The sequence below is a fragment of the Hippoglossus stenolepis genome, chromosome 17 (genome assembly GCF_022539355.2).
Source record: "Hippoglossus stenolepis isolate QCI-W04-F060 chromosome 17, HSTE1.2, whole genome shotgun sequence".
In the NCBI taxonomy this organism is placed as follows: Eukaryota; Metazoa; Chordata; class Actinopteri; order Pleuronectiformes; family Pleuronectidae; genus Hippoglossus; species Hippoglossus stenolepis.
The window spans coordinates 21,370,427-21,425,105 of NC_061499.1; the positions used below are offsets into that span (position 1 = coordinate 21,370,427).

At 40.5% G+C, this 54,679-nt stretch overlaps 3 protein-coding genes across 3 annotated transcripts; 1 reads left to right on the forward strand and 2 right to left on the reverse strand.

Moving 5' to 3' along the window:
- Positions 1-1,781: 1,781 nt before the first annotated feature.
- glcci1a (glucocorticoid induced 1a) lies at positions 1,782-31,502 on the reverse strand. The gene is made up of 8 exons (XM_035183695.2): positions 30,771-31,502; positions 19,786-19,937; positions 14,985-15,074; positions 10,510-10,656; positions 8,465-8,617; positions 8,086-8,296; positions 6,202-6,322; positions 1,782-6,110 (listed from the first exon to the last, which is right to left on the reverse strand). The coding sequence occupies exons 1-8, from the start codon at positions 31,129-31,131 to the stop codon at positions 5,795-5,797; spliced, it is 1,551 nt and encodes a 516-aa protein (XP_035039586.2). The 5' UTR covers positions 31,132-31,502; the 3' UTR covers positions 1,782-5,794.
- A 1,012-nt stretch (positions 31,503-32,514) lies between these two features.
- umad1 (UBAP1-MVB12-associated (UMA) domain containing 1) lies at positions 32,515-44,284 on the reverse strand. The gene is made up of 4 exons (XM_035183696.2): positions 43,969-44,284; positions 43,402-43,492; positions 41,080-41,165; positions 32,515-35,715 (listed from the first exon to the last, which is right to left on the reverse strand). The coding sequence occupies exons 2-4, from the start codon at positions 43,481-43,483 to the stop codon at positions 35,440-35,442; spliced, it is 444 nt and encodes a 147-aa protein (XP_035039587.1). The 5' UTR covers positions 43,484-43,492; positions 43,969-44,284; the 3' UTR covers positions 32,515-35,439.
- Positions 44,285-44,504: 220 nt separating this feature from the next.
- Positions 44,505-46,827, forward strand: rpa3 (replication protein A3). The gene is made up of 4 exons (XM_035183697.2): positions 44,505-44,697; positions 44,796-44,870; positions 46,421-46,532; positions 46,612-46,827. Exons 1-4 carry the CDS (start codon positions 44,599-44,601, stop codon positions 46,692-46,694), a joined length of 369 nt encoding a protein of 122 aa, XP_035039588.1. The 5' UTR covers positions 44,505-44,598; the 3' UTR covers positions 46,695-46,827.
- Positions 46,828-54,679: the final 7,852 nt, after the last annotated feature.

Sequence of the window (54,679 nt, forward strand, 5' to 3'; positions counted from 1 at the left end):
CCAGCTTCCTGCTACAGTTCAAAAAAGGGGCAAATTGGGTTTGGGTTAACTGGAGACTATACATTGACAGTGGGTGTAAATGTGAGAGTGAAAGGTTGGTTGTCTCTGATTAAAAATAAACTGCTATTGTGTTTAAAAATGGAAATATTTTCAACTGTAGATGTAATGAAGGATTAATTATAGAATGTATTCAGCACAATTATCCAATAATATATAATATTATATCAAATCTATGACACTTATTGTCTTACCACTACATCTTAAACAGCATGTCCACAAAGAAGAGGTGCAATCATTCATGTGACGTAAAATGGATACAAATATTTTTAAAGAGTAAAAAGAGCTTGTTTAGGAAACGTAGGGCGTACACACACATAATGGTGAAGCTACATAGACACACTTTATGGGTCTAGCATAATGTGAGTGAAAATGTATTTGTGTTTTTGGTGTCTGATGGTGGTCTAAGGTTGTATCAAAGCATACCTCAGTAGCTTAGTACATGGTAGATACATACATGGAGTTTAATTTGTCTGAGCTTAAGGTTTCATTTTTTCAATATGGGATCCTGTTTTGTGCCACTTCTCAAGAACCAGTGCTCTGTACGTTAGCCCCACGATGTACTGGTGACCTGTCCACGGTGTCTGGCACGTCAGCTGGGTTTGGCTCCGGTCCGTCTGCAACCCTTACGACATGAGCGTTATAGATAATGGATGAATCACTACAGTCATGTTTTGTATTTTGTGCATTTATGGAGTGTTATGTAGTGGAGATTGTAAAGTGGCCCATCCTATAATTAACAGCAACATTTCACCATATTTAGCTCCAAAACATAAAAAACTATTTTTTTATTTGTTTTTACAAGATTTATAGCAACATTTGTGAACTTTGAAATATATATTTTTTTTCATAAAAGTGTCAATGCCAAATCTGAATATTAATTTTAAACCTTAATGTTAAATGTTAAACCTAAATGTTAAATAGAACTCTTAAATCTAAAACATTAAATGTTTTAATTAAAATTTTATCTGAGGAAGAGTGATTTTGGTACTGTAATAAGAATTTGCATGTAAACTAAACATTGAATTAATTGATATTTAGATTTAGATTTATTCTTAAAGTTTTTATTTTATATTTAGATTTAATATTTTAATTTAGATGTTTAGGTATAACATTTAACATTAAGATTAACATTGACATGATCTTTGATATATTTTTTTTAATTAAAAAAGTAAATATGGAAAAGGTTGACAAATATTAAACCTGGTAAAAAAGAGTGCATATAAAAAATACACACTTTTGTTGAACGTTTTGGAGCCAAACATGGTGAAATGTTGCTGATATTTTCAGCATGTACAGCTTTCTGTGCCCCATAATGTGAACATGCTAACAGGCTAAACTGAACAACATGAATCTTCTAAACATGAGCATGTTAGCATACTGACACTGGTGCTGAGTTCAAAGCGCCGCCTCATAGTGCTGCTGGTATAGTATACAGATCTTTTATTTATAACAACCCACTTGAGTTCCTGGCACTGGATGTTTTTGCTTTTCTTTTTACCGGAGCTGTAATGTGAAGTGGCTCAGGAACAGAGAGGAACAATGTTTAAAACCATCCAAACCCATCAGTAGATCAGACTGAAGCTGGTTCTGTTCAGATGGAGTATAATGGAGATATAATGGAGTATAATGACACATCATAAACACGACCTGTGTGCTTGTTGATCAGTGGTGATGCTCACAGACTTTCCCTTGACTCAGACACACACACACACACTATAGAGTGGACAAAACAACCAATATTTCTTTATTGCCATTGTGCATGAACTTTGACAATGCAGATTACACAAGGAGTATCATGTAGTAAGTAAATGCACAACCTGCCAGTGATGTGCTCTGGTCACTCTCAGTGCTGGTTTTGTATTGGTTGATGGCTTTAGCAAAGAACTACTTGCTGATCCAGCCCCCGTGCTCAAAACCAAAGGAATGCAAGATGAGACGCTCGAGTCAAAGAATGGACAACATCCCAGAGAACATCACCTTTTTTTATCTATTATTGCACACATCTAGTTTACCAATGTCGTGTATATGTGGGACATTGGGAAAGCTATAGCTCTTGGTAAGGTGCTGAAAAGTCTTTAGAAACCACAACACTGCATTGAGCCTCTTTAAAAGCCACATATATGCAAAATATGAAGGGAACATTAATGCAGGGATTCCACAAGCACACCAGATATCAAAATAAATGTGGATTACGTTTCACTCTTGCAAATCAAAGTGGTGGATCATTTACACTTGGCGATGCTCACTTAACAGCCTAAAAGACGGTGTTTAGCACAGAGTACATGGGATGTTCAGAAGGTTCAGCTGCCTGGAGGCAGCGTGAGGAGGCCTACAACACTCAGTAATAACAGAGACAGGCTTTTATCTGTGCATCACACACATGAAGGTGCTACTGACTCTGCAGCCAAAACATCGCTTAGTACTGCAGCTAGTCTCTTACAGCAATCACAACAAAAGGCTGAGAGATATTTTAGGAATGAATCATCATGAGTCTATTCATGTCTTGGATACTAAAATCGCATGGAATGCATTTAATAGAATAACAAGTGTGTGGATGGTTAGTACAGTCTGAGTTTGGATATCAACTGAATGGAGATAAAAGTTGTACAAACATTCATCTGATGTGGCCGCACCCGGAATTTTTAAGATTGAACCAAGCAGTGTTTCCACATCTACTGTTGCCCAGGGCTGGGTATCAAACCTGATTACTTTACTTACTGAATCATTATTAAAACATCTATAGTGCAAAGGGGAGTAATTTAACGTGTTTAATTGTTGCTTGTCAATTTAAAGCTGCATTAATGGGGTTTTTGTCATTTGGGGGCAGCAAAAAATACAGCTGTGTCTCAGTTTAGGGGCCGCATACTCTGCAGGCTGCATTTGAAGACTGATTGTGTCACCGCAACTAGACTAGACATTTTAAGGCTCCTTCAAATGCAGCCCACAAACACTACCTTCCATCCCGGAAAAATTATGGCTACAATGGGTGAATCCCTCCCATCGCTTCAGTGACAAAACGTTCTTCAAAGAGGTAACGGCGTGAAAAGACGTCCAATGCTTGAGTATCAAGCTTCAACTAAACCGAACAGCTAACGGTACACGTTAAAAAAGGGGCATTAAAACGTTATCGTGTCCAACTTCAGCTCTGTTGCTAGGCAACAGCAATAAGGATAGGACAAGCTGGTGACGGCAATGACGGGAAGCTTCTGTAGACCAGACCGTCTCATTTTGGTTCTGCCTGGTCTACACTGCAAATAAAGAAGGCGGTCTCTGTGGGCTGGGTGGACCACATCTTCCGAAGGATGCAGCCCCTGAATTGAGACACAGCTAATAAGTGACATGTACCCGTTGACACATCCAGCAAATACAAGTGAAGGAAATATTCAGTCTCTTAAAAGCCCTGTATTGGTTTCCATTAACCCCCCTGTCTTTTTAGCTGCGTCATGGTCTGTCGTTGTCATTTTGTGCTGAGTGGATTTTTAAGAGTTGTTTTCTTTAAAAACATATGTTGGCTGGTTAAGAGTGAAGTTTTTAAAAAGAAAATAACTCCATGGAGCTGAGGGGAACTGCAGATTGGTGACAGTTCTCTGTGACTGCGGCACAAAAAAAGGATCCTTTCTACAGTTTACACAAATATTGGCCTATTGGAAAGAATATTCATAAGTGCAAGCTTAAAGCAATTTGCCAGTCAGGATGAGTTTTTCTATTGAAGTTGCTTGTGTGTATTTAAAGCTTGGTTTTTCACAATTGGTTTGTTTGACAATGGTATTGATACTGAAATTTGAACGTCTTGACGGTACCCTGCCTGAATGGTGCCTCGTGCAGTCACACATTTCCTCATTCATTATTCTAGAACTACTGTTGCTTTCCTTATCATCAGTGTGTTATACTGGAAGAAATGCTGGAAAATGGGGAACATTGTGCTCTATATCTTGATTGCAATTCTTCCAACTTAGGAGGATCATCAAATTACCAAATATTGGTAATATATAATATTATCTTTTTTTAAATATATGGATATGAACCTCAGAAATTAGGTGAGGTGTGGTCTTGATGAAGTCAGGCTCATTTGTACAATACACCTCCTTAGTAAGGTCCAATATAACAAATCAGGTCATGTCTACCTCAGAGAAAGTTTGTATAACTCCATCTCCAATCTGCACATATGCTTCTGTTTGAGTGTATTTTCATGTGATGGTACTGCAGACTTCTCGCCAACAGGCTCAAGAGAGCCAGTCCTACATTGTCATCAGACTTAAATAACAGACTTTCACTGCATGTCTTTCCAAGTCTCTGTCCAGCATGCTTCCATCAGTGCACACACGGCCACACATGTCATCAGTCACAGTGTGTGTGGTCCAAACAGTGTTCCACCACCCGTCCAAAAGGAAGCCCACTAACTTAAGCCTTAACCCTCTGCAGCTCCTGTCACGGGTCTAGTCTCAGACTGGACTCTGGAACAGAGAGGAACGATTCGTCTGGGAATGAGAGAAACCAGGAATAAATGACAGTGAATCTGCTCTGCTTTGTCAAGCTGCAGATATTTGTATGGACACATATTCCATATTACCTGAGTATATACTCTGATTGTGAAATACCTGAAGCAAGGCCAGATGCAAGGCCAGATGCAGACACTGTGCAACCAATTTGTGGCCATTTTGTATTTTCTTTAGTCTTTGCCCAAATTATTTGCTGTTTGCATTTTTTAAACAGGGTTCAATCATGTGACCTGGATAGTGTAAACATAATCCAATCCATTATACAGCCGTTTCTCCTGCTCAGTACATAACACAGCGATACAGTTTTGGATTTTTCTTTTAAACAAGCATATGTCTTTAGTTATAATACAGAAAATATATATATATATATATATATATATATATACAAACACACACACACATAAAATATATGCATATATACATTTATGTATGTATATATACACACATTGATCAGTCTCAACAGTAAATGTGGTAAGTGGTATTAATATTGTGGCTGACCTGTGAATATGTATGTGTATATACATATACAGGGTTTTCCCTACGGTTATGGGACTTTTTGTGAAGCATCTAAACCGAAGGAAAATAATTTCCTGAGAGTTCTTTACTACTCTAGAGAGAAAAGATGGCGTTCAGCTCCAATGTAAGAATGTCAGTCTCTTAACGTCTTTACTGCAGAAATGAAGAAAGATGAGCTCCAAGACAAATGAATTGAGAAGAAGGACTCTCGCTACAGTAGCTTGGTCAGCTGACTTATGACTTATAAATATCAATAATAAAAACCAGCACCTAAGATGCCTAGGGAAAACCCTGATATATATATGTGTGTATATATATATTAGAGCTTATTTATACTGTGATTGTTGAAACAGAAAACAACACATAATTTAACCAGACTACCATTTTATAATGCATGCCCCCACCCCCCCATCCAGAGTGCTCCATTCCTCCCTCTGATGCCTGCATATAAAAAACTTTAACCATCAAGTCCTTCTCTACCAACAACAGCTCAGACATTGTGCAGGACAGAACATTGAGGTGGCGAGTCTTGTGGTGGTGGTGGTTAATTGGGACATTGGTGCTACGTCATGCAGAGACAGAAGAGTATGGAGGGGGTCAGCACAGAGAGTCGCAGACTCCCCTGGCAGAGCAGAGGGAGGTGTTGGTGGGACAGTTAGTGGTGTTGGTTGGTGGCTGCTAGCGTGGATCCTATAGCCAGAGGCCAGCTCTGCTCAGGTCTAGCTAATGGCTGGGCTGTCTGTCAGGGGGTCTGCAGTCTCTGAAGGTGAGCCGGGCTCCTCTGGAGGGTCTTCTGTGCTGGTGCTCGTGGAGACCTGAGAAGGGCCACCGTAGAATGATGTGGCCCCCTGGGGCACTGAGCCGGGGCCCGCCGCCACATCGTCTTCATCCTCTTCCGGCTCTGAGGCCGGGGTGAGGTGCAGGGAGCCGGGGAGTTTGACGGGGCAGAATGCCGAACCTGTCGAGATGAAGTTGACCTTGTTTTTGTCGGGACAGGAGAAGAGGGGGACTGACGCCGATGCGGACTGCCTCGAGCTGAAGAGAAGCACAAGTAGCATCAGTGAGGTTCATACATTGCTGAGGCCTTAGAGCGATGCTTCAATCCAACACAAGTTACAGCCTATACCTCATCTCCTCAAAAGCTTTGATCTTCTCACAGCCCTCCGGCGGCTCTCGCTTGAACATGTAGCTGTTGTTGGGTTTGGGTGAGGAGGCGAACTTGGGCAGTGGTGAGCTGCTTCCACTGTCTGTGAACAGAGACACATGGTAGATACAGCAGAACAATTCACAAGGGCAACATTGTATTTCTAAAGTTACAGGTGCATTTTTCATGTTGCCCACTTATCCGTCTCATGCAGATGTGCTCATAAAATGTAACAACTCGCCCTCCCTGTGTCCTCTTTGATGTGAATCCAAGGTCCAACTTATTTGGTACTATAAGTGAGAATAGGGAGCATATTACATGTGTTGTTGTCCCTCATTGCCTCTCTACTGGTCGCCTACAGTGCCAACAGTGTGCAACGCTACCTAACATTACCTTAGAAATGTCCACCAATATCAAGAACAGGGTGGTGCATGAAAATCCAGTACCAATTCCAAGCCACCAGTTCCGACAGAGCAGGCACCTACCAGAACACTAACAACTCAGATTTCAGTCCCTGCTTGCATGACCCTACCTACTCAGTCACCACCCTGGCCCTGGTGAGGAGACAATTGAAGACTAGTTTGGGGCTGGAGTATTTAGGTAGCGCACAGGTAGCGTTGTAAAAGTCTCGATTTAGCACCAGTATCAGAAAAAAACGCAAACGATACCCAACTCAAGTCAACAATCAACCGGTTCCCAGGAGACTAACAACAACTCCACAAAAGCACCAAACACCAAAACAATAGCATAGCCAGGCCACACCAGGTGCACGGGCAACAGGATTCTGACTGCAGGTGCCTAAACAAAGGTTTTTTTTAAAGTTACACAGAGAACATGCTTTAAATGTGTGTGGTTGGTCCAGTTTTTGAAGACTGCTTTAACAAGCTCTGCTTCTACAGGGGAAACAAATGTGTGACAAGTGAAATCAAGCTCTTAGCGTCACCTGACAGCAAGACAAAAAAATCTGTCAAACAGCCACAATATTCTCCCCCCTATAGCAAATCCAATGAAAAGACCAAATTCAACAATGTTTTAGTCATCTCTCAGGACTTCCCTGAGCCCCAAGCGCACTGCCTCCTACTGAAGATGTAATGAAGGCTGTAGCAAGAGGATCCAAACTAACAACCGATGAATCGGCTTACTGTACCATATCTCAATAGCATGCTGTGCCAAAGTGAATTATAGTGTGGGCACTTCATTGATTTAAAAGAGGATTCTCACAGCTCACTGTCCCGACAAGCTTAATAAGAGAGCTATGAGCTTCAAAAGAAAATAAGGGATGGAAAGCTCACTGGAACTACAGAGCTGGTGTTCTCTGACCCATTGTTAATAGAAATGATTGATTAATGAAACTTTAAATCATTATTTGCTAATTAAGGTTGTGGTAAGACAGTTTTCTGCTAACACAAAGTGAAAGTCATGAGTAAACAGGTGAACAGATGAAGATGACATCAAAAATCTGAGGAGTGATGTGAGGAAGCACTTTGGGATCAACACCATAGATGGAAAAAATATCAAGAGGGTCGAGGCTGTTTGTGGAAAGCTAGTTTGAGTCAAGTTAGACTGCAGGGGGACAACACATGAACACAATGTCATGTCACCCTGAGTGGGTTGTGTTACCTTCTTTTAGAATGAAGGCTATAGGGTAAAAAAAAAAATTGCTGAGGAAATCACTGTTGTGGGATATAAATGGAAAATGTTTGATAATACCCAGGGCAATTCCATCTGCCCTAAATTTAATTTAATGCATTCCTTTCTAAAATTGCAGAGCTTTCAAGGATCCACCAGAGACTTGTGGTTACAACTGGGGAAACAACATGAACTCAGTGACTCCAGGAGCCCGAACAACAGCTCGACGTTCTTTACCTTTGTCCCGGTCGTACAGTAGATCCTCTGTGGAGTAGGGGCTGCCATCATGTGATCCTGGTGGGCAAGCTGGCGAGGGGCAGGGCGACAGGCTGGAGCAGCTGCTGGACCGGCCGGGGGCTGAGGGAGTCTGGGTGTCCACGCTACGGGTGCTGCTGCTGCGCTGCTGAGGAGGGAAGGGTGCTCGCCGCCCGTCAGGAACCTCCAGGGACTGTAGAGTCGGAGAGGAAACGGACATTGGGGTTTGGGAGTAGGGGGGGCAGAACAGCAATCAGAACTGAGACAAGGCAAATCTGTACACGAGTTCAAGAGAGGATTACTGAAACACTGGGTTGATCACATCCGGTCTCAGAATGAACTGAAATGAAACATAGCCCACCTTTAGCTCCTCCTTCTCTCCGTTGTCTTTGATGAAGACCTTCTCCAGCTCATGGTTGATGCCCTCCATGCTGCTGGGCACCCTCGAGATGGAAGGCTTTGGCACTGTGATGTTGGACAGCGCCATCTGGGCCGACTTCGACATGGAAAACTGCTGCACTCCACACACACACACAGACACAATTTCGTTACTTGTTTCATCCCTTTGAGGACAACTCATTAACATAGTGCATTCCCTTGCCCTCACACTTACCTAAACCATCAGACCTAAAAGCTTAATCTTAAACTTTACTTTACCCTAACATAACAGTAACCTGGACCCTTGAAATTAATTATTACTATAAAGGCAGTGTGAAATTCGATTTTCAACCCACGAGTGACACAAGGCCCCATGGGATAGCGTGTATCCAGTTATAAAGTTCTAAAAGTGCACACTCATGTGTGTACACACACACACACACGCACACAAAGCTGTGAGCTGGCAGTAAAAGTCAATGAGTCTGAATTCTTTCTGAGGCAACCGTATTATTCCTCATAACAGCAGTGCTACATATCAGATTCCAATGTTATACTAAGAAGATGGTTTTCTTCCAACTATGTTGCTATATTACTTTTGTTATTTTCTGTCCACTTTGGTTCTCAACTCAGTTATACTACCTCATACTCAGGGAAATCAAGGACTTCATACCAAAATAAATAAACATGAAGAAATTGGGAAAAAAAGTGATTGTACCAAGTCCCCTTCTCCTCACTGAGTCCTACATGTTCTCATCGAAGTACTTTTCTATTAAATACACAGGAATTCCAGAGTCAGATTCTTCCCGAGTGAGGGATGGTGGAGTGTAGATTTGGCATGCAGTGTAAATAGGCAGGATTTTTGCAGCTAGAAGCAGAGGAATATATTTTATTCAAATAAAATACAGAAAACTGCACCTTGAAATGAGAAAAAGACACACACACACACACACACACACACACACACACACACACACACACACACACACACACACACACACACACACACACACACAAGAGCTTGTGAAAATGAGTGGGAGCAGTAAAACAGTAAAGCATTTTTGTCCTGTCATTTTGCATGTAACCTTTCATAGAATGTGATTGTGATGTCACAGCAGCAGCAATGCCACTATTAAAAAGCCTTTGTTTACATTTCCTCCAGCGTGAGGTTCAGTTTCAACACTTGTTTTACTCCCCGGAGATCCTACGTAACACAGAGACCAGCAGCGTTACCATCCCACCAGCAAAATGACGCAGGCAAACAAGATGGATAAGATCAGAGTGAGATTACGCCTCAATTTGTGACTATAATCACAGAGACCTGGCTGAACAACAACATCCTGGACGCGGCAATCGAAGTAGCCGGCTGCTCTGTTTACAGAAGAGGACCAAACTAGGGACTCCGGGAAGAGCAGAGTGAACAAACACTGCTGCCAAGACCTAGAGCCCCTGGTGGTAAGGTGCAGACCATTCTTTCTTCCAAGGGGAGAATTATTAATCATGGCAGTATACATTCCCCCACAAGCTAAGGCTCAGGTAGCGCTTGAAAAGCTGCATGAAGTCATCAACAAACGGCTGACGGCTCACCCAGACAGTGTGATCATCATAGCAGGGGACCTAAATCATGCAGATCTCAAACTGGTCCGGCCCAAACGTCATCAAAATGTGAATTTCCCAACCAGAGAAAATTTAAAATACCAATCATACAGCAACAAAAATATACATTTACTAATAGATATGCATCCTGCAAACAGCAGTGTCTTTTTTTTCCCACTCTTTCCAAAACAAATGCACACACTGACTAGACCAAGGTTTGTAGGACAAGAGAAGGTGGAAACACTACTGCTTTTGTCCACAGAGGCGCCAAAATCAACAGAAATGAAAAGTTCCTTGTATGGCCTTAAACCACACTCATCTGACTTTATGCTTCTTTAGAATGTTTTCAAATGAGTGAATTTGAAAAACACCGAGATCAGTTTAAGCTCAGTCCTTCCAGTGTGAGGACAAAACGATTTTCAGGCAGTACACTACCTGAACGTGGCTGTTCGCTCTGGAGTTGTGGTTGGTAGAGCTGGTGAGGGTGATGGTGTTGTACTGGAGAGGGGACAGCCGGTCTTTGTCTTTACTGTGGCGTCCTCCTTGTTTACCGCGCTGGAGCTGCTGCCGATGCTTTGCAATCTGGGAGAAACAGAGAGAACAAATAGGGTCAGAATACTCTATAGTACACAGAGTTAATGTTATTAGAGGTATTGAAATAGTTATTCTGTTTAAATACACCTATCAGACCTCAGTTCCCAGATTTCATTTAATAATATACATCAAATAATGTATGATACAATAAATGATAGCACCGACTGTCCCAAAAAGATAGTGTGGGGAATGTGCCAAGGAAAAGCACATTAACTTTTGAAGCAGAATTAATTAAGGGAGTGGATCCAGGATTTCCCCCCCACTTTTTTCAACATTGTGAGCATGTTATTAGATTGTTTTCTGCATTTTGTTAATTTCTGAAATAATACAGATGTCTGTCTGACAAAAACAGGCATATCTAGAGTGTCAATATCTATGAACAGGTGACATTTTGCACAGATCTGGATAATGACAGGGTGTATCTGATCTCAGTACATGCCAATCAATCAATACAAACATATTTGTATGGCCAACAATCACAATTCACAATTTGTCTGATAGGGCATAACAAGGTGCAACACCCTCTGTCCATAGCCCTCAACAAGAGTAAAGAAAAACTACCCCCCCCAAAGAAAACCTAACAGGGGAAAAAATTAAGAAACCTCAGAGAGAGGCACATGTGAGGGATCCCTCTCCAAGGACATACAGAAGTACAATAGATGCCACATGTAGCTGAGCACGTCAAGGAAATAATATTTACAACATTCATGAAAAAAGACAATGTCTAACATACAGTAAATGGAGAGGTGTATCAATATTAAAAGTATTTATATATAAGAATGTCTGACAGAGAGGGCCCCTCTTTAAATAGTGAGTGATTTCAGACACTGTCCAGGAACCAATGGGTTATGTATTGTCACATGAAGTCTGTTGAGTATTATACAGAAAGAGGTATTAACCTCTACACGTTCTTATGAACCAAAGGAATGAGCAGAGTGTTTAATATGAAGATAATATGTAGATGTTAATCTCTGTTAAACCTAACTCTGTAAAGCTGTAGCTGTTTGTGTCTGTAATTATCAGTGTGACTGGAAGAGAGAAACAGGAACTCCCAGTTCTCCTTTCTACACCAGGACTCCAGAACATGTTCTAACACACTGACACAGGCCCTCTCCACTGTCACATGTACACAGTACAGTCCTGTGTGTTTTGTACTATGAAAGCCATCTGGCCCGCTTAGTAATATAACAAATTATAATAATAAAAACATGTTAAAATGTAATTCACATAAGAGAACAGATTTTAAGTAACATAAGAACAGGTTCAAATGACATTTAAAAGAAAAGGAAATACACTTAAATGAAAAAATTCAAAAAACAGAAAAGAAAGTGTGAAAATACAGATGACAAGCCAAACAATGGCACAGCAGGCGTGTTCAGGCTGTGGAAGGACATGCTGGCTTTGAAAGCTCAATGATGCACCAGTATTTAATGGCGTATGCCTGTACTAAATGTGAAAACAGACCTACTCCCCACCAGCCCACGTTTGTCAGTGGTTGTCAACTCAAACTAGATTTGTCTAAGAAAAGAAATTACACAATTAAACAATCCAACTCTTTCATACAGGACTATCATTCAGATTAGTCGTATGCACACAGCTCACTTTTCTAGTGTATTGCTCAAAGCAGCTGCAATGCTCAGGACTGTCCCCTCTTCCTCCTTTCCTCCTTGAACCTTGTCTATTGAGGGGCTGAACCTCCTCTGCAGCCCTGCAACTCAGTAACGTGCCCGTGCACACATTAGTGAAGCTGAGCTGTCATCTGCCCAGCGTGTATTGTTCTCTTTGCTGCAGGAGGCAGAGAAGAGCCTGCTGGGGCTTGACTGACCATAAATTGCAGCAGGTTATAGCCTTTGCAAAGCGAGGAAGTAGTTAAGAGTGAGATAGCATTATCTGGCACGTCCGTGCTGCTGCTAGGTAGCAGCAGGGTGCAGCTTCAGAGGATGTGAGTGTGTCACTGCCATACACCATCAGTACCATAATGCCAAATATAACACAACTGTTATGTTAGAGCCAGAAGAAAATGGCAGCAACAGCACTGAACTAACTATTGTTTTATCACTACAGGCAGAACATTTTCCGAGGATGAGAAACAATTCTTTTTTGCCTCCACCTTAAAATATGACTTTTTATATTTCAGTCACTGTCCTCTGCATCGCACTCACTCTCACTCACTGCATTAACAGCAGCTGCATCACGTAACCACTCAGTGCATTTTCTATTATTAGTGACATCACTACTGTGGCTTCCAAACAATCTGTCTTTCTTCACCTCCATCTCACTAACAAACACTTCATCTTCTCATCACTTGCAGATCCACGTACGCATGTTTCCAGGTGGACTGTGATATATAAAGGGAACATTGCCCTCAGGTGTGCGTGCGCACAGTTTTATAAATCGGAATCCTTTTTTGTGTACGCCATTTTCGGCCTTTGTGTGCACATACACTTTTAGCATGAATCCTGCACCATGTTTTATGAATGAGGCCCCTGGTGAGGTGAAATGTGCAAGCTAACTTTTATGTAGCAACAATAAAAAGGAAATCTATTCTCTGAATTTCTCCAGTACAGCCTGCAGAACTGATAACGTCAGGACTGATACTCCGGTTAATAATAATTTACCCTCTGTACTCATTTAATACACTGTGTCAGTACCCACGGTCACTTTGACTGACTCTGTGACTGTGTGTCTGTCGAATGTTCAGAGCAGCAGTGGGGGTGGAATATTTATCTGACACATTAGAACATCCAGCTCTGTGGTGTGGAACAGCACAAAGGAGGGAACGCACAGCTGCAGTCTTACCAGCACTTCCCACCAGCTCATTGCTGTGACACAAGAAACCACAGAATGCTGTAAAATGAAATCTATTATTACAGTTGGTGTTATTATTATCCTGATTATAACTAGGCTATTATTCTTATTATCATATAATTAGTGCAGTGCCCGTACTAAACCTGCCTGTTTGGAATGGGCTGCGGTAAAGCTGCAGTTTTTTCTCAAACTGTAAAAGTAACCTGCAGCAATTGAGCCGTAGTAAGTAAAGACTGGCAGCAGGACTCCGACCCTAAAGACACAGCTGATGCATAAAGTTTGGTGAAGCTCAACACAGTACACAGAACCCATTTGCCGTGGGCGTGCTGCTGTAATGATCAACGTTACTTACAGAGCGCCGGTCGCCTGTTTTGGTGTATAGCCAGTTCAGATTGCACCTAATTTGACACTGTGCGTCCTTGGGCCCTTAACAATACACAGGCCAAGTGTGAAGCCAATAAGATGAATGGTTCTCGAGATATGTGAGCCACAACCAGACAGACGGACAGAGATTTCTGGAGATTAGTAGATAGAAATGTTTTCTTCTTAATCTTCATGTAAATCACATTGTGTTTCCTCCTGGATATAATATTTGATTTATGAATAAAACTTGCATATATTTATTAATATCAACATTAATCTCCTACAACACTCACACACTTACAATTGACAGTAAAAAAGTTATAATACAACAGAACCAAAGTGTTATTCCCCCCTGTTCAAAACCTGGTATCTACATGTACATGACCCACAACACATCTTAACCACCAACAGTTCAGTCAGAGTTACAGCTGTGACATGCTGAGTAACAGAGAAATGAACTCACTTCTTTCAATCTCCACACAACCAGATTTTCTTTTTCACTTAAAAACCTGCAGCTTCGGCCCTGGCCAACACTGAACCAAATGACTTCACTTGTAGGCATTTTTTGCTTCAATATTTTATGAGTTCCTCAACATGCAAATTAAAAGATAAGTGTAAAGTGCAGTCTGGAGCTGCCAGGCCTAAACATACACTTGGAGAAAAGGTTACTCTTAAGTAACTGACAACTCTAATGTAAATGGCCTATTTTTAAGTGTTTTTCTAGTCTTAATGGCAGAGTCATGTTCACCCATTCACACACACATTCATACACATTCATACAGCACTTCTATATATAGCATAGAACCACCAACCCTCAGATTAGTAGAGGACCTGACCCAATGTGAGCATTAGTTGGTTGCTTGTTTCTGTCCAGGCTGTACCCCGCCTCTCAACCAATGTCAGCAGGTGGCTCCACTGAACCCCAAATTTGCTCATGATGACTGTTCCATCAGTGTGTGAATAATATGTGAATGATGCACTGCCTATATTGATAGAAGTACAGTATGAAAGTGTGCGAAATGGTTGTTGTTTAGACTAGAAACGCATCATGTTATCAACCATAATCTACCATCTACCATTCAGCTTCCAATAAAAATGTCTTTGACCTGAATACGTGTGTATTTGTGTTCATGTTAGTGACATGCCTCTTTGAGCTGGTCGGCGCTGCCCCAGGACGCAGAACGCTGGTGGGTGCTCCTCTTCTCTCCTGATTCGTCACACCAACATCCAGGAGTCTGAAAACATCACAGCTACACCTTACTATCAACATACCTGCTCTTCTAAGCAAGACAGTGCATCTGCTTTTATGAAGTTCATGTCAAACACAGAGACGAAAGCTTTACACAGGCAAAGCATTCAGAAATAAAACATATAAAATGTATATAAAATAAAATGAGACAAAGAAATAGTTGAACAGAAATTTCAGTTACATAACGGTTAGAGATCACCAATTCGATGCTGGGATTGGATCATAACTCAACACTGACTCAAATAGCTTGATGGGCTATCAGCGACAAAAGCGTAGAAAACTGAAAATAGTTAGTTTACTATTTATATTCTTCCTTGGGATCTCTGATTACATGTTCAACAAAGTTGTATTAGTTTTGTTCCACCAAGAACAGCAAGAACATGCAATTAGTCAAAGTCCAAATAATTAGTAGGACGAGACACTGGCCACAAACATGACATCTTACTACCAACTAATCACTCCCCCACTTAAATCACTGAAGGCAAAACACAACATATTATGTTGTTCCTCATCTTAAATTAGGCAGAGAATTCAACATCTGGACACACACACACAAACTTATTATATATTGCAGTAGAATCCCCATACCAGGGAATCCCAAGTACCTGCTTTATAACAGTAAACACTTTTATAATAAATATTGATTTTAGAACTACATTTAATTTCTATTAACTCAAATATGCTGCGAAAGACAAAAAGACTTGAGGCCGATATTTTTGACATGAGGCATATAAAGTGAGTTAAGCAGTAAGTTTGGGGAGAAATATGACATAAGAGATAAGTATCTTGCTTGTGCTAGCTGTGCTGCCATCCAAAGTCTCCTCACCTGTACAGGTTTCATCATACTGTCTCACTAGGCCAAGTTTGTCGTGCACCGCTGCACTTCATTATATCACCATATATGATGAAGTACACATATGGCACAGACACATATGGCCAGACTTTGTTTTCTGTCCTTCAAATCTCTTCCAAACCTTTGAGTTTAGATTTGACATTGTCAGACATGCTGGTTTTGTTTTTAACTTGCTGAAAATGCTACGCTACGGTTACTGTGACGAGTCTTACACTGACCTTTGGACATTTGTAGATGCAGTGAGTGATATAAGTGACAGGCCATTGACTGGTTTATAATACAGTAGATTTAGATGGATCCAGGGGTCTGCATATTGATTGAATCTCTTACATTTAAGATATTCGTATAGGCAAAGTGTAACAGCCAAACTGTTTATGTTTATACTGAAGCATACAAGTATTATATAACTTGAAGGTGTGTTTTTTGCAGTTTCTGTATAAATTCGAATAGAACGTCTAGGACAATAAGGTCTCTTCTTCATCTACATTTGAAATCAAGGTTTTTCCAAACTGTGTAATCATTAGAGCCATATTTGACCGCAGTGTTGTGGAGTATCCAGGAGTCATTTTGATTAACTTTCTTCATGTGGGTTAAGATGTAAAAGGTTGTGTCAGCTTATGTTAAAGACTTACTCCAAATTCTGTGAAATCACAAATGATGTGGCACCTTTATTTCAGTGGTGAAAAAAACAACAGTAAATGTGAAAAACTAATCTATTGTTCAGATCCAGGTTGCACAAAGTTAAAAAACAAACACAATGACTGTTAAACAAATTACATTACATTTTGTAATTAACCTAGATTGTGAGGCAGACTACTCCTTTGCCTTATTTGATCATATTTATTTGAATTTCATAATAATTTGTCTTTCTTGAGATATTTTTATTTACATTGCCAACAGAAAGAAAAGAGGTAGGATCATGTTTTGAGTTATGCTGCCTTTTTTTCTAGAAAAAGCAGCATCGGCACTTTGTCTGGACAATTTGCTTGTGCAGGCTGACATCAACAAAGGCTGTTGTAAATCTCCTTCTTTCTGGCAAACTACTCATGGTTTAGTGTAGGGATGCATGATATAGATTTTTCCGGCCGATACCAATAACCAATAATACAATGCTTCACATGGCCTATACGGATAATAATTCAAGTTCATAGCCTGTAGTTTATGCACACCTAAGGGTACAATTGCAACACATAGTAAGCAAATATGGATGAATTAATATAACATTGTTATCACAACAGAAACAGTTCTGACTCAGTTCTGAGTGTTCGTACATAAGAAAACTTCCAACAACTTAAGGTGGAGGAGGAAAATTTCTCCTTCAAAAGAATTTAAATTAAATATTTCGACATCTCAAATAAGACAAAAATAATGGCTTTTATAGACCTGAAAGCCTGATAAAATGTTTTAAAAGCACATGGAGTATTGTGCTCAATAAAGACAAGAACAAAGGTTCAGGATAGCTTATGTACCTTTAGTGCATGAGAGTAAGGAAGGTTTCTCTATACTTTGGCCTTCATGTAACATATATCTTATCAAATGTATTGCTTAAAAATTGAAAAATAAATTAAACGCACTAACAATATCTCTGAACAGAAATGTAAAGTGCATTTTACATTGCACTTTACAAAATGCAATGTAACAAAATATAAAGTGCATCTTTCATAAAAGAAGGCTCTTAAAGACCTGAGAGGCTGCTGTATGCGAGTGCATGCAACAATGTCCATTTCATATTGAAATTGTAAGCTATTTTATTAAGTTGCGTTATTGTGGAAGGTTGGTTTGTGTTTCCTGTCATAAGCACTGTGTCTGTTGGGACTCTTGTTGTGAAGGGTCACCAACGGAAGTGGTTCTGTTGTGGAGAGAGAGAGAGAGAGGAGTTAACGAGTAAAGAAGAAATAAATGGACATGTTCTTCTACTTCTTCTACTAATGCCTCGCAGTATAAATGAAGTAAACCCTCAGCTACAAAATCATTGTCCAGCCACCGAGCCGTCAAACCAAGAACACTCACTGGACGGACGTCTGAGGTCCATATGTCCATGATGTCTGTTGTGTTTATCTGATGTTTTATCAGCTATAATTTCCAATTCTGATAAATAAATAATAATATAAAATTCCCATTATCGAGCCGATATTATATCGGAATGATATATATTGTGCATCCCTAGTTTAATGAATTGCTGCCTCTCACTGGTAAAGTTAAGTCACAGCGCAGCTGCTCTATATCTGTGTGGGCTCTGCTGGCCAGCCCAGCAGATCCTACATTTCAAAAATAAAACACCAAACCAACATGCCTTAAAATGCACATCACGTGACCACCCATGTACAGTAGGCATGCACGTACTGGTGGAAACAGGAAGCATTTGGTTATTATTTGAAGACTTGTCTCAGATTGTTCGAATAATAGCTCATCGTCCAGAATAAAACACAGCCCTTTTTAATCTAAAAATAGTGTTTCCAAACATCTTCTCCTCTGGAGAAGTGTGGACACCATTTCTATCTGTAGCAGAGTTGATGCATTTTCAAACAAAAACGTAGTAATGTGGATGTAGCCTTTGCAAAGTAGTTTTTCTACAATGTACTAAACTGAGCCAGCAGAAGTAAGCGAGAGATGAGCTATGTGCGTCTTCGTGCAACATCTGTCAAACAGCTGGTGCAGCATTCATGCACACTCACAGTTGTGCCTTTGTCACTTTAAGGGGTTAATAATACACTAAAAGCAAAGAGGTCATCTGGGTTTTGAAGCTGCAGAGATGTGTAGTTGGAAAATGTCACACAACCCAGAAGAAACAGGCTGAATAGAGCAGAGTGTGGAGGGGACATCTGAGGCTGCACAGCATGAGAGGATCACAGGGCAGGAAGGTGTGGGCAGAATGATACAGAATAACAACGCTACATCCTGAGAAGTAAATGATACAAACATGTTTACAGTCTAAGCTACTACTGAGGTTAAACCAGTGAACATGACATAGAGACCTTTGTTATATCCTTAGGAGAAATTCTTAAACCTCTGCAGCTCAAATGCTGGTAGTTATGTGACCTACACAGACTGATAGTGGTGACTCATACAGTCCTCGCTCAGGTTGCAGATGGTGAAAAGGAAAATGACGCCAAATATCCTCCACTTAAGGCACAACCCAGAGGTGCAGCTCTCCAGTCTTTCAAAGGGCTTACGCAAGTGAAATAATGACCAATCATTTCAGGAAACTTAAGAAGTATCTACAACCATCTATCGATTACGGTTCACAGACATTCGGGTGGAAGATTTTAATCAACAGAAATGTGTCTTGCAGATATTCCCACATTTTTCCGAGAAATTCACAATGCCACTTGACCTCTGACAGTCCAGCCAGAGATTTGGGTGAGATATGCTAGTAACCGCTAATGATCCCTAGAGCTTGTGTCATTAAGCAGTGAGGATGAGTCGGCTACAGGATAAAACCTAAGATATTATTCTTTTTTAAACTCGTCAACAAAAGCTAACACAGACTCTTACTCAAACACTTACTCAGTCTTCACACAGACTTTGACTCAATAAATAGTTGAACGTCAAAACTAAACTACGATGTTTCACATAGTAAATTAAAAGCATCGTGAACATGTTAGCATTTAGCTCAAATCCCAGACTTGCTTGAATGACTGTAGAACCTTAGTTTTGTTAAGAATCACTGTCAATCATATGTCATTTCCAAACCAGTATATCAGTATTATCCTCAAATACAAGGTCACACACTGTATCACCGTCCCAGTGACACAAACATCTCTGCCTTTAATTTTCTCTAGAAAATACTGCATGGCACAGCGAGACACCTGGCAGGAAAAAGCAGTGTGTGGGTTGTGCTTACCTGTGTGGATTTATCTTTCATACAAGATGAGTAGAGCACGTGAGGATCACAAGGCCACTGTCCAGTGAGGTAGGGCCCAGTGATAGTACCCAAGGAGGATGTCCGCCCAATGGCCCCCAAACTGCACGCCTGCTGTGCCTTTGTCCTTTCAGCTGCACAAATAAATTATAAGAGAGAGAAGGAACAATGTCAGTTCAATATAACAGAAACAATTAAAGTTACAGACTTATCACCTAATGTGCTGTAATTGTTAGCCCACACCCACTGTCCAACACCTGCCCAGCATCAAAAAAGCACCAACAAAAAGTGAGCAACATCTGGCTAGCTACATGACTTCTCCACTCGTCTAAATGGTAAATGGTCTGTATTTATATAGCTTCTAGTCTTGACGACCACTCAAAGCACTTTACAGTACAGTTTTACATTCACCCATTCACACACATATCCATACAGTGCATCTATGTGCAGCCCTTTTCTCTATGAGAAGTGAACATTTGGTATTGCCTAAGGACACTTCGGCATTCGGAATGGGGAAGACTGGGACCGAACCAACCTTCTGGTTAGAGAACGACGCACACGCACCCGATACGGCTCAGGACTAAGGTGTAAAAATTATTATATGAGAGTGAAAGTGAGAGTGAAAGAGGAATTTTGTAAGTTAAGAAATTATTTACAAAACACAAATCCCAAACACCCTGCACAAACAGCACTCACAATGCCACATGCTAATTATAAAATGCTAATTCTTTTGAGGACTAGAGTGAAAATATTTCAGTTGCATATATTTAAGTGAACATGTCTGCGAAAAGAATTTTGAGTAGACTGATTTCAGTGACTGTAAATTCTGAAACCCTGTACAGCAATGCCAGTTACAGACAGTACTGTCCTCCATGTCTTATAAAATGAATGATGCTCGGTTTAAGTACATTGACCACATCTACCAAGCCTATGCATGTTCATACACTTTATCTGGCCAATGTTCCTGTTGTAATCTGGATGCTTAGCCTTTTGTCCAACAATAGAGAATCCTATTACACAAGGTAGAGGGCAAGATCATTTGCTATAAATCCACAGGATTACAGGTACACTGGAGAGACTAAATTAGACTTGGCTGGCAACTTTCAACTGTGTTAAGTAGCTCAACAAGGTAGAAAAGGGTGAGGAAGGACCTCTTCCTTACGCAGTACATTTGTAAACCTATACTTCAGGGACCCAACTAAAACCCACTAGCACTGAGCATCCAGGCTCTCCACAGAAATTAAGTTCTCTTTAGTAATTCAGCAAACTATTGATAGGAACTTCAACTTTTTTACTACCCATTATCTCCACAAGGAGGCAACAATGGTGGCTAAGTATTCTTGAGGTAGTACTTCCAACTTCATTTGAATTTACTCATTTGGCAGCCAACGTTTTCCCCCAAATGTGACTGTGAAAAATACGTCATTTTCCAAACCTTCATCTTTACTGCAAACAAGTAACATTTCAATAATATTTCATGGTTCTTTGATAAGTAACAAAGATGGAACAATTTATTTCAAGCATAACCATTCTATGACTTAATCTCTAACATCTTAAAGGGATATGTGATGTCACAGTGACCTTGACCTTTGGCCAACAAATTGTATTCAGGTCATTCTTGAGTCTAAGTGAATGTTTGTGCCACTTGTAATGTAATTCCCTTTGAGTTCACCTGATATATCGAGTTCAAAACAATGCATGGTCATGTGACCATGATCTTTTGACCTTTGACTACCAAAAGCAGTTCATCTTTGAGTCCAAGTGAATGTTTGTACCAAATTTGAAGAAATTCCCTCAAGGATTTCTTGAGATATCGCGTTCACAAGTTGGGCTGATTGAGAAAGGGTGTATTGAAGTAAAAATGTGTCAAATGAAACACCTAGCGTACCACCTCTGCGAACATAATTACAATCAGTACAGGCTTGTGGGAAAATGGTGCTAGCACTGCTAAAGTTAGCCACGCTTGGTAAGACAATATGACATTGTTTATCTCAGTGTTCCCTATTACCTAGACTGTGGATAAAAATATTTTAACACTTAAATTATCATAAAAAATGTCTAACGTAGTATTTTGGTCTGATATGTCTGTATTTATATAGGACTTTCCTTGTCTTGATAACCACTTGAAGTGCTTTACAGTACAGTGTTTTTGCCATGTACACACACAGTGGATATATGTGCAACACTTTTCTCTATGAGCGGGGGCAATTTTGGGGATCAGTATTTTGCCCAAGGACACCTCGGAAGTGGAAAGACAGGGATCGAACCCCCAACAATCTGGTCAGAGGATGACTGGTCAATCCTCTGAACCACAGCCGCCCACCTCAATTTTACATCGTTGCTTGAATGTAGAGTTGTGCACAGCTCGTTGATTTGCTCAGTCCCTCCTTGCCCCCGGACTCGATGACAAATGCAATGGACCTGTCTATCATAGTTGCTTCATTTTAGAGCTGAGTACAATGCTATCTCTTACTCTGTCTAACTTTACACATTAACTTGTCTTTCACAGTCGGACAGACCATCAGCAGCATCGGGAGAAATCGCATCACGTCGGTGAGCTGTCAATAATATCCATAAAGATTTTATCATCCTTGCAGGTGGGCAGATTATGTCATCATAGATTCAGCTGAACCTGTGCATGTTCCCGTTTGCAGTTCTCAGCGGGCAGGCAGACAAAGGTTACATACCTGTCCTCTCTGATTAGCGGGTATTATATTTACCATTTAAGTTTAGTCTGTTGTTAGTCTGGATCAAAGTGGCAGAGAACCAAGCAGACAGAGTACATTACCATCCAGAAAGACGTTGGTTGCATGGTTTACAATCTAAAGCCAACTGAAGGAGGCAAAACAAAAAAAAATGTAATGGCCTGTAAATGCAACTCTACCAGCAACAGACATAGGAATTGCATTGCCTGTACCACTCCCTACAGTGTGTTTATTAAGAGTCAAGATAGCATATAACAGCTTCAGCTCTAAATTGAGCAAAAAAAACCTGAATGTAAACATCACATTTTCTAAAGATTTTTGCAGTAAATGTTAAATGGTAAATGTTTTGTATTTATATAGCACTTTTTTAGGCCACTCAACTGAGACTGCCCTCCTTGCTGTCTCTGAGTAACTTCACATGGCTAGAGCAGCCTCTCTCTCCTCTGTCCTTATCCTTTCTGCTGCATTTGACACAGTGAACCACCAGATCCTTATTTCCTCCCTTCAGGACCTGGGTGTCTCAGGGTCTGCTCTCTCCCTACTCTCATCCTACCTCAACCACTGCACTTACCGGGTAACTTGGAGAGGATCTGTGTCTGAACCTTGTCCTCTCACTACTGTGATCCCTCAAGGTTCCGTCCTGGGCCCCCTTCTCTTCTCTCTGTACACCAACTCTCTCAGCTCTGTCATTCAATCACATGGCTTTTTCTATCCTAGCTATACTGATGACACTCAACTAATCCTCTCTTTTCCCCAATCTGAAACACAGGTAGCAGCATGGATCTCTGCCTGTCTGACTGACATCTCTCACTGGATGTCTGCACACCACCTGAAAATTAACCTTGACAAGACTGAACTACTTTTCCTTCCAGGGAAAGGCTCTCTCACCCACGACCTGACTATTACCGTTGACAACTCTGTGTTAGCCCCCACCCAGACTGCTAGGAACCTGGGTGTGACACTCGTCAGTCAACTCTCCCTTACTGCCAACATTACTGCAACAACATGTTCCTGTAGATACATGCTGCACAACATCCGGAGAATACACCCCCTTCTCACTCAGAAGGCGGTGCAGGTTCTGGTCCAGGCTCATCTCACGCTTATACTATTGTAACTCCCTCCTGGCAGCTCTACCTGCTAGTGCCATCCGACCTCTGCAGCTCATCCAGAATGCAGCAGCTCGACTGGTCTTTAACCTACCTAAGTTCACTCACACTACTCCGCTCCTCCTCTCCCTTCACTGGTTACCAGTGGCTGCCCGCATCCGTTTCAAAACATTAGTACTTGCGTACCGTGCTGCGAACGGATCGGGTCCACTCTACATCCAGGACACGGTCAAGCCTTACACCCCAGCCCGTTCACTCCGCTCTGCATCTGCCATCAGCTTGTTGCTCCCTCACTGCAAGCTAAACACTCAACAAAATCATGACTGTTTGCTGTCCTGGCTCCTTAATGGTGGAATGAGCTCCCCAATGACATCAGGACAGCAGAAAGTCTACACATCTTCCGCCGCAAACTAAAAACACATCCCTTCCGACTATACCTTGAATAAAAAAATTAAGTTCAAAAAATAAAGTTCAAATAAAACCTTTGTAGCACTTAAATGGCACTTACTTATAGCACTTTGTAGTTTGGCTTTCTTGAAGAAAATTATACTTTCTTGATTCTTGTTGTTCTTGGTTTGTACCCTCATTGTTGATGCACTTATTGTAAGTCGCTTTGGATAAAAGCGTCAGCTAAATGAAATGTAATGTAAAGTAATGAGTAGAGAGAGTAGAGAGAAAAATATAAAACCTATGAGCTGAAATCTTTAAGTCCTCTGAGAGTATTATGAAGCAGAAGATTGAGAAACAAAACCCTTCCAGCAAAGAGCAGCTGAGCATGTTTCCACAGATTTGTGTTAGACTGGTATCATCCAAGACCACAAAGATCCAATCTGTCATCACAACTAGTCATATCATACATTGAAAAAAAATTACATAATTTTTGTACAATTTTATCAAATGTATTACATAAAGAACTAAAATAGAATAAATAGAGCACATAGCTCTGCCAAGGCAAAACAATCTTCAACCCTTCTTTTTAGTTTAAATAACGGGAAAATAAAAGGAAAAAGGAGGTAATCTGCTAAACTGCACAAAACTGGACAAACATTGAGATCTCAACATTGTAAATTGGTCCAAGGATCTCACACCGTAAACCTTACTATTTGAGGACTATTCAATGACCCAACTCAGATCAAGCTTAATTACTGTTACAATAGTAGGAATTTCTATAATTAGAATGAGCAGGGTTTTAAGAAGCCCACAGACAACAATTAAAGAGAGAGAGAAGCTTGAATGTGTGAACACTTCTCAGTAAGTGATTAAATACGATGTGGTCTCCTGCCTTCTCTAAAACAGCACAGAACAGAAGCAGAGATGTATCTATGAGTTGAAAGGCTGAGGCACAGTGGGAGAAATGAAGCTTGTTTACTAACATTTAAAGACCAGTGTGTAGGGTTTAGGGGGTCCATTAAAAGAAATAGAATATAATATTCAAACTGATGTTTTTATAGTGTATGATCACATGAAGCTACGCAACCTTGTGTTTTCATTACCCTAAATGAGCGCTTCTACTTAAGGAGTGGATCCTCTATGGAGTCAACCATGTTTATGTTGCTGTAGTAGCCCAGAGCGGACAAACTCTACAGAGGGACCTTCATGTTTTTATGGTATTTAGAGGCCACTTCAGGTTCTCCTACTCACTTGGAAAGGGGGGTGAGGGAAGGTTTTTTTTCAGCTGGTTGTAATATTAAACGTCGGCACTAGATGGCTATGATCCTAAACACTGAACAGTCAATTAAAAAAAATATCACAACTTAATAGGACAGTAACAATCTCAAACAGAGCCTGAAATCGTGGTCCAAACGTCTGCGGTTCTGTTTCCTGCAAACGTGCCACGTCTTCCTGCCCAACCCTACACACTGCCACAGCTGCAGCCTGTTGAGCTCTTATTACGTTACGTCTTGCATGTGGTTGCGCCGCAGAACGGCTACGTTTCCTGGTTCTGCTGCTTATCACGGTTGTCTGTTGTTCATACTGGCATCTGCTGCGGTTCAGTAGCGGAGCTGATACTGCCATCGTTATGTTTTCACATTGGGTTCGCCTTGAAAATGGCCATAAATATGTGTGAGAGAGAGAAGGAGCAGTACTAGTACTAGTACTAGTATTTATTTGAGTACATATGACTACTTTATATAAGGAAACACAGTAGTTATACCAGAAACCTCAGATAGGCTCTAGATATATTAAAAGAACTTCGGGTGAAGGGCAGTAGGCACTGCGGTAAACAAATACCAGTCTCAATAAAATGGATTCAAACAGTCAGGGTTTGTGATGCCACAAACCTAAGAAACCAATCCTGTCAACTTGTAGGTTGAGCTCAGTAGTGGAAAAGGCTCCTTAAGTATAGGTGAGCTGTTAAGGTGGGGAGATGGAGAGCAGGATCCATGTTAGCATATTAAGTCCCAGATTTAGATGCTAGTCATAAAGTGAGAAAGGAGTAACAATTAAGCCATTTTAAGGCCATGGGGGAGTATTTGCATTTATTTTTACCTTCTCAGTCAGTCATGAGTGGAACGAGTCTTCGCAAGAGTCAGTTTCAAATGCTCACAGCCATTTTTGTGCATAGGAATACTGCTGAGTTTCATATGAGGGAGGAATTGCTGCCTTTGCGAGCCATGCATGCTGTGGCAAGTGCAAATGGAAAGGGGTGACACTGAGAATTTTCCAACACTGCAAGAACAAAAGGCTGCTAGGACATCTGAATTTACTGGTGAGTTTGCAAAACTCCCCCGGGCAATTTTTGGGACATGAAAAGTAAACAAAATTAACTGTACACATTGTTAAGCTGTTTAATGTGGAGGCACTCTGTTTTTCTCAGTGCCTTACAATATGTTTTATATCTAGATATTGATTAAAAGTTGTAATACTTTATACTGTATATTGTGTAAGCACAACCATGTAATAGCTAATATGTTGTCAAACATTTGCCAATTCATCATGAAGCCAACACAGAGCAACATTAGCTTTCAATTGAAGTCATGTTTGTGTCCACATGATAAAGTTCGATATTCATTCTCCTTAAAACTGGTTTGCTCTCAACCAACTCCTGAGAAAAATATCTGACTCTTTAGCTTCTTAATACTCTGTGTCCATCCACTGAAGGTAGTTTTATCAGAGTCCTTTCACCGTAATGCTGCGTGTTGCTGCTGGAATAAAAATTTAAGATAACATCATGTGTGGGCTGTAAAACTAAAGCAATGAGCTAACAGATGCTAAAATCCCATAAGAAAAAGCTCCATAGAGTTCAGGGGAACTGCATTATTGGTGGTAACATTACACAGTGATTTGATTCATTGCAAAAATATTTGGTTATTGCAGCTTTGACCAAAAAATACCTTAAAGTTACACTATGCATCTTTTACTGCAAAACAGCACCCTCTGCAGCCCCATGTGGTGATTCATTCTGTTGGGTTCTGTGTTCGAACGATTTAGTGGTTTTTCATCAAGCAAAAAAACAAAGCCTATCAATCTCTTGACCGAAGCTCTGAATGCATATAGTCACATTCACTGTACTGAAACACAATTGAACAGTGGCTATTCCTCATGATCCCCAGCTTTCCGAACGAGAGGAGCTGCTGCTGTAAGACATATGCTTAATAATGGAGTCTAAGTTTTTTCAACTGATCTACAATCCAGCATTACCATTTAACTTGCTGGCCCTGATTCTGGCCATTTAAGCTGCGACAACGACAACCCACTTCCCGTGGGAGATCGTACCCGCCCACCAAAGTTACATAGAGCAACACCAGGGGAGTGACCAACTCATTTTGAAGCTACTATTTTAAGATATTTCAGTTCCACAGTGTTGCTTAGTAACTACCACAAGCAGAAGCTACATAATCTAAAATGTCCATAGGCAGCATGACTATGTAGAAAAAAGATAATATTAGGTTATTCATCTATTGGATATGTTAGAAAGCAATGGCAACAGACGCCCTTCATCCTGTTCATATAGCCACAGTTACTGTTCAGCAAAGGTCATCAAACAAAATCTACCCTAAATAAAAAGGCTTAGGCACACTTAGCCACTACCGTGTTTTTTTCAGAGCACCATAAACCCTCTGCACACCTCGAGTCCAATGAGGTCAAAATGCGTTTGACTGACTTGACCTGCAATCATTCTTATTGATACTTGAATTTATGTAAAATAATGAAATCCCCAATTTTTTTCAATCTGACCAGGTCTGATCAGCCAGAATGATTAATAACACCAGTTAAGGAGTGCAGAGTGTTAAAGATGATTGAACATGAAATGACATCCAGGCAACATTTCAGAATGAATGTACAAACAATACGACGTCTATGCTCTGTCGAGAAAAAAAAGTGGAGTGGTGGCCTGATCTCAGATGGAAAGGGAAAGATAAGCTGGCAAGAGAGAGGACCTGCCTTTCAACAGTCAGTCTGGGTGAACGTTTGTGAGAATGGTCTGTGAGAGATACTCATTACCAAGCTAATCACAGCTGATTGGACATTTCTCAATAAATCATAAGCCGTTGTCAGACATGAAGTCCGGAGAATATCTGCAAATTGGGTGCGGACTTGTAATGTCATCAACAGGACCCCACGCTCGTGGTGAATCCTTTAGATAATCTCCTGCTGTACTCTCACATGGGCTTACTCTGACATTATGTAGAGTTTTTACCTGGGGGCTCGCAGGGAGAATGTCCGCAGCAACTGACTCTGGCATTTGCATTCCAACATACAGCCCCTCCGGAGAATGACAGGAGAATATCCGGAGTTCAGTGCATTTCTAAATGCAGCTCTTCATATGACCTTCTTATTATAAAGTCATTCTTTGGGATGATAACAACAGCTTTACATTAAGATACATTGATGGAATTAATCTATCTGACTTGGCAGGCAAACAGAGCTAGGCTGTGTTCACACAAAACATATTTTCCTGATGACAGCTTGTGGTCAAAGCATCTTTCATATAAATAAAAGTACCAAAATGCAGTTGAGGGTGTTTTTTTATTATGACCAGAAGCATGAAGCTACCATTAGGTAAAAAGTTAATTTTGCTAGCAACTGAAAATATAAACAAAAGCCTACAACCAAGGAACACACCTAATCAAATATTTGCCAGTAGGGATGAATATGATGAGCAACAAGAGTCAGATAGACTGGGACATTAAAACCCATTACTAAAGCCCAAAGTGTGTCCCCACACCATCACACCACCAACAGTCTGGACTGTTGACACAAGACAGGTTGGCTCCACGGGTTCATGCTGTTGACACCAGATTGTGACTCTACGACCTGCAGCCTCAGCAGAAATCCTGACACATCAGACCAGGCTACGTGTTTTTAGTCTTCAACTGCCCAGTGCTGGTGAGTCTGTGTCCCTGCAGCCTCACATTTCTGTTGTTGGCTGACAGAAGTGGAACCTGACATAGTCTCTGCAGTTGTAGACCATCCACCTCAAGGTTGGACGTGTTGTTCATTCTGAGATGCTTTGTGCTTACCACAAAAAGGTTATCAGATGGTTATCTGAGTCACTGCTGCCTTTCTGTCAGCTCCTCGTCAGCACAGATCAGCTGTTCACTTGATGGTTTTTGTTTGCTTTCCTGCCTGAGTAAAATCGCTTAACAAGTGTGAAAATGCCAGTATCAGAAATACTCAAACCAGTGTCTGACACCAACATTCGAACCACAGTCAAATTCACAGGGATCACATTGGCTTTATCGTTCTGAGGTTGGATGTGAACATTAACTGAAAGTCTTGACCTGTGTCTGCAGGATGTTGTGCATCACACTGCAGGTGTGCAGGTGTTCAGAATCACTAGATGAGTGCAGAATGGACTGTGAGGAAAAGATTAAGGCTTCATCACAAAAATACAGTGACCACATACTACAAGCTGCGTGTTAGCTTAACTGCAAAAAAATAAAAATAATGTCATGCATGTGCAAGGACAGTGTGTTCCATCTTTATATTCAAATGCACGTTGTAATCTCGGTTGCCAAATGTTTTTATTTGTATGCATGTAGTTGCAGAGGCTGGCCTGCCTGCCCAGAGGGCTCTGTTTATGTCTCTCAGACTGCTAGGCCCCAGTGTTGCCACTGAAGCCACAGTCCCACCGGCTGACGACGTATGTCTGTCCGTCTCAACCATGGTAAACAACCTCAATGTGACGAATTACTATTAAACTTTCACTGTGCGCAGAATTGTCCCCCCCGAAAATCCGTCTAATCGTCCGGATCATGAAGCTCAGTGAGCGCAGTTAATCTTCGACCGAGCAGCTGCATCATCACCACCACTACACAGGCATCCATGTCCTCGCGTGTTTAACTGAGCGAGGGTCACGACAACATAACCTGACTATTTGATGTGCTAATATCAAATGATTGCGTTCAAAACGCCGACGTAACAAGCGAATAATCCACTGACAGCATGAAATGTGGTGTTCTGGAATATTACTGACACAATGACAGAAACCAGAACATTGGTTGAGGGGACATAATGTGTGAAAAATATAAACGATGACATGAACCTTCTCGGTGGTTAGCGCGTCAAACCCCCCCACTGCATTATGACCCAATTAGACAGCTAGCCAACTAGCCTAGCATATGCATATGCCCCGATATGGGCAGTTCAAGCTAGAGAGAATGTTTCGCTAAATCGAATTAGCTACGGAAAACCTGACAATTTAAGGTGCTCCGGTTTGCTGCGAGTGTTTTCATCGCTGTAAAAGATTCTCACAGCCGCTGTCTGACTATTAACAGTCAGCTTTACAATCCGGTTGACACCTTTTTTAACAACACTGGCCATGTTTGTGTAAACATTGAGTATTCGGAGCTGCTACGCCTGTTATTTCCACTAGCTTCTCGCACCAAAACACGACATGACGCCTGATGGCTAATGGTGGGTGAAATGATTAAAGTTGACATTTCATTTAGATGGATGACGGATGTGTTCTGTACTCAAGCCGAATAAAAGAGTGGCGTGTTATCTCTTGGAAATCCTCAGTTCCCAGTCTCTAAATGCAAGCATCGTGTTCATTCATCACCGACACCATTGACTTGACAGTTTTGTGAAGCTAGTTTCGCGTGACGGATGCCACATAAGAGACAGGAGCGGCGCTTAGCATGCCAAGCTATCTGCACGATGACGGCTACGTTACGGATACGCTTCGTCCACTTTAAAGGATGTCATTTACCTTTAGAAAGCGGCGGGTCGTGGGGGCGTTCGGGTGAACCTCTGCCGTCCGGCGGTGACAGTCTCTGCCTGCGGACCAGCCTGCCGTCCGAGCCGCTTCCACTCGGGTTGGCGGGACTGGAGCAACGGGACGTCGTCGGTCCTGTGTTGCTCCCGGCTACTGAGGAGGAGGAGGAGGAGGAGGAAGCAGAGCGGGTTGGGCTGAGCTGGCTTCCCCGCAGAAGCTGGTACTGCACCGTGGCGCGGACTGGCTGCGATCGGCCCGCGGTGGTGGTGGTGTTGTTGTTGTTGTTGTTGGTGAAGGAGGAGCAGGGGGAGGTGGGGGAGCGGCTGAGTCTGCCAGCTGCTGTGGATGCCGACATGATCCGTCACTTCCACTTGATGAGCTTGTTTACAAGTAGAATACTACGTCCACAACCTAACATCGCGCTTTCACATGTAGGAAGACGACACATACGCTTTTCATCTTGACAAACTTTACAGGTCAGATTCCCAAAGTTTCGGAAAGTTTATTCCCGAAGTCCACTCCGACCGTTCACGTTGCGTGTCTGCGATGGCAGCGACAAGAACAGGAAGAGCACACCAGAGTCCCGAGTGAACTTTCTACCGGAACATCGATAGTGTCGTGGTGTTATCTTCCTCGCTCCTCCTGAGTCTGTAGTTTTCTCCTTCTTCTTCTTCTTTGGTACCACACACACCACAGACAGCGGTTGACAGAAGAGGCCGGACTTCGGGTGATGTTCTCTCTGATTGGCCCTGCACGACTTCCTGGGCAAGTCACTGATGTGTTTAATGGGTCCATGGAGGCTTTAGGCCAGTATGCTGAATAACAATACATCAGTGAGTTTATGTCTGATTCTTCTTTGCAGATTCATTTGCAGAACATGGATCTTGATTCAAGTCATGTCTTTAATTTAAATGTTCTCATTCTTGTTTTGTACATTTTTTATTACAAATACTAAATACTCATTAGTCCAAGCATAAAATTAAACTAAACAAAACACCAAAAGCACTGACAAATCAGAAAGCATCAGGACTGTAGTAACTTCTTTTTAATGTCATAATCATTTTCTTGTTGTTGGTTTGCTGTTGTTTTATGTTCTGTATTTTCTTTTATGATCATCGAAGATTTAATCACATTAATCAAGTCATTTTAGTCCGAGCCACTGGTTGGTGACCACTGTAGAGGAGCTATTCGATGCATTTCTGGTATATATAACAAGCTAAACTTTCTGTGACACTTGTCTTTTTTAACTGGGCACATTAATTATCACAAAGTGTTATCTAATTTATATTTTGACTTTTCACACATCATTACAAAAAGGCCAACATGTTCCAAATCAGGGCTAAGGAGTCGTAGTCAAGAAAGGTACAGCACGTCCTAAATCTTGTCCCAAGTCAAAACCAACAAGACCCTAGTGATGAATAGGAAGTCCTAAGTCAGAACAAAAGGTACCATGTTAAGACCATTATGTCCCATCAAAGGAGCAAGTCTCACATTGACACCATCAAGTCATAAAGTCCCAGATCAAAACAAGTGAGTCTTACGTACAGTCCCCCATCAACAACAGTCCCATGTCAAGCCCAAGTCCCACACATTGTTTTGAGCCTAAAATAAATCATTTTTGAACATAGAATATAACCTGGTATATTGATGTTTCTTAACAGTTTGATAATATTATTTATTTCAAACTATCGTCCAAGTAAGAATTTAATGAGACAATAATTGACGATAAAACACCACATCCTTCTTCAAATTTATTTGTGAAGTAAGTTGCCTTCCACAGTTACAACCAGGAGAACACCAAACCAGCATGAACTGATTTTAGTGACATATTAGTGAAAGGGAAAGGTACAATCTGAATGGTATGGGCTGCTTATTAAAAGGCACATCAGGTTTTAAGAGACCCAGTTTGATCATGTATAAACAATTTAGAGGTAAACACAGTATTGCTGCACAGTATAGCTCACTCTGCAAAATTCACTCTGCAGAGTTCAAAAGCTCATGTTTATCAAACTAAGCGAGAACAAAGGACAATACAAAGGTAAACAAGATGTCAGTCCATCCAGCTTCGTGTTCTCTGCTGAGATCATGGTTCAAAGCAGGACGTGCGCATCTATCTAAAGACAACAGTACTCAAAGTAAAAACTACTGATGGACGAATGATGAACTAAAAACCCCTGTATTTTTACAGTGTGTATCAACAAGCACAAAAGCTAGCTAAGATTTAATCATTCTACCCCAAACTCTCAAATATAAACTCTAACAGAGCACAACTGTTGAAGAGTTGAAAGACGATGGGACACACATGCAGAGAGGGGCACAAAGTCTATTTACTAGTGTTAAGTTAAATAAAATTATATTTGAAAACCTTAAATTTCTATTTTGACATAAATGTATGAATTCAAACATTTCCAATGATCCACGCCTATTTTCAAAATTATTCAAGGCCTGGATTTTTCTTTTCAAATTCACAAAGGTTCAAGGATTTCAAATGACGCGTGGGAACACCTGCAGCTCTTGAGCCTTGTTCTGTGTTTAAAACACAAACAGCAGGTGACTTCACATGATATGCAGTACCACATCACTGTTCAGTATCAGTTAATGAGACAGGGCTCGTGCTGTTCACAACAATCACTTTGTCTACATGTAAAAAGTGGTAGTTCAGTTTAATTTCTGAGGTATTCACTATGAACACCAGTATATTGAGCGAGGTCAGAACTAATAATTAGTATATTTTAACCAATGTAGTGAACAGTGTGTTCCATAAGGAAGGCCATATTCATGAAGGAAAATAAGGACATGGAGGTCATTGGCAGCTGTAAAACACTCAAAATATTGATTGTTGAAAGAAGTGTTGCTGCCTCATATAATGTCAAATATATAAAAGGCAATGGCATCATATTAAATTATGACAGAAGACACAGGAAGCTGAAGTTAGTAAAAAAAAATTATTTTTTCATTTAGACAATCCTCTGAATTAGTTGCTTCTATCCAGTGACTCTAATGAAGAGTTGTCCAAGTGCCAAGCTTTTAATAGTTGCTATTGCTTCATCATCCAGGAGCCACAGCCTCAAATGAGCTCAAATAAAGCAGGCTTTTTCTCATAGCTTTTGAAAAGACAACCTAGTATGAACAATACATATCTCACATCACAAGGACGATGGATCTGTATGTAGTAACTTATCACCCTTTACTTTAGGGATCATTCCAATTTCGTACAACTTGGGTCTTGTCATTATAGTTTGGGTCACCCTGTGTACCTGTAATAAAAGAACAGCGCTTACAAAGTGCATTGTGGCAACATGGAGGCTGAAGTCTGGCAGGACAAGAGACAAAGGCAGTCTGTACTGATGAGCTAACACTGGGACGTAAACCCAGCTCCAACACGTCTTTACAACCCAATTTTATATGAACATGACTACTACTGCCAAATTTCAGACCTAAACTTGACCAGAGAACCAGAGGCTACATTCATGCTTTGCTTCCAATGACTGTATATAAAGATGGACAACATGACAGTTCCCAAAAGTGATGCCAAATCATCTCTATCGCCCCCTGCAGGCTGTCTGCAGTGTAGGTCATAACCCCCACTCCATCCATATTAGAAGAAGGGACATGGACACCTCAAACAATTGTTTTCCAAAGATCGTCTCTGTTATTTGAAGTAGTTCTTATCACACAGATTTTTTTTCAAAATTCATGTTTCTGACAAGTTTGGTTTCAATTAGTTATTTGATGCTATAAAAACAGGGTGAAATGTCATAACTGATAGATGAGACTGACTCATGATTGGCCAAGCACCTGTATCACCTTTAGACTACAGTTTCACCAAATTACGTCATCAGCACAAGATGGCAGCGTCCATTACCGGGACATTTTGGCTTCATTTCTTTTTTACTTGTGGAGATGCATAGTCTTTATATACGGTCATTGTTTACTACCGTGACCTTGTCAAGCTAATACCACATATTGGCTACAGCTCTTTTTATCTTCTTGTAATTAAAAAAAAAACATGAAATATTGAGTTACTCAGCTACACAGTAGAGAGAGGAATTTGACTTTGTACATTAATTTGATAATAACGAAACCCAAAACCGACATCTAATAAGTAGATACTTTAATTGAAAAGGGGACAGTAAAACTATTACCAAGACTATCTTTGGTAAATTACCCATCATGGTTTGTTGGCCAACTTCCTGGTTCAAATTTGACCTGATTTACTTACAATATTTGTAAGCAATGTCAGATTGACACCAACATTTCAGGTGTGTTTGTTTGCATCATTGTCCCCAGAACTCAGCAAATGTCTTGGTAAGTAAAATGTAATTGACCCAAGTTGTCATAACCCATAATTATCCCGTTCACAGTTAGACAACATCATTATAACACACTGTACTCCATGTATTCACACTGAGCAGCACAACAGGGAACAAGGCCATTCTGTTCCAGCAAATTCAGTTAGACCCTGTCATCCTCATCAGTTCAATGCTTTTTAAATCTACAACTTTTGGGTTTTTTTATGTCATTTTAGTGAGAGTTTAAATCCTCATAATCCTACAGAATCACATTTGCTTATTCAATAAGTTGTGGAGCTGTAACTTCTCATATAGTTCCCCACATTGTGAACTCCTGCCGACAGCCACCGATATATAAACATTCAATCAAACTAGGCATTATGGAGCACTGAGTTCTCTAAAGTGAAGTCGTAATGAAAATTAGCCAGGTTGTAGTTAATGTCCCGGGACAGCAGCACATCAGGAATCAGCTGGAATCCTGCCTGCATAGTCAGGACATGAGGAGCCAAAGTGAAGGGGACGTCTCCGAGGACATCCGGAAGAGTCGAAGCAGTTTCCGCTGCTGAGGGGACTGGTACTTGCCCTATTGTGGGTAAAGGTGGATAGAGCTCTCTGTTGTCATGTTGAACTGGAGGTGTGTAGGATGACTGTGAGGAAAAGGAGATATAGATTTACCATCAGTGTACAGTGGTGAAACAGAGTCTGCTCAGATATTACTTTTATAAACACAGTTTCTGCTTTTTCTGCCCCAACAACAGCAGTTGGAGGGCTTTAGGATATCAGCACCGTACCATGTTGTAACAAAAGAAAATGATACAATATATGGACCGACTGTATGTGATTTAACCAACAGTCCCCTTAAATTCAAATCAAGCTGCACCAAATTTCCCATTCACATAGATTTCAGTTCCCTATAAAGGCCTGGTTTTTTCATCACGATCCATGAATTATTCCCTGGAAAAATGTTGAAAATGTTGAAAAATGTCCTATCGCACAATCATCAATTACTCCAGATCTGCACCAAAATTGAACTGGTTCTTCCCTTACCCATACCGCATCCTTCCACCAAGTATGGTGGACATATATATTCAGTAAAAATATGTAGTATTCACCAGGTAGTGCAACAACATGCTAGGCCCTGTCCCAATTCACCCCTTAGCCCTACCACTTGGCTCTACCTCTATGTTTTGCATGTGGCCTTGAAGGGGTAGAGTTGTCCCATAACTTGGGATGTAGTGGTAGTGGCCACCTGGCCCTTCAAACACCCCTTCAACCGTAGTGTTTTCAGGACCCCCCTAAAAAGATGGGGTAGATGGAAATTCTCGAATGCTATACCAACAGACGAAGCGAATCAACATGGCGATCGCTGTGGTTAAAATGCTCATAAATGTAAGTATGAAATCTTGCAAAATTACATTTAAATCCAGCAGAATATCTTATTTCAAGTGTTTCAGAAAAATTGCAATTCCCGCCGTCAAAACAAGCATGTAAACAGTCTGAGTGAGAGTAACGATCGTTACTCCCATGTCCCGTATATGAAGTTTAAAAAACAAAACTTCTCCGCTCATGTTTTACATTTTCAGACCGGGGCAGAAGTTTCTATAGACAGGACTAACGTTACGTTGAAATAACTGATGTAAACATGCTGACTGACTGTGTATTGATCAATAGATCAATCTGTCCATTCTGTCCTGCAGTTGTCAGATGTGTCAGTATTATAATGTTGGTTGATATGGGTTCTGTCAGTTGAAAGTGTTTGTCACTGTAATAACGTTTGTTGCTGCTGCTGAAGACGTAGCAATGGGTGTCCCACTTCCTAGGGGAAGATTTTCTAGCCCTCTCACTTGTGGCTCTGTTGGGAGGTGGACACTATGGCGCGAGTGCTATGATATTTGCTAAATATATTCATAGTTTCCACAAAGATACTCTTTAATTTGGTGACTTTGTGTAATCCTTAGGTTATATTCAACTGTTCGCCCCAGCCTCTACCAAAAAAAGACTTTGACACAAGCTGCAGTTTGTGTGATCCAAGGGTTTTTATTCTGGGGTGTCGTGATGTAATCAGCCCCTTCAGGTACAGTATTTAGCAGAGCTTCAGACATTTCTTGATTCAGTCATGGCTGCATAGAATTTCCTGGATAGAGATGTTTGAACAGTCTGAGTCATGTGCAGGTCATATTATTGATTTAATATGTGTAGATCTAGGAGGCACATTCAAACATGCTTTTCCTAATTACTGCAGCCAAATACAAAAGTACTAAAAGCAAGTTAATGATTTACACTGACCACACTGCCATTCATTGTGGCTGTAATGGTGCACATCAAAGTGGTTTCCCATGGTTACACACTGTGTGCTGTTTATCCCACCACTGTATCCATGAAGCTGACTGGCATAACACTTGATGTTGATGATATAATATTTAATCATGACATTTCTATTTTGTTCACCAAACCAAAAATAATCAGAGGGGATAAAAGGCTGCTAATAATGTGGAAGTAAGTAAATTCATATTTTTTTCATTATAATGAACTCAACACAGTGTGAAGCCGCTGTTATTAGAGTGAAGAAAACTTTACAGGGCTCAGTCACAACTTAAAAAATGTGTTGGTTTCACTGGAACTGATGAAACTGTGCACCAGGAACCAGGAAGGAAGTTTGTGCTTTCACCAAGAGATTCACTCTAAATTCTGACATGGAAATGTGTGGCATGCGAACTATTTGAGACCACAAAGAGAACCAACAAGTCCCAAACTGAGGAAGCTATCATATCAGCTGTGTCATCCATGATTCTCTGCCAAATGAGAAGCAACACGAGGAGAACTTTCTGCTCCTTATCCAGTCGGTCGTGAACAACACAGAGTTTCCAGGAGCTAATTGACAAAGACTTGTGAATGAATTTCACAGTGCCACTCTTTTGTGTTTAACAGGAGTGACACCACAAGCACTGATGATAAAAGCCTGCCCCCTAACTGCTCATGATTCCAATCATCACTTGAAAAATAGGGCTCCATGATTTTGAATAAAAAATGAGGAGTCGTGATTTTCTTCACCTGGAATTTAGATTTAAAAAATGTCCTCAAGATTCTTGAACAATATGTTTTTAGCTAATGAATGGATGGATATGCATTACTGTCATTCTGAAGACAAAACAAACAATATCAGGAATGAAACAAATGTTAACAAAACATTAGACTGTATAATCTAACATGAAAATGAAGACCATGATAAACCTAAGGCCTTATATGCAGCTAACTGCTTGAAGATTTTTCCAAGAACATTGACAGATGATGTATTCCAGTTTTGAGGCCTCAGACAGGAATGACAATAAGTCTTTTATATTTATTGTTATTATATATTTATACTTTTCTGCAGCTGAAATCCCAGCAAGAATACACAGGTATTTCCTGGCCAGCACAGACAGTTTGGGATATTGACCTTTGTGTTCCCTCTTAATGGGTCCTTCCTGCTGTCAATGTAACATAAGAGGAGGAAGACATGGCTTGCTCTTGCTGTAATGTTGTAATGTAATGCTTTATTGTGTCACTAAAATACATGGATTGCCCTAAAAAATAAACATTTATCAAAACTGTTTGTGATGAGTAGGTGACTTATTTTGCCTTGATCAACTTTGCACAGGCACAGAGCTTCATAGACTTCAGCCATAAAGCAGCTTCTATGCGCTGACATCACCTAAAGGAATGTACCACAAGATAAAGGACTGTCCTCTTCTCTATGTGAGCTGGGTGGACACGCGGGACATGTAGGTTTGCTCCATCAACCCTCCATCCATGCATCGATCTCAAACTGAAGGGCGTAGGAGGCAAAGAAGGCAACAATATTTCACACTTAAAGGCCATTATCTTTGACAGTGGGAGGGGCACTGTGCTGACACCTACTACATCAATATTTGCCATATCTGTCAGTGTCAAGAGGTTCTAACACCTTTGAAGTCAAACTACATGAACATTCTCAATGATGTAATGACAAATCCCATAACAAGAGCTCAAATGATCTCAGCACCTCTGAAGGAAGTTCTGTGGAAAGTGTATGATAACAGTTGAGATTAATGACTTTCTTACTGCTCCATGTTTTTAGATTTCAAAGTCACCTTTATATTTGCCAGCTGTGCTTCTACAGGTCCTTACCATGTACTGAACATTGACACGAACATGGCACCGAGCACTTAGCTGCAGAGACTGCAGGCTGATTGAACAGTGAGTGTGTATGTGCAAGGAACACTCAGGAATTAGAGCTACATTTGAATATGTTCCATAAAGGTCATTGGTGGGAAGTTGTTGTGAAGACAGAAAAGGGGATTTTCTTCAACATTGAGATTCAGGCTGTCTGATGAGTTCATGATGTGCTGTCTTGCAAGTAGTGTTCAGGCCTGGTGTAAGTGTGTAATTAAAGACAAATGTAAGACTAAATGCAGAAAAGATGCTGTTACAGGAAATGTTGAGGCAGAGGTTTCCTTTGGGACTAGAGCACAGGGAGGGTGTAGCAACAAGGTCCCTACAAGCTCTTGTTTTCTGTTGTACTCTCAAACACTCAGTTTCTATGAAACAAAGCATAAAGCACCTTCACAAAAACTCATACTTACTATAATAAATGAGCTTTCACAGTAGTCATTATAGTTACCTTGTGGAGTTTTTGACCTTGGTGGTATCATTATGTAACCATTTGGTCATAGACTTAGTTGTATTAAGTTATTTAGTGCAATATGCAGAATATGCACATGGTATTGCAGCAGACTGCAGAGGGGGGTTGTAACTATCCGTCACACAGGCACAAGCAGACTCTTGAGTATGTCCATTATTATATTTTGATATGGTTTCCTTTGCAAATGCTTCTTTTACCTTCTAGTTCAACTCTCTGTCCAGACCAAAATAGCGTTCATCTTCCAAAACTGAGCTTTTAAAACCTGGCCCACTGAGTGTTTGAATCTGGAAATGCTCATTGATAGGTGCTGAGGGCTGTGTGGTGGTAATGTACATGTATAGCAATAGTTAGCACAATGCTCTCTTGAGGCAGTGCAAAGTTATTGTGCTTTCGACAAACAAAACCATGGTCTGAAATGTTCCTGCTAATAAGGCTAACACCAACATATAGATCTATTTACAAACCAATATGATGACAAGAAGACTTAAAGCCATAATAGTGTTGTCAGCTACAGGTAGGTTCTCAGAAGCTTTCTGCTCTTTTCTCTTTTCAGTTTTATCACCAGATGATGTTTGATACATTTGGGTATTCTTCACATTCTTATTTTGTGTACCAAGTGATTAAAGCCTATCTTAGATCAGTAAGTTTTGGAAATCTGGTGTCTGTGTCGGTCCTCATAAAAATGGAAGAACAAGGTTGTGTGTGTGTGTGTGTGTGTGTGTGTGTGTGTGTGTGTGTGTGTGTGTGTGTGTGTGTGTGTGTGTGTGTGTGTGTGTGTGTGTGTGTGTGTGTGTGTGTGTGTGTGTGTGTGTGTGTGTGTGTGTGTGTGTGACTCTTTGGAGTGAGGTTACAGTGTGATTGCATCTCAGCGCTTCCTGTTGCACCGTGTTATTAAGACTGGAGGGATGAACCGCTCACTAATTGTGGGACATGTGGTGACTCCAAGATGCCATATGGACCTAACAGAGTGTGCACGAACGCACAAACGCACGCATGCACACACACACAGACACACACCAAAATACCCTTAATTAAAAACCAAGTAATTAACATTGAAGTCTTAAGGCTCATAAAGTAAATATAGGAACAAACAGAAGGCCAGCAGAGATGTTCAGCAGCTTCTGTTTGAGCTCAGCTTTAAAGCCAGAGTGGTGGATGGTAGAGGCACATATTGGCACAGTGGTTCAGCCTGACCTTCCAGCACCTGCTGGGAAACTCACAACTACCGGTGTAAACGGTGAATCACTTAGTATAAGAAGAAAAGAACAACTTAGGTCTTTTCTTCCTCATGAAAACAGCATGTTTTTTTTCTTTGAATGTCATACTATGAAGCATCTATCAGCGTGCTCACCTTTGATGGCTGCACTATGACGTTTGTTGATGGATGTGTGACGTTCATGCTCTGCATCTTCCTCCTCTGTTCTTCAGCTGTTTCTCCTGCAGAGCAAATAAGGCAGATGCTTTCAGAAAAAAAATACTAAATGGACATATGGAGGTAAAATTACAGAGTTTCAGGATTTTGTTAAACCAAACCAGCCAATTTATACCAAAGGTCTAAGATAAACAAAATGTTGGAAATTCCAGATGTCTCCAAAATAGCTCTTTTTTCTCTTAGGCTGAGAGGAACTGAAGTCGTTTTGTGAGGGAGGAACTACCCAGTATTAGCATGAAGTCCCAAACAAAGTGCATGGTGAGTGTATGAGATCACCAACACTTAGCTATTGACTGAATATGCAGACGATAACAACACCGTAAAAAATGAACTACATATGTTCCAGAGAATAGAAATACAATCTGGACAGTCATGTATCAGTATAGTATGTCCCTACCTATTTTAAGGTCATGCTGAAAGCCTGGCAGCAGGCTGCTGTAACTGAGCCAATTCATTTGATCCCCTTGTCAAGTGGCTGAAACACTGAGTGAAAAGAGGCGCTGATGGGAGGACGAAGTGAGAAGGTACTGGTGTTATCCTTCTAGTCCTCTGCAGGGCCAACATTACTTTGTCCACAGAATGAAATTGTTCACATTGCCTCTGTCTCAGCTCCTGAGTCTCTGCACTTGATTATTCATAGAGACATATTTTCCTCTGGGAATCAACAAGGCCTAAATAAATAAATAAAAAAGTATAATAAGAATGCTCAATATCATTTGTAACTTATAATATAATTATAATAATATGAACTTCAACTAGTGTCATGCTATGGCAGCAACACTTTATTTCAGGGGTTGTCTAATGTTAACTCATGTGTTAAGATCTTTTGCCATTTTATGAGACAGAAGATTATTTTGACAGAAGGTAAAAAAAAATGTTTAAGTCATAGTTCATGGTATTTCTCAATGGATGGAGATGCACAGTTAGAGATATATGAGTTGCTGTTATGTGACCTTGGTATGAAACATGCTTTAACAGGTGGTCAAATATGCGGGTATATTGAAATCCTTGTACAAAAAGAAACTAGAAACTAGTTTTAAGGGGAATGAAACTACAGTTTCCAAGGTCAACAGTTTAACACTCGAGAAATCTGTATAAATCAATCAATCAAATTTTATTTGTATAGCCCATATTCACAAATCACAACTTGTCTCATAGGGCTTTAACATGGTGTGACATCCTCTGCCCTTAACCCCCAACAAGAGTAAGGAAAAACTACTAAAAAAAACCTTTTAAACAGGGTAAAAAGAAATGTGAGGGATCCCTCTCCCAGGACAGACAGAAGTGCAATAGATGTCACGTGTGGCAAAACAAAACCACACAGTCTGAGGAAGTTGTGAAATCTAGGATACTTTGGATTATGTCACGCAGTCAAGGCTGATCATGAGGTGAGACAATGAGCAAAGCAAAGAAATTACTTGCTGCTTCGGTACCAATTTGTCCTCCCTGCTTCTGCATATCAACAGGCTAAAAGCCCAGAGAAAGCTTGATCGGGTATCGAAAAATGAGGCTGATCCATGGAGCTGATCTATTCACTTATATTCTATGTTTGTGACATGTGTTACTTAATGCATCAGCAGCATGCGCAGCATGCAGGAAGACTTGACTCACAACAAACACATAGAGCAACAACATGGAGTGAACCAAAGATTCAGCTGTATGGAGGTATTTCACACTGGCTACAGCAGCAAGTTCGACGGCAACTTGCAATGTCAGCGAGGGTTGGTGGTAGCACTGCAAAATACAAAACAACAAACCTATTCAAGCACCTCCAGACGCATCATGCTAAAGAGCACGCTTTCTGGAGCTCCGGCGTGTGCCCCCCCCCCCCTGTCCAAGTTTAACTGTCCACTGATAGAGGTTTGATTACTGTGTATTTTGAATGTTTGACCATGTTAGTTATTCTACTTATTTATTCTCAGTTTCAGCCGTTATATTTTATATTGGATTTTGGATTCCTGTTTGCACTAAATGTTTACAAAGCAGTTTGATTACTGTTTGGGTTAATTTGTTACATTTAGTTTTACAAAGTCAGGAAGGTAATGTCTCCTCCACACGGCAAGATATACAGTTTATTGATTCAACAATGGTATTGGATCGCTATCGGGTATCCATATTGTATCGGGAGTGAAAAAGTCAGATCGATGCATCCCCAAAATTATTGCTAAACAACCAGTTTAATGGTGTTAGTGAAAATACTAACATGGCAGGTTCATGTTCATATGAGCTGATGTCACTCACCGATGATGACAAAGCCTCCATCTGCCTCCTTCTCCGATGTTGACTTCTTCCCATCTTTTCGTAGTCCGAGGAAACTGAACATGACGACACCCTGTCAACACAAGAGAATGAAGGTTAGAGCAGCGGCCCCTGTGTGTATTTGTGAGAGGTAGATTTTGATCAAATGTATACGTGCCTATGCTTATTTGTGTATTAAGTTAAAGCCTATCTTGCAGCTGTGATGTTGATGTGTGATGTCATTCACTATGATTTGTTTGATTATGTTGGAAAAGTTAAAGCAGCAGCCGTAATAGTTGCCAGGTTTCAGTTGTTGACATGTTTGATATAGGTATTATCTCACTGGATTACTCTAAGGACATTTTACTTTTGAGCTACAATGGATCAGGAGGAAATATACTCCCTTCTCCATAAAGCTACTAAATGTGCATAAGTATGTTCAGCTGGCATTTCTCTGGAGAACAGTGTGGTTCATGGTTCACGATGCAATCACAGCACGGATGGAGAGTTGATTTCAGGTAAACATAAACATGTCACCGTTACTGAAGTCACTGTAGTGCAGCACTGTACCTTTTGATCCTGGATTAAATGTCTTCTTTCAGCAGTCACAACGAAACTGTGTTCCTCCAAAGTCAAGTAACTAAAGTGGATGAACAGATGTCGTTGTTCGATAACATTAAGTTCGGGTTACAACAATGAAATCAGTTCACGGTTCCATAACGTTTGAGTTCCGTTGAGTTTGGATTCACTCGGCTACTTTCAGCTCAGTGGCGAATGTTCGAGCGTTACTGAATACGCTTTGATGTCCGAACTGCTTCAGTGCGAATCATCCATGTTGTTATGTTCTACTGTTGACGTCACTGACCTCTATAGTGTGCTCATTCGTGTAGAAACTCTGACTGCCACATTCAGTTCCGCTGCACTTCATCCTGTCAGCAGCAGCAGCCGGAACCTTTTGTTGTTGTTTCCGGGGAGCTACATACTAAAGCACAACGACGGATATGTCGTGCAAAAAACCCGGGGCGTTCGATTTTAACGCCGGGGTTTGCTTTGGCAGCAAACCAAGGGGTGGTTTCAACGTAATTTGAGAGACCCCGCCCGCTCGCGCTGCCATGTGACTCAAACCCATATAACGAAACATTTCCCGCGCTCTGCTGCATTGTCCAGACTCCAGTAGCGTCCCAGCCCGAACCCGTCAACATGGCAGGAATAATAGATGTCCCCAAACCCAGAGTCAACTGCTCCATGCTGTCGCAGTACACCAACAGACCTGTGTGCTTCGTAGGATGCGTTGAAAAGGTCGGTGTCGCCTGCAGCCACCTTGAATTACAAAGTGGAAACACCGGTGACGTCCGCGAATGTTCCCGACTTTCAGTGTTGTCTTTCTGCGTTGACAGGTTCACCCGACAGGAAAAACGTTCACTGTGTCGGATGGAGAGGGAAAGGTGGTCACAGTCGAACTGAACGACCCGGTGAGTACATGCGTGACGTCTCGGCCCAGCGGCGCTTCCGTCTGACTAGTGAAACTGTAGAGAGGCCATTACTCTTTAGTTCCTGGTGTTACACATGTGTCGCCATTTGTCGTTTCAGACCCAGAGTGCGTCTGCGAGATTGGTGTCACCGCTCACTCCCATAGACTGTGTGTAAAGGTCACTCCATGATATGACATGTTAACCTATCTTAAAGGTGCAGTGTGTGGGATGTAGTGGCATCTAGTGGTGAAGTTGCATGTTGCAGCTGAACACCCCTCCCCTCACCTTCCAAACGAGAACCTGTGGTAGACTTCAGTTGTCTTTAAACTCCAAATGTGTTTAGTTTTACTACATGGCGGCCTCTGTAGAGAGGACCAGCTCCCTATGTAAATATAAAGAAAACAATTCATACAATTTAGATGATTAAACATTATTATTATGATTATTTTGTATTCAATATCTGCATGTAGATTCCTCTCACCTAAAACTTTCACACTGAGCCTTTAACAGGAGGGAATGAAAACCATCCCATTCAAAAGACTCTTAACGAGAATGATCCCCAGTTTTGCTTCAGTACATTCAAGGCTCCAAGCTCAGCAACTCGTTTTTTATTTGTATGACTTGATACAAAATAAGGTTTTACAAGTTGTATAGGTGAAACCTGCATGTCATTTCAACCCGTGTCACGTGAGAGGTCGTGTCACAGACTTGCTGTCATCCCTGGGTTGATGAAATGTCAGCTGTGATGATGCACTGCACTCCTGGATAAACTCGTGACATTCTCTAGAGGGGCTGCATGAGAGGAGGCAAATGTCCGAGTGAGAGGCTCTGGACTCTGGACCAGCTCCCTAGGAAAATCTCTGGATACTGTCTGAAGCTGCTTTCAGACATACACTGAACTCCAGAGATCCTCCAGGCATTCTTCGAAGGGGATGTATGCGTGTACACAAATGTCAGAGTGAGAGCCTCCTGGCTTTCTGCAGACTTTCTTTGGACAGTCCCCCAGTATAATGTCGACAAAAAGTCTGTAGGAGCTGATGTGAGAACACAGCAGGAGATCCTCTGCTGGATTCCCAGCGAGCGACCCAGCGGGTGTTGATGACGTTTCTAAGGCGCGACAGACGCAAAACAGGCAAAAAACAAAAGGAATACAAATATGTCAGGATGAAAAAGCGGTGCCACACGCGTAGAAGATGCTGACAAACATTGTCAAGAGAGCTTTTGGTGCTAAGGGCCGACGCCAGTGTTGATGTGCTGTAAACAAAGACGTGATCATCTCCAGCAGCAGAATGAATTAGTTGCGTCCTCTGCTTGATGCACCCACTCACCTGAATGCTACAGAGATTTCTTTGTTCTGAACGAAGAATAAGCGAAGAATCTCCTGCTGTGTTTTTCATATGTGAAAGGCACAGGCCGGAGGACGGCTTAAGAGATCAATCTTACTTCATTAATGCATCACTCAGAGGTGTACAACTCACTCAAAGGGTGAACCTGTTTTCAGTCAACAAGGTAAAGGTGTTTAAGTTCCGTTTCATTTACGTATTTTCCAGCTTGACGAAGAGCTGAGCGGCGTTGTGGAGTTGATCGGTATGGTGTCCAACAAAGGAGGAATAATGGCCACGACGTACAACATGCTGCGAGAGGACAAGGGCATCGCCTTCGGTAGGTTTTATTTCATGAAGAGATCAAATTGGCTGTCAAACAGCAACATTCATCAGTTTGAGCTTGTTCTGTCCCACAGATCTGGAGCTCTACAATGAAGCCCTGAAGGTCGTCCATGATTTCCCTCAGCACTACCCTTTTGAGGTGACTTCCAGTGGATGAGCGTGCACGTTCAAAGATTTGTTCTCTGAAGTTGTTAGTTTTTGTGTCTAGTTTCTGTTGTCAGAATAAGATTCTCTCGAATGTATAATATCAAATAAGATTTTTTTGCAATAAAATTGAAACCCTGAAAGAATAAGGTTGGTGGAATCAAATTTTTTTAACATAAAATATGATCTTTTGTTCAAAGCAGAAATAAAACAGACTGATCCAAGAACATGAGTTTATAATACTGTACTCTAAATAGTAGCGCTGCTGTAACAACTAAATGCTTCTTTTATATATATATATTTTTAAATTCCAATTCACTTTTATTTGTATATTACCAAATCATAACATATAATCTCAAGGCACTTTACATATTAAGGTCAAAACCTTACAAGGAGCAAGCAGGAGAGGGAGACCAGGAACACTTATGTAACTCACATTTAAACTGTCAGACTGGTTGTTAAAATTTCAATAATAAAGAGAGCTGTGTTTATTGATGTAATATTGTGATTAATTAAAGCAACAGTTATTATACATAATAGTAACACTACGAATGTCAATTTCCTAGGTTTTTTTCTTTAACCTCTTGCCCAACTTGCAATGGCCTGGTACAAGAACCCCAAAGGACGCACGGGACAACTCTTTCCAACACAGCTCTATTTATTTTTTCCTTATTTGTTAGTTGTTTGCTGGTTGGTTCATCAGGTTGAAAACCTTCAAAACACAAAAAGAACAATAAGTTATACAAATATATTTCAAACAACTTCAATCCAATAAATGAAGTAAATATGTTTTTACAGTGTACGTAAATGAATGAATGTAAACCGTATTCAAACACCTATATAAATTGAACAAATAACTAAGTACACTTAAACAAAAAGCCAAACTTGTATGCATGCAGCCTGTATGCTGTGCCTGTGTGCAGCTGGTTCTTATTTTACAATTCGTCAAACAAGACATCCTAACATTCATGACGATAGCAGCGCTTCCAATATTAAATCATCAAAATAAAAGTCTTGTTCCAGTACCAGTGGCTTCTTTGGTTGTACCATGAGCTGAATCCTCTCTCCTGCCTCTCTCTCTCTCTCTGCTGAGACGTTTGCTGAGAGTCCTCCCATCCACAGGTGTTCCAACCATAGACTGTATATATAAGGTTCCAACTCAAGTCATAATGAGCAGCCTGCACTGGCCTGCTGGTGGTGCATTATGGGACTTGAAGTTTTTTAGGCAAAGTTCATCATTTTGCCTCGACAACGAATAAGAGTGTTAGATTTTTTTCAAGCATCTGCATCATGCCCTCCATAACTGCAGTTTGTGCCCTGATATATTACAATCAGTGTCATACAGTGGTTTGTACACTGTAGCGAACACTGTGTGTTAGCATTGAAAGTGTACATAATGTACTTAACACTGAATAAATAGCAGCTTTGTTAAATGTCTGGTATCGGTGTGGCGAGCTGGATAGTTCTAATGTTCTGGAATATCAGCAGCAGAGGTAATGCCTCCTGCTATGAACATGAACTGGATTGAACAGCAGGGGGCAGTGTGAGCAAAGGTTGCTGCTAGGCGAACTGCCATGGATTTTAAAAAAAAACACATTGATGCCCTCAAGTGAATTTCTGGAATTAAACTCGAGCTTCTATTGATCTATAATTTAAGAGTATACATGACCAAGAAAGAGTATATTTTGATCTACTGGTATTAATAATTAATTTATAGAAAACAAGTCTTGATGTTGGTTTTCTGTAGTAAGTAGCCTATTCAAGCTGGGAAGCTGTTGACGTATTAAGAGGCCACTACTAATAACAGAATATTCAGTGTGGAATATTTATTTCTAAATGTGAGAGCAAATGAGCAGTGTAGTGGACCATTGGATATTATATAGCTGTTCAGCTCAGTGACATACAGGTTCACAGCATTAACCTTTTAGTTTGATCATCACACTCTGCTTGATCACAAAAACCTGCAGCCTCTGGGAGGTCAGTGTCCTCTACCTTAACATAAAGATGACTTTCGAGAGACAGGTGAGTGTTCACTGAGTTGCACAGAATCCAGGACGTCTAAATGTGATCTTTACGATGAAAAATTGATCACAGTGGAGAAAAGAAAATATAATCCAGGAGCTGTTACGCAGAGCAAGCAGAGGAGATTATTAGGGCCAATTGTTTCAAAGGTCAATCAGTGTTGACCTCACTGGTTCTTCATATGCTAAAACAGATTGTTTTAGCTATATACAATACATCGGAAATAGCATGAAACATAATGAAATCCAAACAACATCAGACAACAATTAATATTATTCATAAAATAAAGTCTTATCAGTTTTATCATTCCAGTCTGGATACAGTCTCCTCCAAAACTACTGAATGGCTTTTAGGTTAAAGATTGAAAGATGAACATGTTACAAAAATCCAGAGTTTCAGCTTTTATTTCCTGGTGTTTACATCTAGATTTGTTCAACAACTCAGGATACAGCAACTTTGTATATGACCAGGTATGAGGGTCAGCTCATTCACTTGATCAGTCTGAAACCTTCCTCTTCTTTTCCACAGTATGTTGTGTTCAGGATCATGGACGTTAGGAACATGTCTCTGTTAACGTGCAGACAAAATGTTTCTGTAGACATCTGTATTTATCCTGCTGCTTCCATCAGGGCAGACGTCCTCCATATTTCTGCTTGGTACAGTGGGTTGTGACACCTTCACCCTTTCCTCGTGCAGTTTCACGGTGATGTTGTGACAGTTGGTTTGGGGTTTTTCCTCAGAGCTGATCATTTCGATGCCTGTTGTTCAGTACACAAGTCACTTCATTCTTTTTCAGGACATTCCAAATGGTTGTATTGTCTTGATCCTGTGTTTTGTGCCAAAGCAGTTTTCTGTCTTTCCTCAGCTTCAGGATGTCTCTTCTTTTCCTGAAACCAAGAGCAGAAACTCAGAGCTATTTGATATTTAAACAATAAATGTAAATTAGGAGTGGGGAACCTTTTTCCTATCAAGACCCGTTAAAATTTGGTAGCATCCATACACGCACACATATCGCACTAATCGATCTGATGTGATGGCTGGAACTGTTTCTAATTGGTCAAGCATCTGAAGTCAGATGGTAGTGATGCTGCCGCTGCTGCTGCTGTGCTGATGATGATGATGATGATGATGATGATTACATTTCTTGAAGTGACCTTCTTTGTTCAATATTCTCCATAATCTGCTCTGTGACAGTTCAAACTGAAACTTTGGAACAATTGCTTGTCTGGTTCTAACCAACAAGCATCAACACGGCTCCTTCACTAATTCTCCTTCTGAAAGAGGTTTCAGCTTCTTAGCTCACTCACATTGTAACATTGTCTCTGTCAGAATTTGGTCCAATTAAGCTGCTTGTTGGACCCAGACTCCACTCAAGAGCGTGAACTTTATCCAGGAATATTTATCCATGTCAATCACCAAGTTAACATGTTTCCAGCTAATGATGCTGAGATAAGACTTTCACATTGAGTGTACTACAAGTCTTTATTCTGTTCCCATGTAGGAAAGTGCAGCAATCCACATTCACTGTTGTCATCATGAAGTTTGTCAGTGATAACACATATACGTATGCATGTATGTAAGTTCACCCTGACAGTAACCCGACAAGCATAGAGCCAGAAGGTCCCACTCCTGGCAGGTCTACCTGCTAGTTCCATCCGACCTCTGCAGCTCATTCAGAATGCAGCAGCTCGACTGGTCTTTAACCTAAATTCACTCACACTACTCCGCTCCTCCTCTCCCTTCACTGGTTACCAGTGGCTGCCCGCATCCGTTTCAAAACATTAGTACTTGCGTACCGTGCTGCGAACGGATCGGGTCCAGTCTACATCCAGGACATGGTCAAACGTTACACCCCGGCCCGTTCACTCCGCTCTGCTTCAGCCAATCGGCTTGTTGCTCCCTCACTGTGAGCTAAACACTCGTCAAAATCACGACTGTTTGCTGTCCTGGCTCCTAAATGGTGGAACGTGCTCCACATTGACATCAGGACATCAGAAAGTCTACACATCTTCCGCCGCAAACTAAAAACACACCTCTTCCGACTATACCTTGAATAACATTTTCAAACTAACACTTTAGTAGCACTTAAAATGGCACTTACTTATAGCACTTTGTAGTTTTGCTTTTTTGAAGAAATTGTACTTTCTCAATTCTTGTTGTTCTGGGTTTGTACCCTCATGGTTGATGCACTTATTGTAAGTCGCTTTGGATAAAAGCATCAGCTAAATGAAATGTGATGTAATGTAATGTAACAACATGTTAGTCTACTATTTTATATTATATCCTTTTGTTGTAGCATTAATTTATAAATTGCCTCAGGGGCTGGATCAGATTGTCTCGCAGTTTGTATCTGGCCCACAGTCAAAAGATTCCCCACCCCAACACCTGGGCCACAAGAAACATCTGTCATATGTTTTGACATATTTTTCGATATTTTTGCTTACTTGAAAATGAGGGACTTCAAACCGAGATGTAGATGTAAATTAGAATGAGTCACAACACATAACATGAGATATAACACATAATAACCAAACAGAAAACATAGGGATGTTAATTCTCTATGAAATGTTATAAAGAATAGACATAAATTGACACTAAAATTACATTTCTTATGTTTGAAAATTGATAAAGTTGATGATAACAGTACACACCATGGTACTGATCAAAATTCTTTAGGACATTATGATTCTTTTCACCCTCTCATATAAAAAAAAGAATGCAGCACACAGCAAGTTCCCACAGGTCTGAAGCATTCATTATTTAGATTTGGACAAACTCCACATACGACACATATTATTATTATGACTGAACTTGTTGCAGGATATTGTCTCTACTGCTCCAAACAAAGCCAGGTCGACTGTTGCTTTAAGCTTAACCTTTACTCTAAAGACATGTGTGCATCAGTGTAGTATCCAAAATATCCAACTAACTACACTAACAGAAGTATAATCACAGAAAGTGTCCCTATTTCAACATAATATCATTGCATTGTTGAACTATTATTTCAATTACTTTAAGTTATCAACTCTTCATGTTAGAGCACATTAATAGGCAACATGTATTGTGAGATTAGATTATAGGATTAATTGATTGAACAAAAAACATGATTGATCCAATGAGACAGACATAAATAAAACGATGGAAGTAAATGAATAAAAACAGAATAACTGGATGTAACAACGATGCAAACAGCAGTGAACATGCATCAAACAGACCACAAAGTAAAGCCAGTGTGTGGTCAGTCATGTCTTCATGGTGACTATGAAGAGGCAATAGAAAAAGAGCTGCTTGCTTAAGACAAGTTTTAAAAATACAATGTAGGGGAAGGTGTGTAATTGTTAGTGACAAATTATTTCACAGTTTACCCTCAACAACTGAAATCTTTGAATTTGAACCTGGGGAGTGGAATGGAGAGCAGTGGTTGGTCAGCAGATCTCAGGGACGTGGAGGTGGAACAGGGGAGGATGTAACAGGGTAACACTTTATGCTTCTAAAAGAAACAAAAGAATCTTTAAATCACTGCGCTAGAAAGTTGCCAGTAAGTGGCTTAAGATGGAGAATTTTAAATTGTTATATATATATTTTTTTTCTCCGTATCAAAATACATCTTTTGTTCATTTGTCAATCAGTGCACATATTGTTTTATACAAAAGTTAAGAATAGAATATTTACATCTGGAATATATTAATATACACATAGACCAGTGAGGATTTGAGTGAAATATTTTCTAACCATTATTCTTCTTACCCTCTTATCCTCTTCATTTAACAATCATTACAATACTGCCCACACTGTTTCCTGGTCAGAAAAGAGAAAAGCGAATTGGAAAACATCAAATTAATTTCTTTGGATTGTCTTGAATCAGTTCTGTATGATCCCAGAGTCTTGGAGCTCAGAATATGTTGCAAGGATTTAAATGTAAGTCTTCATCCACAGAATGATTAATACCAGCCACGTCAGAATAGTGACATAATGTGATCAAGGAGGAAATTAGTGGCAAACCAGTGAATTAATGTGTATTTCATTACCAACGAGGCAGGGTGGTAATGTCACCTGCAGTAAAAGAACTAAGTATATGCCTGCCACAGCCAGTTGATGGGTTGGAGAGAGTAGCCTGGAGGAAAGCAGCTGCTGTGTCCAACAAGTTGAGACACTGCTGTTAATGTTGCAGCCTCTGCTCCATCTGCTTCCACCCACTGACACACTGTTATGGAAACATATTCATTTTCTGCCATAGCTTATCTCTGACACACACACACACACACACACACACATACACACACAATTTGGCTCATAAACCCCTTAAACAAAAACACTAGTCTTGGTTTAACTTTGGTGTAGTAAATGTCACTTTTTAAACATATCTTTATTATTATGACATTGATTAGTTATTGTTTACATAAAGACAGTTTCCCCCCCCCCCATTTGTTTGCCCTTCCCTCTCCATCAATAGCCTCTTAACTCCCACCCCTAAACACAAACATTCAAGGTAGGATACATAGAACAGCACATTCACAGCCTACATGCATAGTGGGACAACAGGAACAAATACATCAGGGATTAAACAAATAAACTCAAGTAAGTCAAATACAGACAACAAAACCTCCTCCGTTGCACCATCACTCCTCGGTCAGGGAAGTGCCTTCCAAAGTATATTAGATATTCTGGATCCCACATAATTCAGGAATAAGATAGAATACACCAATTGAACCTCTGGACCAGTATGTCAGATATTCCATGGGCAAAAGATATACGTGCAGCATAGGTTACAATTTCAGCAATTTTTGTCTGTTGGTCCTGTTGATTTATGAATGTTGCATTCCTAACAGGAGGCTTACTGGATCCGAGTCTAGTTCTTTATTGAAAATTGATTTAACTTTAAAACCACTTTTGCCCAGAAGCTTGATCAGTCACTTTTGATCATTATTTATAGTTGATATCATTAATCTTGGCAAATGTCAATCATCTGTCACCATGTTTGATGAATTTGTGTTTGGCTGACTTTTGTCAAACAAAACAAGATATTTCATATGAAGCCCAACCAGTAAATTTACATTAATCAGATAATCAGTAACATGAAATGTCAGGTCCTGAAAGCCAAAGATACATTTGAGATGATGTAGATACTGTTGCCACTGTGTACTGTGCAACTGTAAAGTGAACATTGCCCCATAAACAATTTTATTACTAGATTCTTTAAACTCTGAACTACTTAGATCAGTTAATACCGCTAAGATCCACTATCATTCAGGCTGTACTCTAAAGACATCATCTTGATCAAAATGTCTTTCATTTTCCTGACAAATTTATATAATAAACAATTCATATATTCATAAATTAAAACATAAAAATTTAATTAAAACTGTTTCCGAAGTGTATTGCTTGTAAACTAAGACCAGTAGTAGTCTTAAACACAGGCTGGCAAACACTGATATTTCAAAGCAGCATTCATATATATATATTTATATTTTTTTTATCCATTTGGGGGCAACAGAACAAGCTGAACATAATATAATGAAACGATGTCACTCTCTAAAGTTTCTAGGCTATTAACAAACAGTTTACGCCTTTTCCTGCTGACACACAGCAACAGTGTCTCTGTAGCCAGTTGATAAACGCTAATCTAGTTCTCTGGAGGTTTGTTACAACCAAACCCTCCATAATACACATGTGATGTGTTACCAGTACGACATGATCGTTGTTTTTGTCCAACTGATGACACAGAGTCCAACATTCACTCTTCTTTTACCTTGGCCACAAAACAATCAGCTAAAAGAGGCTAAACCCTTCTGTAGTGCTGACAGAAAGAGCACCATTATTGCTTAAAATTGGTATTTAACATCTTTAAAATGGATCATTCCTTGGCCAGGTATTCAGTGCTTCAATGGGGCATTAAGGTGAAATTCTTTGAATGAGTTAATAGCTCCATAGGCAGAATGAGGCAGGTTTCATTGCAGGTTTTACAGACCGACACTC

What these genes read in the sequence shown, in the direction of transcription:
- glcci1a (XM_035183695.2), bottom strand. Translation starts at nt 31,131, where the DNA reads ATGTCGGCATCCACAGCAGCTGGCAGACTCAGCCGCTCCCCCACCTCC. An exon ending in CGACCCGCCGCTTTCTAAAG is followed by an intron (nt 19,938 to 30,770) that starts GTAAATGACATC and finishes TTATTTGTGCAG; the next exon opens with CTGAAAGGACAAAGGCACAG. An exon ending in GAGCGAACAGCCACGTTCAG is followed by an intron (nt 8,618 to 10,509) that starts GTAGTGTACTGC and finishes TGTGGAGTGCAG; the next exon opens with CAGTTTTCCATGTCGAAGTC.
- umad1 (XM_035183696.2), bottom strand. Translation starts at nt 43,483, where the DNA reads ATGTTCAGTTTCCTCGGACTACGAAAAGATGGGAAGAAGTCAACATCG. An exon ending in TGGAGGCTTTGTCATCATCG is followed by an intron (nt 41,166 to 43,401) that starts GTGAGTGACATC and finishes TTTGCTCTGCAG; the next exon opens with GAGAAACAGCTGAAGAACAG. An exon ending in TCATAGTGCAGCCATCAAAG is followed by an intron (nt 35,716 to 41,079) that starts GTGAGCACGCTG and finishes TTTTCCTCACAG; the next exon opens with TCATCCTACACACCTCCAGT.
- rpa3 (XM_035183697.2), top strand. Translation starts at nt 44,599, where the DNA reads ATGGCAGGAATAATAGATGTCCCCAAACCCAGAGTCAACTGCTCCATG. An exon ending in CAGTCGAACTGAACGACCCG is followed by an intron (nt 44,871 to 46,420) that starts GTGAGTACATGC and finishes CGTATTTTCCAG; the next exon opens with CTTGACGAAGAGCTGAGCGG. An exon ending in GGACAAGGGCATCGCCTTCG is followed by an intron (nt 46,533 to 46,611) that starts GTAGGTTTTATT and finishes TCTGTCCCACAG; the next exon opens with ATCTGGAGCTCTACAATGAA.